The 68,281-nt window shown below is 34.2% G+C and overlaps 2 protein-coding genes and 6 pseudogenes across 3 annotated transcripts; 3 read left to right on the top strand and 5 right to left on the bottom strand.

Moving 5' to 3' along the window:
• The first annotated feature begins 9,825 nt into the window (after positions 1–9,825).
• LOC114385479 (linoleate 9S-lipoxygenase-4-like) lies at positions 9,826–10,554 on the top strand. The gene is given in 2 exon segments (XM_028345585.1): positions 9,826–10,169; positions 10,171–10,554. Coding segments are annotated over 2 exon segments (516 nt in total). The 5' UTR covers positions 9,826–10,022; the 3' UTR covers positions 10,540–10,554.
• A 2,937-nt stretch (positions 10,555–13,491) lies between these two features.
• On the bottom strand, positions 13,492–16,106 carry LOC114384119 (annotated as a pseudogene).
• Positions 16,107–18,993: 2,887 nt separating this feature from the next.
• LOC114384410 lies at positions 18,994–22,409 on the bottom strand (annotated as a pseudogene). Its single transcript, XR_003660675.1, has 2 exons — positions 19,419–22,409; positions 18,994–19,301 (listed from the first exon to the last, which is right to left on the bottom strand). The product of XR_003660675.1 is annotated as a receptor-like protein 7 (transcript).
• A 3,132-nt stretch (positions 22,410–25,541) lies between these two features.
• LOC114384120 lies at positions 25,542–26,138 on the top strand (annotated as a pseudogene).
• An 11,095-nt stretch (positions 26,139–37,233) lies between these two features.
• LOC114384121 lies at positions 37,234–38,853 on the bottom strand (annotated as a pseudogene).
• An 829-nt stretch (positions 38,854–39,682) lies between these two features.
• Positions 39,683–40,303, top strand: LOC114384122 (annotated as a pseudogene).
• A 1,106-nt stretch (positions 40,304–41,409) lies between these two features.
• Positions 41,410–47,300, bottom strand: LOC114384123 (annotated as a pseudogene).
• An 8,314-nt stretch (positions 47,301–55,614) lies between these two features.
• Positions 55,615–57,450, bottom strand: LOC114384124 (probable ATP synthase 24 kDa subunit, mitochondrial; the record flags this gene model as incomplete). The annotated part of the gene is made up of 5 exons (XM_028343790.1): positions 55,615–55,772; positions 56,271–56,417; positions 56,811–56,921; positions 57,023–57,167; positions 57,282–57,450. Coding segments are annotated over 5 exons (705 nt in total), but the record flags the coding sequence as incomplete, so codon positions are not given.
• Between the last annotated feature and the right edge of the window lie 10,831 nt (positions 57,451–68,281).

Consider the following 68,281-nt stretch of genomic DNA (forward strand, 5'->3'; position numbering starts at 1 on the left):
AAGTCTTGTTATGCTTTTTCAACACCCAATTCTTTGACATTTTTGGATTATTCTGTTCGACTAAAGCTTCATGGTTAAGTATGTATGGCAAAACTTCATTACTATTGTTCAAGACATACAAGTGAGCTTGTAACAAATCTTCTACACTTGGAGTGATCACATGCAGTCCTCTTGAACCCTTACCACCCACTCTGTCATCATGCCGAGACTCAGGAAGGCCAATAGGTTTAGCCTTCTCAATGTATTCTGAACAAAACTCGATGGCTTCTTCTGCAATGTACCTCTCAACAATAGATGCTTCTGGACGATATAGATTCTTTGTATACCCTTTTTAGATAAACAGGACCACAACATTTGATTTCTCTGACCAGATGCACAATCAAGTGAATCATGATGTCAAAGAAAGCAGGGGGAAAATACATCTCCAACTAGCACAGTATAATTGCGGCCTCATTTTCCAACTCATCAAACTTGATAGGATCAATGACTTTGCTACATATAGCATGGAAGAAAAAGCATAGGTGAGTTATGGCTAATCTGACTTTGTTTGGCAAGATGTCTCGTATAGCCACGGCTAACAATTGTTGCATGAGCACGTGACAATCGTGAGACTTTAACCCTACAAGCTTAAGCTCCTTCAACTGCACAAGGATCTTAATATTTGAAGAGTATCCTTGTGGAACCTTCACCCGACGAAGACACTGACAAAAACTTATCTTCTCTTTTTTGGACAAAGTATGGAAAGCTGGGTGCAAGTAAATTTTCTTCCCATCAGACCTTGGATGCAACTGTGATAGTATCCCCATATCAGCTAGATCTTGACGGGTATTCAAGTCATCCTTTGTCTTGCCTTGAATGTTAAGGAGCGTCCCAATCACACTGTCACAAACATTTTTCTCCACATGCATAACATCAATACAATGTCTAACGTCTAGATCAGACCAGTATGGAAGATCAAAGAAAACGGACCTCTTCTTCCATATGCAACTCTTACTTTTATCCTTCTTTTGATTCTTTCCAAATACAGTATTCAGGTGTTGAACTCGTTGATATACCTGCTCACCAATCAATGGTATCGGCGCAATATCATGCTCTTGACTTCCATTAAAAGCTTTCTTCAGTCGTCTATAAGGATGATTGGGTGTTAGAAAGCGGCGATGCCTATTGTAGACTGTTTTTCTTCCATGTTTTAGTTGTATGTAGCTTGTGTTTTCTTCACAGATGGGGCATGCATGATGACCCTTAACATTGTAACCGCTGAGATTCCCATATGCTGGAAAGTCATTAATGGTACAAAAAAGCATTGCACGTATTTCGAACGTCTCCTTGCGAAACGCATTAAACACTACAACCCCCTTGTCCCACAACTTTCTCAGATCTTCAACCAACGGACTTAGATAAACATCAATGTCATTTCCTGGCTGTCTTGGGCCCGATATCATCATAGACAACATCATGTATTTTCGCTTCATGCACAACCAAGGACGCCAATTGTAAATTACTAGCAGAACTAGCCATGAACTATGTTGAGTGCTAAAGGTGCCATATGGATTCATTCCATCACTGGCTAGTCCAAGTCTAAGATTTCTTGGCTATTTCCCGAAATTCAGATACAAACCATCAATCTTCTTCCACTGCGAGCAATCAGCTGGATGACAGACCATTCCATCAGAAATCCTTCCATTTGCATGTCATGTAAGGTCTTTTATGTCTTCCTCATCAGAAAAAAGATGCTTAAACCTTGGAATGATTGGAAGATACCACAAAACCTTCGCTGGGGGGCCCTTGTTGGAGTTTTCATCAGAACTACTTTCATCTTCATCCTTCACTTTGTACAGTGAAGTCCCATAGATAGGGCATTTGGAAATTTCTTGGAATTCATGCCTGTACAGTATGCAATCATTGGGGCAAGCATGAATCTTCTGATACTCCACACCCATAGGACACAGTATCTTTTTCGCCTTATAGTAAGTTTTAGGCAGCGTGTTGTCCTTTGGAAGCAGATTGTGCAGTACCTCAAGCAGTGAGGTGAAACTTTTGTCACTCTACCTGTACCTGGCCTTCACATTAACCAGACTTAACACCGCAGACAACAGGGTTAAGGAATTCTTGCATCCCGTATACAAAGGCTTCTTTGAATCACTCTGCAATCTTTCATACACAGGGGCGTGTGCTTCCTGAAAAGACTCTTGTCCAAGGTCACAAATCATGTCCTCCAAGTGATCTCCCATTTCTACATCAAACGGTTCAGATTGGGACCCACTCTGCATGTCAATCACTTCACCATGCCATATCCACGTCGTGTAATTCTTCTTGATCCCATCACACAATAGATGCTCCCGTATGTCGTCCAGTAGTTGTCGTCTTCCGTTCAAACAGTTGATGCAAGGACAATAATATTTTCCTTCTTCATTCGGTCGACCTCTTTCTGAAGCAAATTGCAAGAACTGCTCCAGGCCATCCTCATATTCTAGGCTCATGCGACTTTGATTCATCCAACTTTGATCCATCTAAGCAATTCCATGCATGAAAATCTCACTTTTTTATTTATAGGTGTGGCCCTATCCCATTTAGGAAGACTGTCTTTTATGTTAGCTTCAAACGTCATGGTTAGCATTATTTTGAACAATTTGACTAAATTTCAGCAACATTTCGCATTGGTCTCCAAGTACACGACATGACATCGGTGAAATTAATTTCCCGATAATCAAGTATGCACTCAGAGAACAACTTGAAATGCATTGTACCGAAATTTCATCAAATTAATCAAAATAATAATAACCTTAATGAATGAATCTAACATAAAAATACCAGTCTCCCTAAACTGTCCAAACGGACAATTCAAGACTAAATACAATGACTAATGCAAACTGTCCGCAAGAATTATTGCATTCAGTCGCAAACGGGAATCTAAGGTTCACTCAGCATGAACAACAATTCTTTATATAGCAAATTACATTGATGACATACAAGAACATACAAAAGGTAAATTTCAATTACAGACAAATATCGACATCAACAGTTCTTTATGTAACTAATTTCAAATTCTGGGTTTGGAGGGTGCTTATGCTTTATTATTGTAGTTGGGTATATGTGTGTGCGTGTGTGCATCATGAGGGTGTGTGTGTGTGTGTCTTTGTGTGTGATGAGGGTGTGTGTGTGTGTGTGTGTGTCTTTGTGTGTGATGAGGGTGTGTCTCTGTGTGTGTATCATGAGGGTGTGTGTGTGGAAGCATAAGATTACATAGCAATCTTCATGTTGATTCATTGTATCTTAATCCCAAGTACGCAATTTCAATTTAAGGGAGGACATAAATTTGGAAATTGAGTGGAAGCATAAGATTGCAAACATGGTTTAAAATTTTGGTTCCCAACCGCAATTGCAGATGCAATATTATGTTTTTTAAGGTTTCTATAAACTTAATTAGACTAAAATAACTAAATGTTCATCAACAATTGTTCGTCATTGCTATTTGTAATACAACTAACAGTCTAACTTTAAAACCCTAATTAGAAACTGTCAAATACTAAGGTTTCTTCTTACAACCTTAAATCATGCAAGAGAGAAGGTTTTCCCTTGTCTCAAAATATGGGTCAGTAGTAGTGACTGACTTTGTACACCTTTTGGGTTTGTCTTCATTTATGGAATCTATGGAGAGAGAGTGAACCCATGTGGAGATTGACATGTGACTTTGTACCCTAATTTGGTCCCTTGATTGGGAATTCCCTATTTTAAGGTGTTGAGAAGTAGTGTATTGATAGTTTAGGAGAAGGGTTAGGTCTTAAAGGTGAGATTTTCATGTGGAAGGTGGTTTGCTTCAAATCAAAGTGTGAGATATGCTGAGCTCTGATGATGGAGACATGGATGTGTTCTTTGACTCAGTGGATAGTTTGTCAGCTCAAGATTCTGTTTTAGCCAAAGAAGAGTTTGGTTCTGGAAGGTGTGGTTATGACGAAATTTGGGTGAAGGAGCCTGTTAGTGTGAAGGAGAGGAGGGAACATTTTCTGTAGGGTTTGGGCTTAGCTGATTCTTCTTCCAAGGTTTGTTCACAAGAGAAAATGAGCTTAGATGACTCATCCATCAGCTTGGGATTGGAGAGGATCAGGGAGTGCAGTGGGGCAATCTCAAATGCTTGCATTTTGCATACTGATCAAGTAGTATCTGAGAAGTTGATTCTCTCTGGAGGCAAAGCAGCTTCTAAAGAAAAAATCTCTTTAGATGAATTCAAAGGGTGTCCCCAAGATGAAGTAGAAGCAAACATTCAAGGAAAAGAGCATGAGTTCTCTTCTATAGCTCAGGAGCACAGACCCAAAGAAGCTGTTTCACAAGAAGAATTTCAGGATTTTGATATGAGTAAAAGAAAGAGGAAAAACTGGTGGAAGCGCTTTGTCAACATCAGGAAAAGTGGTGAAGGAAATGTAAGGTCCAAATTGAATGCAGGGACAAATAAAACTCGAAGAATAAAGGTGAAGCAGAATAAAAAGAGGTGGCTACATATGTTGCAAAGAGGTTAGAGCACACAAGTGGTTAGAGCTTTGACTCTAACTTTTGGATCAAGGCTTGCTACATATGTTCGACATTTTCGTTGTCCCTGCTATTTTGCTCATTACATTTTATGTAAAATTGCTATATGTCAGTTGTAATGGTTTCACTATTTTGGACTGTGGCTTCATCTATGTGATTTTACTATACACAAATACTTGCATATATTATAGATTAAGTCATCAGTCATATTCTTTTAAACTCACTAAATTATTTTATCAATAGTTTGTGTTTGGTAGGTGTTGCAAAGGTTGTAGTTAAAAAGGGGAAGACAAAACTCTTTAAGGATGGCAACCCAATGGTGTACAGTGGAGCTGTTGATAGAATAATTGGGAGGCCACCTCCCAAGACCGGGGATGTTATTCTAGTAGCAGATAGGACTGAGAAACCAATTGGATGGGGCATGTACAACTCAGTTTCTATGTTCTGTGTTCGGCTTATGCAGTTTGAAGATGAAGCTACTAGGTTTGTATATTATATACACACATTACTAGTATTTATTCTTTTATGTTTCAGCTTAAGCCCGTTGAACAAACAATGTAGGACAAACCAAGAGTGTGCTTCTTGGCTAGGTACTCCCTTGATAAACAAAGCAGGAGTACTTCTCTTGGGCAAGGTATTCCCTTGACTAACAAACCAAGAATAGTCCTCTAGTGCAGAGTGCTCCTCTAACTCAAGTTTAAGATATTTTCTAAAGAAATGTAATTCTGTTGTTATTATGCCAAAAGTCTTCCAAGCATATAGTACATAAAGCCTAAAGGGTATGGATAATAAAAATCCTAGATAAATCCTAATAGAATATGGCATTATAATCAAAATGTGATTAGGGTATGGATAATAAAAATCCTAGATAAATCCTAATAGAATATGGCATTATAATCAAAATGTGATTTTCCTAAGCTATGAAATCCTGATCAAATAAAATATCTTAACATGATAATATTTACCCAAGAATATGTTTTTCTAAATTTGATAAGAATAAGAATAATTCCTAAATAACACAAGAATTCTTAATATTGCTTTTCAAAGTAGTTTTCGAATCAAACATATAAATACCTGAGTTCGAGGCTTCAGCATAATTAACTTTCCAACAATGACTGCAAGACCACTTTTAATTTTGAAACAGCAATGACCACAGGATCAACAATGGATGACTGTCTTTGATACAACAAATGCTTCAATCTTTTTCCAGTCACTGTCAAATCTGATATAGAATGAAGAAACAAAAAAAAAAACAATATGAGATAATGCAAAAGGATGGTACTAAGGCAATAAAAGGGATAAACAAACAAATAACTTACATATCCTAAAATATAAATTAGATATCCTAAAGCTTCTTAGATATGGGCAAACATGGAATAAACTTTACTTCTTGGATATGTTTTATGTTATTGTGAGATGTTCAAGCAGCTTAAATACAGCACATCAACAAAGTTGTTAATCTTGTGACCTGTTAAAGAGCATGTACTTTGAGGATCAATATAGTTGTAGTTTATTTAGTTTATTTACTAAATCATAAAACTATAATTTATAAAGCTACGTAAAATTGTGCTTAAATTTTGAAAAGATGTTTAAATAAAAAAAAAAGTTAAATAAAAATTGAGCAAATCAAAGGTTAAAAATGTTTATAGTATGAATTAGTTGAATGGAGAAGAAGGACAAGTAATTGCATTTGGATGAATAGTAAAATTTAGTTAGACACAGAGAAACAGAAGAGGCGCAAATAAGTAACTTTACTAGGATGAATACTATTTCTTTAAGATTGGAAATGTTTATTCTTCATAAGCAGCAGGGAACTTGCATTTACACTATAGGTGGCTTCTTATAATTGTTTAGAGTATTCAATCAATATTGGGTGTTGATTTAATTACTTTGAAATAGATTTTGATTATTAAAGATAAAGGTTTGGGGAAAAAATGAGGCAATATTTTTAGGGCAATGTGTGGTTTATGCAGTCTTTTTGCATTTGGTTAGAATAGAATGCTTTTGTGTTTAACGGAGTCTCTCTACTTAAAATTTTACATACTGCTGGTAGTAAACCCAAGCCATACAAAGTGAGCATGTCATAATTCACTGGATTCAGTTAAACGTCAGTCATTAGATTAATTGCAAAATGTAATATACACAGTTTTTGTATCCACCCAAGGAAGATAGGAACTGCTCCTCTTTGTCCCTCAACTTGCTATGGTACAAGAATTTTAGCCTACAATTTGTAGGATACAGTTCTTGTAGCATAGCAAGTTACCATTTCAGATAGAGATTTGGTAGCTTCTGCTGTTAAAATTATGTTCTAATGTATTACCTTTATGTTCTAGAGTATATTTTGTCCTCCTAATTAAGAACTTCCTCTCCTTTCTTTCTAATGAATTTAGAGTCAGGTGTGGAGGAAGTAATGCATGGCAACTTTTATTTGTGGCATCTCAAATTGGTGACTCTGATGATGTCATTTCCAAAATGTAAAACAATATTAAATAGTGAACATAAGTTACCTTCATTGGCAGCCACTTCAGGCAGGTATGTAGCACTACACCTTGTGTTATAGACAGGATCAGAAAATTCAATAATTATACCATGCTTTTCTATCTGCAAGAAAGAAACTGATAGAATCTAAAAGTGCAAAATTACAAATACAATAGTGTCCTAGAACTAATACTTTATATCACTTTACATTTTACAATATCTTGCAAGTCAGTATTATCCGATTATTTGAAAGACTAAACATCAACAATTAAAAAAATCAAGAAAACAACTGATTTACTTCCACATTATATTGATAGAACTTAACATTATATTATCACCAGTAAAATCCCGTAAAATATATACAATGCATTCTAAGTATTAACAGAATTAGTATAATACTTTTCTTCAACAGAACTGTAAAAAAAATCTCTACCATGTTAAAGTTCAGAATGAGTTTACATTAGGGTAGTGTTGCCAGACTACTTACGTATTGAGGTCAAGCACCTTCCCAATGGTGCAGTGTTGCTTAAGTCTCACCTACTCTACAAATCAAACATGGAAGATGATAAAGGCATATCTGCTTTGATCAGTCCATTGTAGGTTCCTTGGGATATGCCACTCTCACAAGACCTGAGATTATTTACAGCCTTACAGGGATGAACAAGGTCTATCAATTCTTTCACAGACCCTGAGGAGAACTGGAAAATGGTACATTGTATTCATAAAGATACCTTAAAGGTACCATCATTCATACCTTAAAGGTACACACAGAACTACACTTGTTTTATGTCCAAGAGATGGTCATCAACATGAATCCCACTGTCTCACATAACAGCTCAAATAAGCTAACTGGTGTTGAGTTGCATGACAAACTTAGGGTATCCAACCCATTTTCATTAATCCATTCTCCTTGAGTGTCACAGGAATATTAGAGTAACCACTCATGTGGTAATTAAAGAAGTCAATTCCTAACTCCAAATATGTGTGTTTGGATATGACATTTCAAACGGGTAAACTAATTATCGGGGTATTTAAATTACTGTTTAATGAAATGCTCCATTTGGATACTCAAAGAATTTAGCAAGAGCATAAAATAAAATTGGAGATTATATTAGTACTTAGAATAACTAAAAGGATAATAAATTGTGTCTTAATTAGTTTAATAAAATAGGTGTTGTTACTAGTAAAAGTGGCCTGTCATACATAAGTGGCTTAGATTAAATATAGAATTGAACCCAAGTGACTCTAGTTTAATTAGTTGGGGGTTTCTAGTCTCACCCCCAAATCTCATCCCCCAGCATTGGTAAAATTACCTACCTACCATCTTCCCTCACAATCTTCTCTTACGGCACTCCCACCATCTCTTCTCTCCTTTTTTTACATCACATCGTAGGGGTAGGAGGTTAACATCAACATTGGTATAGAGAATGGAGAGTATAGTATAATAGGGTTTGGTTATTTATATAGACAAATGAAATGAGAATGAAGAGTGATGGTTGGTGGGGGCGAGGGAGTAAGTACAGTCTGTAAAGGACAAGCCCTTCGTCCTCTCCTCTCCCCAATTTCATTCACTACTCTGTCATTTGGGTGTTCCTACTACTACTGCTACAACCTTGATGATGGATACATAGACTTCTCTCTCTCTCTCTCTCTCTAATTGATTATGCTAGAGTGGACAACGAGTAAGAAAATAAGAGCATGTCTGGTAGAGGGAAAGGAGTGGGAGGGTGCAAATAGAATGATGCACCCACTATTCCTAATTTCCATTCTCACATGGGATGGGGTTTCTATCTTCTACCATTGATTTGAATGATCAATCATCTCATTCTCCCTCAACAGATCCTTCCTCTGCATTGCTACCACTTACTTAATAAAGAAAATGACAGTGATATATATTTGGGTACAATAGTTTATTAAACAATAATTAGTTATCAACATTTGTGGTTCAAAATAATAAGGAGTTAAACAGGTTTAAATTCAAGATAAATAACACAAATATTGAGAAAATTTTAGGTCCATTATTTATTCAAGTTTTAGGTTAGTTAGAAGAAGTTGAGCAAAATAAAAATAATAAGGAGTTCAACATAGCCTTATATTATTAGGTTAGTTAGAAGAAGTTGAGCAAAATAAAAATTAGGTAAATAACAATATTAGCTGGGTTAGTTTAATGACTAAATAATTACTTATTAATTTATTATCTTTTCCTAGTATGTAAGTCACTTATATACCTACCTTCTCTAGTCTTTGGCTTGTTTGCCAAATTTTATAAAGTTACACTTTTAATTAGTTTTTATAAAATGTAAATTTTATTAGTTTAGTTATTAAAATAAATCAAGGTTTTTACCTGTTGTGGACCAAGGCTTGTTATGGACCAATTCTTAAGGCCTGACCTAGCCTATTTCAAAGCCCAGGCTGGTCTGATAAGCCAGAAATTAACTCTGTCACCTCATTCTCAGTCTCGCCAACGAACGAATAACAATCCCAAATTTTCCATCAATCTAATTCTATTTTAATTTTTTTTATTTCTAGCCATGATTGTTTCTATTTTTTTGGATTCAGCTGTAGTCTTTTGTGTTGGAAACAGTTTCTTATTCCAATTCAGCTCTAGTTTTGTGTTTGACAGTAAATTAAAAAAAGAAAAGAAATCACAAAGTGCATACAATGGGGGAACACATGAATGCATGATATAAAAAGTCATCAATGACATAAGAAGAAAAAAGGCTTCAGGCTTCATATAACTCTTGTGCTAATCAATGTTATTTGGGTGCTTTTAATTCAGAGGAGTTGTTGTTAAGGATCCATATGCTCCCCATGGAGTTTGACTTTTGATCGAGGACTATCCTTATGCTTCTAATGGGCTAGAGATATGGGATGCTATCAAGTCTAGGGTGGAAGAATATGTCTCATTCTACTACAAGTCAGATGAGGAACTTCAAAAAGACCCCGAGCTCCAAGCTTGGTGGAAAGAACTTGTAGAGGTGGGTCATGGGGATTTGAAGGATAAGCCATGGTGGCAAAAGATGCAAACTCGTGAAGAGTTGGTTGAAGCTTCCGCTACCCTCATATGGATTGCTTCAGCTCTTCATGCTGCTGTTAACTTTGGACAGTATCCATATCGAGGTTTAATCCTGAATAGGCCAACTATTAGCAGGAGATTCATGCCTGAGAAAAGGGTCTCCTGAATAAGATGCGTTGGCTAAGAACCCTGAGAAGGAGTTTTTGAAGACTATTACAAGCAAGAAAGAGACCATCATTGACCTTACAGTTATAGAAATTTTATCAAGGCACACATCTGATGAGTTCTACCTTGGGCAGAGAGATGATGGTGACTACTGGACTTCTGATGCCGGGCCATTAGAGGCCTTTAAGAGGTTTGGAAACAATCTTGAAGAGATTGAAAATAAGCTTATAGAGAAGAACAATGATGAGACATTGAGAAACCGCTATGGGCCGGCTAAAATGCCTTACACTTTGCTCTATCCTTTTAGTGAGGAGGGATTGACTTTCAGAGGAATTCCCAAAAGTATCTCTATCTAAGGGCTCTATGGTTGCTGAAGTACTGTCCCTGGCTTTAAATTAATGTGAAATAGAAGGAATTTGATTCCTTCATCAGTTGTGTATGTTTAAGTTATGTATTTGGAGTGGCTGAATGTACTTGTATTGCCATATATCTTATTTTGGGATAATTGAAGGACCCTAATTAGTAAAACCAACTATATTCAGTGACTGATAAAACAACAACAACCAACCTTTTTCCCACTAGGTGGAGTTCACTACATGAATCAGACAATGCCATAATGTTCCATTGTATCTGTAAATCTTTTTTAATTCTTTTGCTTATAGTTTTTCTTACTCTCCCTCTGCCTCTAGTGACTAGGCTATCCTCCATCTGATCTACTCTCCATATTTAGGCTTATAAGATTATCCGCACACATGCTCAACCCTCTAAGGCAAGAATCTACCATCTTTTTTACAACAGGTGCTACCCTAACTTTTTACCCAATGCATTCATTTGTGTGTGTGTGTGTGTGTGTGTGTCTCTGTGTATCAGTTATCGAGTTTACACCATATAGAGGGCAGCAGTGTGTCAAATAGTGGTGAGGACAAAAGATGCCAGAGGGAGACAGAAAGACAGAGAGAGAGCTGCAGTGTGTCACACGACATTTTAGTCGTCTTTCTAAAAGCTACACTTCACGCGAACATGCTTCTATTTTTTTTAAGAATTGAATTCTATTTGAATGTAAATGTTTGCACTTAAAATACGTATCTCTGCATGCAACAGATAGTTGGACTTCTAAAGGATATTGAACCTACAAACTAGTTAGTCAGCATGATGAGAAAGAGTCAAGCATTTTCTCTGCATTTCTTTAGTATTCATCAATTGACTACAACTCTAATATACACAATTGACCAAAAGACTCAAGCAATTGACCATAGGAAAAAAAGCAGCAAAGTAGGTAGCCTTACAGGAGTTATTGCTATCCTAGCAATTACATCAAAACATTCAAACATTGCAGCAACACTAGCAATCAATGCATTGCAGTACACACACATAAACTAGTATCAAAGATTCAAAAATTGAAGAAATGGGATACCTGAAAATTGCCCAAGAAACTAGAAAAAGCAACGCAAACAATATATGGACCAACTTTCTGCTCAAACCCTGCCCAATCAATTTTCACTAACCCAATCAATCACATCATACCTAACCACTATTTACAACATTGAACAAAAAAGTACAGGACAAATTAGTAAACTATATTATTTTTACACACAGTGACAATGGCAATGACAATGAAAAAGAGTGAACACCCACTGAAACAGAGACAATGGCAGTGACAATGGCAATGAAAAAGAGTAAATTATACTACAAATGAAAAAGAGACCAAGCTTACCTCGAACCCAAACAGTAACAAAGGCAATGAGATCTAACAAAATGGCACGAAACTTGAAGCTTTCCTTGTACCTCAATCAGCAATACTGCAACTGAAGATGTATTATTATTATTATCATCAATAAAACATGAACACCCACTCAAACTTAGCATACACGAAGTTGACCTACGTACCTCGCGGAGAAAGCTTTGAGCACCCACGACTGTTTCAGCAACCTAGTACCTAGTAGAGGAGTGTATGTAGGGTTTTCTTCGAGCCACAGTTCCAAGAGCAGTGTAAGGGGTTATGTGGGTTCGAGCGAGGGGTTTCCGAGAATATTGAAAACAATGTGGGTGTCGAGGGAGCAGTTTCCGACAGATTTCAGGCGGGAGGAGAAAGAGAAGAGTGATTTCAGGCATGAGGAGAAAGAGAAGACTGAGTGCAAGGTTTTCGAGCGTGTGGGTTGTGAAATGTCAATGTTTTAACTTATAAACATAACAACATCGGTTTTTTAAGGATAACCGATGTTAACTTAATATAGTTAACATCGGTTTTCAAAAAATCGATGTTAACATCAAATAGGTTACATCAGTTTTTTAAAAAACCGATATTAAGATCAACTCCTTAACATCGACTTTCTCAAAACCGATGTTAAGTCTATGAAGTTAACATCGGTTTTGCCAAAACCGATGTTACCATATTCATCTTAACATCATGTTAACATCGATTTTTTGAATAACCGATGTTAACATGAAGTAGTTAACATCGGTTTTGCTAAAACCGATGTTAAGTAACTCCATTTAATTACAAAAATGCCACCGCGCTTTCGTTAACATCAGTTTTTGCAATAACCGATGTTAATGGAGCGATGTAGAAAACCTTTTTTTTAGTAGTGAAACAAAGAATTGAAGTTGATTGGCTTCACGGATGCAGATTGGGTTGGTGACGCAAATGATAGGAGATTAACCTCAGGCCATTGTTTATTGTTTGGTTGAACAACAATTACATGGTGTAGCAAAAAACAAGGTACTGTAGCTCTTTCAAGCACGGAAGCAGAATACATGGCAGCCACTCTTGCAGCACAAGAAAGCATTTGGATAAAGAGCTTAGTTGGAGATATGTTACACAAAGTAGACTACACAATGGAGCTTTTTTGTGATAATGAAAATGCCATTAAATTATCATCAAATCCAGTTTTTCATAGGCGCACCAAACATATAGAAGTGCATTACCATTTTGTTAGAGAAAAGGTGTTGAATAAGGAGATTGACTTGAAGAAGATTCATACAAAGGAACAACTGGCTGATATTTTTACAAAGGCTCTGGAGAAACCCTTGTTTGAGAAGTTCAGAGGACAACTTGGAATCATGAAAAAGGAGCATGCATTAAAGGAGGGGTGTGACAAATAATGCATGACACAGAAGAGAAAATTAAGCAGTTGATGTGTTTATGACCAATCTTTAATTTTGTTAGTATCCCTTGATATATGCAATTAAAATAAGTTGCTGATTGCAACATATTAGGAGAATCATTGTCATTTTAAATTTAGCCAAAGTCTAGGAGTTTGTTTCCCTAATTTTAGCATCACTAGTCATGTATAAAACCAGCACACTATCTATGTATTCCTCAGTTTAGTATACAATAAAAACACAGATTGGGTTCTGGTAGCCTTTTTCAAATATTCATTTATTTGTTTTATATACACCAACACTAGTCCAAATGCCCCTCCACATGCATATCCTATTGCTACAGGTTTCCAATCAAACCTGAATTCTTCATTGTGTTGTAAGGTAGCTGAAACTCTCAACTGTTTTTCGTCCTTGTGGCATGATTTTGACAAAGGCATCCACATAGCCCTAGATTGCCCTCATTGGAATCATTTTGAAATGTGTTGAACTGTTTACCTGTTGGTATCATCCCCACCAGCTGGTTTTGTGAAAGATCTAAGACCGAGAGAAAGTTTAAGCCCTTTGAATTGTTTACCTGTTGGAATCATTTTGAAATATGTTGAACTGTTTACCTTTTTGTGAAAGATCTAAGCATGTTTGAGGAGAGATCTAACCACTCAAGATTTTCCAAACCAACTAAGGTTTCCGGAATAAATCCAGTGATTCTGTTGTGGGAAAGGTTAAGCCCTTTGAGTAACTTTAACTTTTCAGTGATTCTGGAATGACTCCTTCAAACCTATTAGTTGAGAAATCAATAATTGAGATAGTAGTTAAGATCCTATCCAGCTCAATTTTGTTACCTTTTATGGTGACCACCGTAGAAACATAGTACACGGAAGAATATCTTGTACTATTCATGTATTGCAAACCATGATTGATATTCAGCATCATTCCCTTAAAGTCACTAATGCATGCTATTGGAAAGTTGCCACTGAAATTATTGTTGATGTCAAAAACCCACAACTTCGGAAATGTTTTCCTGGATTTCAGACAATTTATGGTACCATTGAACGTATTAGAACGTAAAACAAGGACTACTTGCAGCTATTGAAATGACTCAAGCTAACTAGGAAATGTATTTTGGATATTATTTTCCTTTGCAGATCCAAAACTGAAAGGAAAGAAAAGGTTCCAAGGCATGGTGGAAGCTTTCCTTTCAATTTATTGTGAGACAAGTTGAGTATCTCAAGGGAGCTTGCATTGCAAATAGCTGAAGAAATGTCATCTCAAGACAATTTGTTATTTGAGACAGAAAAGAATCAAGTGTTAGATGAGGGAACTGGAACGTCTCCTTCCAACATGTTGAAGCTTAGGTCAATGATCTCCCACGAGAGTGAGGGGTACTCAACTGGTGTAAGAAGGTTATGAGAATTGTCCAAAAAAATGAAGCTTTTGAAGATCGGTTAAACAGAGTATGTTATTTGGTAACTTCCCTTGCAATATTGTATCTCGAAGACTAAGAGTGACCAAAGAGAATGAGAAATTAATTAACAAAGACAAAGAGCTCGGTCCAATGGAAGACATATATCTAGGAAATCAAGAGTGAGCTCCCTTAAATCAGTTACATTTACAATGAGATTTTCCAGGGTTGCTGCTTCAAATATCAGTTCATGTGTTGAAAAGAGCAAGACTGAGAGATCTAGCGAGACTAATTTAAAAACTAAAAAGATTTAGTTTAATATTTTGCTAAAACATTAAAAGCAATGACACCGAAAAAATATAAAGAAGTATATCCTAAAAGCATTTCATAAAAATAAAATGCTAATTCCGACTTATGTTATTACTATATATATCATTAAAATGTTTTCATTTATAAAGTAGAATTTCATATTAGATATTTTGAGAAAAGTACATATGAGTCCAACTTGGGAGCAGACCACCGTGGATCATTAAATTTGATGGTCCATTTTAGATCATGTTTTATTCAGCATCAAATTTATTAGCTAGTATAATATGCAAAGTTGGAAATCGGTAACCAAAAACAGTTTTAATCAGTTTAAAACAATTTAATTTATTGAATTATATTAGTTTTACATCAATTAATTTTACTCAAGTTCCCTTTTGTTTTATTGACCATTTAAATACATTAGATGTATTAGGTGCCTTATGGTGACGTTGGAAAGTAGTTGCCGGCGGAAACAAAACAAATCAAAAACTTTAGTCCCGTATGTATCCATAGCTGCCGCAAGAAAGGGAAAGAGAATATGGAGACTCAAAGGCAAAGCTAGAAGATGGCTTCATGGGTATCAGTGTTTTGGATGTGAAAAGAAATTGTTTTTTTTTTATTTTGCACAACCACTAAAATTGAGTTTTGCGGGAAAAGATATTGACACAAAATCTCATTCTCTCTCTTTCTATCTCAAAGTTTAGACCTCTTTTGAAGTATAAAATTTAGTGTTCCTTTCACCTCTCTCTCTCTTTCTCTCATTCTTTTCATACATTGAAACTTACTCTCTAAGCTTTTTATTCAACACACTCTCTTGGTATTGAAGTTTCTTTTTCCATAGCTTATTCCCTAATGGATGACGTCTCCTTTCACCTCTTCTCCTTCTCCATTCCGCTGTTATTAAACTTCAAGAAACAAAGGACTTTATTGATGGAGAATGTTCAAAGCCTACAAGCTCCACATGGAGCTATGTCATGTGATATCATGACGCAATCTTCTCTATGAAGGGATTCAGTAACCAGAGCCATGAACAAGAGGTTCTAAGAGGATTGGGCTAGAGTTGTTGTTGATGGCCATAGGGTTCTCAAAATCCCCCGGGTAGATATCTGAGTTCATGGGTCAAGGTTAGATCCACTTATCTTTGTACATATTAAATTAAGATTTCATTCTTTTTTGACATTGTATTTAGGGCTCCATAATGCAGGTAGGATACCCTAGATCGAAATGTAGGATTTTTTAGCCCTTGTATTTTAGGACACCTAGACTAGTTTTGGTATTAGGGGTACTTTTGTAATTTCATGTGCATTAAGTGAATATTTAATGTGTGTGTTGGAAAATAAATTTAATTAAATTGACTGAAGTCCAATACAATTAAATTTTAGAGGGAAATGTGAGCATTTGTTTGATACACCACATTGTCACATCATAGTCACACTTTGTACATGTTCTTTATGTTTTACATGCATCATGGCACCTAAGCACACTTAGTGGAGAATCTTTGACTTATCTTGGATTAGTGGGTTGAACCATAGCTAAAATTCACTAATCATAATTAGTGAAATTTTGGCTCCAAAATTTAGCTCCACGAATTCAAGTGAAATTTGAACAGAAATTTTCAAATTTTCCTCCAATTTTGTGTGACACTTATGTTATAAATAAATGTCATGTGTGTATATTTTTTTTAACTTTGATCATTTGAAAATTACACTTCAAAGTTTAGATCACATTTAAGGCGCGTCATTTCTAAGCTTCTTATCCAATGCACTCTCTTGGTGGTGAAACTTCTCATTTCATGATTTATTCCCTAGTAGATGGCGCCTCCTCTCACATCTTCTCCTTCTCTATTTGTCATTTAACTTCAAGAAGCAAAAGACTCCATTAATAAAGAAGATCCAAGGCCTACAAGCTTCTTTAAACTTCTATGGGTGGCGAATCACATTTTGATACTTCCACATAAAACTAACATAAGTCCCACAGGATACATGTAATGTTTTTAGCTTAGGTTGATATCATGACTAAGTGCTATGTATTGGCAATCTTCGAGATTACCAATGAAATTAGAACTAAATATTAAGCATTGATGAGTTACTCAAGAATATTCTAGATACATAAACCAACAAATAAAACAACAATGAGCATAAGTATTATTCCATTAACTACAAACATATCTTTAGATATGCAAAGTTATTTTCATGAAATTCAAAGCAAATATACCTTAAATGACTGCAAACACTAAGTGAAACAAAAACACCTGGATCCCCAAATTCATCATCCAAAAATAGATGAAACCGAAACATGTATTTGTTTTTAAAACAATATAACCACGAGCGTTAGAAAAAATAGATGGAAGATAGAAAAAATAGGTATTTCTTTCACAGATTTCAATCGTAACAACATTCAGTCAAGTCAAAGATTTTTGCACATTCGAAATAAGAGATTAGAGGGTTCTGAAAAGATAACATTTTGATAGAAAATTTTGAATTTTAAGTTGAATAAAAGAAAGATGAATAGAAGAAGCTGAAAAAAAAAACTCAAAATTTCAAAACGTGTCAACCAAAAGAGGATAAAAGTGATTTTTCCACCTCCTAAAAAATGTATAGATAAAAAGTAGATATGCAAACGCTGGAAATTGGTTACGAGTTTTAACAAGTTTAAAATAATTTAAGTAATTGAATTATATTAATTTTACATCAATGTATTTTACACAAGTACCCTTTTATTTTATGCACTATTTAAATACCTTAGAAGCATTATGTGCCTTATGGTGACGTCAAAAAGTGGTCGGCGACGGAAACAAAAAGTGTTTTGGATGTGAAAAGAAACAAATAAACAATTTTTCTGCATAACCATGAACATTGAGTTCGACATAGGCCTTGGGGTTCGACTTAGTTGAGTTCATCAGCGGTGGAGGGGAAGGGGCCCAAGAGGATCGACAGTGGAAGCATGAATATGGACAACTTTTGCCGTAGAGGAGAGGTGTACGGAGATGCAGCATCAGAGGAGATTAATCTCTCACGGACAAACATCCTTTCCATAAAAAATTGTTTTGTTTTTGTTAAGGGTCAAAAGGTCATTCTCACACTAATTAATTAAAATTTATTAATAAAATTTCTAAATTGAAATAATACTGGCACAACCTACTATATCCGATTTATCTGCATGGTCAAAATGTATCATTTAAAATACTATTAGTTCACCAAAGCAATGTCCACAACTTGACGATCGAGATACAATTCAAAAATGAAAAGTTTACTTATCATTGTCATATATGATAATGTATATATATGTGCAGGAAACTACAAGTTCATGTCACATGACCACAATGCTTTATCAATAGTGTATGATTTTTGTCATAATTAGTTCACTATTTATTTCATTTAGGACTCAACCAAATTAATTTGCTGTCTTGCAAGCACATAAATATATTTGGGGCATTTAGTAAGGAATGATTAATTTTGTGAATTAGGTGAATAAAATTTGTTAAGAGAATATCATTGAAAATCTTTAGATATATTTTTTTATAAATAAAAAAATTACATATATTTTTATCGATTATTTTAATAATTTATCATATTATATAATTTAATGAAAAATAATATAATATTTTTATGGTAATAAACAAAAAAAAATCCAAGGAAAGTAAAATTCTTACCTTCTTCTATACAAAAGTTTTCGGAGAATTTGTTTAAAAAATATTCCCAAAAAATATCCTTTTCAAAAATATTATTTTTTAAAATATTATGAGAAAGAAATAAGTTTTCCAACCTATTATTTCTGAAAAACAAAAATTTCTCTCTAATCAACTGTTCTAGTTAGCAACCTTCTAATTGCATGTGTTCTTATTGTATGGGGCTATTGTAGTTCACGATCCTACGTACGCCGTACTTACTGTACGGAACTAATACTTTGTGAGTCATGATAAAAAATTAAGGGCTTCAGCATTTTGTAACAAAATTGGGTAAAAGGAGTCAGTCATGTTTTCTTTTAAGACTTTCATCACAAGTTTAGAGTCAGAGATACTGAAGGAAATTCCAAGTCTACAAGTTCTTGCATGCAATTTAACTGGTACAATAATAAAGATCTAAGGAGATAAATTCCTTCTATTCAACACACAAATGATACAAGATCAAGTAAAAAAATACACAACTTATACGCTTATTACAACACACGAATTGAAAGAGTAAACTTGTCACAGCAAAATTTTCAACATGTTCAACATCACGTGCAACACCAAAGGGACGAAAATAGAATGGAGTAAAAGAATGACCTCAACCGAAATGGCGTTCACTATGTGTGACATCAACTAGACACCTGTATGTTGTTCCATAAATATCAGGTTAGGGATTATCAGATTAAAAATTACGATACAATTTTTCATTAAGTAACACCTGACTTGTAAAATTCAAAGCACATGAAAATTTCACTTACCTGCTATATATTCCGACTGTGGACCGATTCTCTGTTCCTTTAACGACGTTGATTGTATCGTCTTGTATTTGCATTAGATCTGTTGCTCTTCTTTCTCACTCTTTGATTAAGAATGCATTCAACAAAACTGATTGACCATTCTGGTTTCCGATAGAAGAAGACAATATAACCCAATAATATTCCAAATACCACTCCACATGCATATCCTATAGCTACGGGTTTCCAACCAAACCTGAATTCTTCATCATGCTGAAATGTTGCTGATTCTGTTGGCAGTTTTTCATCATTGTGACAAGATTTTGACAAAGGCAACCCACATAGCCCTTGATTGCCTTCATAGGAATCATTCTGGAAAGTATCAAACTGTTTACCTGTTGGTATCATCCCCACCAGCTGGTTTTGTGAAAGATTTAAGACCGAGAGGAAGTGAAGATTGGTCAATGTTTTTGGAATCTCACCCATGAGCATGTTTGAAGAGAGGTCTAACCATTCTAGATTGTCCAAACCACCAAAGTTTTTTGGAATAACACCTGTGATTCTGTTGTGGGAAAGGTTAAGCCCTTTGAGTGACTTTAAGTCTCCAATGATTGCGGGAATCACTCCTCCAAATCTGTTATTTGACAAATCAATAGTTGTGAAAGTAGTTAGGATTCTCTGCAGCTCATAAATGTTTCCTTTCATGGTGACTACCACAGAATCATAGTAACGGGAAGAATAGTTTTCTCCCGTCATATATTGCATACTATTATCAACATTCACCATCATTCCCTTGAAGTCTTCTAAGCAAGCTGTTGGTAAATTGCCACTGAAATTATTGTTGGAGATGTCAAAAACCCGCAACATGGGAAAATCTTTTGTCAATTTCATACAATTGATGGTACCGTTGAACCTATTAGCACGTAAAACAAGGACTTGCAGCTGCTGAAGTGACTCCAGAAAAGTTGGAAATTTATCGTGTATGTTATTTTCTCCAAGGTCCAAAACTCTTAGCTGTTTGCACTTGACAACAGACCGAGGTAATGGTCCCTCCAATTGATTGCCATTAAAATTCATAGTCTCCAATGCTTCTATCTCAAGATATGTTTTGGGTATCATTCCACTAAGGTTGTTTCTTCGAAGATCCAAAACTGAAAGGTAAGGAAAGGTTCCAAGGCATTTAGGAAGCTTACCTGTCAAGTTATTGTGAGACAAGTCAAGCATCTGAAGGGAGCTTGCATTGCAAATAGTTGAAGAAATGTGACCAGTCAATTTGTTATTTGAGACAGAAAAGTATTGAATGCCAGATGGGGGAACTGGAATATCTCCTTGCAACATGTTGAAGCTGAGGTCAATGGATTGTATGGTCGCCCATGAGAGTGAGAGACACTCAATCGATGTTAGAAGGTTATGAGAAAGGTCCAAAAAAGACAAAGTCTCTTTCCCTGTTCTATTAAATCATTTTGGAATCCTACCATGAATTTGATTCCTTGATAGATCTAAAGTTTCTAATTTGCTAAGCTTGTCAAACAAATCGGGAATCTCACCACCAAAATTATTATCTGAAAGATCTAAGTAAGTAAGATGCTGAAGGTTGAAAATAAATGATGGTATGATCTCGTCCCTAAAGTTATTCCCAGAGAGGTCCAGATGATTTACTTGTGTGATGTTCCCAAAACATTTTGCAATGGTTCCAGTGAAACTATTATCAGAAAGATTAATGAAAGTGAGATGTTGAAGATTTGAAAGTGATGATGGAATCTCACCGCTGAAATTGTTCCAACCAAGGTTCAGATGATATACTTGTGTGATATTCCCAAAATATTGCACAATGTGTCCTGTGAAACTATTATAAAAAAGATTAATGAAAGTTAGATGTCGAAGGTTTGAAAGGGATGACGGAATCTCACCGCTGAAATTGTTCCCACCAAGGTCCAAGAATTTTAGCTGCGTGAGGTTAAATAAAAACACAGGAATAGGTCCTTCGAAGTCACATGATTCTAAACCCAAAAAGTTAAGAGACTCCAAATGGTTAATGGTATTGGGAAGTTTTCCTGAAAAGCCAGTGTAAGAGAGATCCAAGTATCTAAGAGGAGTGCTCCGATTGAACTCTGGAAGTTCACCTTCGAGATCCAAATTGACAGACAGATCAAGCTTTTGAAGATTGGGTAAACAGAGTATGTTATTTGCTAACTTCCCTTGCAATCCTGTATCTCCAAGACTAAGAGAGACCAAAGAGGATGAGAAATTCACTAACAAAGATAGAGAGCTCGGTTCAATGGTAGACATGTTTAGGAAATCAAGAGTGAGCTCCCTTATATCAGTTGCATTTACAATGACATTTTCCAGGGTTGCTGCTTCAATTCTCATTCCAAGAAATGAGAGATCAAGAGAGACTAATTTTGAGAGCAGAGAGATTTTAGAAGGAATAACACCACTAAATGCAGAGTGAGATAGATTTAGATGAGTAAGAGCCACATGATCACCAAAGCCGTTAGGCATTGGAGAATTGGAAAAATCATTGAAGGCAAGGTTGAGTTTTTTGAGATGAATGAGTTTGAAGAGAGTGGTGTTGGGATGAAATTCACCTTGAAGGCAACTGCTGCTAAGGTCTATGCCAATTACGTGACCTGACTTGGCGTCACAACTCACCCCTTCCCACAAGCAGCAATTCGTACCATTTTCCCATGATTCTGTCTTTGGATAAGGAGACTCACACCCAAGAGAAGAGTCAGAAGAGCTATTGAGAGTAAATGAGCTCTTGAAGCTAAGCAAGGCGGAGGCGTCATCATGGTTGCAAAATGGCATCAATGAAGACGTTTGTGAAGGAAAATGAGAAAGCAAGAAACTCAGGACAAGAAACAGAAACCACCCCATACTTTTATGAATTGTTTTGCTCAACAGATTCACAGTTCACAACCCTTGTTTAGATACTAACCCAAAAAGTGTAATGATTATGGAATCTAAGCCATGCATGAACGTCATTTTATAGCCAAAACTGCGTGAGAAACACAAGTGAAGTAATGTGTATATTGACTTGCACAATTAAGTTTTTGCGGCTTGTAATCGGGGCCACTGTTTGAATTATAATTGATAAAACACAATTTTCATTGAAACTACAGAGGATAAAAACAAAGTTAAGCGAGAAATAAATTAATTAAAAAACCCAATAATGTTTCAGAATTTGTTGGACATAGCCACGTGATCTGCATAAGACTTGTGTCAGTGCGACAGTGCCTAGTTATAAAATTAATCAGTTAAAGACTTTTTTTAAAAGTTAATTTAATTAAAAGGATCGTGTTTTAGACCATTTAAGAAACAATAATTTCTTTCTAATATTTTTTTTATTCTAATCTCATTCCCTCTTTCTGTATTTGTGGAGGTGGCATCACCATCATAGGAATCTAATATAACGTACGCTTCCTCTTCCTCTTACGTAAGAGTCACAGCAACCCTACATCTCCGAATTTCTTTCCCTTCACACTCGATTGCTTCCACAAGAAACCTGAGCTCCAACTTTGATTTTATATATATGTTCAGATACGCGTTTTGTTTTTGTATGCAATAAATATAACAAGTATGCACGTGAGTGTTTCAGCATATGAACAGGAAGCTATTTATATCAGGCTATCAGCATTCAAGGACAAAACAATTACTATCATACGCTTGACTTACTTAACCATAACCACATATATACAAGTGGTTACTACAACCATAATCATAACCAGTTATAGTTGGCGTAGCCGGTTATCATTTTTAAAAAACCTGGTTATATATTTATATAACTAGTTATATATCCAGTTATATTTAAAATCAGTTATGAAAATATTGATTTTGAAGATTAAAAAAGTAGTTTTTAAAATTGATTTTATGCTATTTTTCTTTCTATTTTAAAGATATTTCATATCGAAAGAAAAAATACAAATAATTTTACTTAAGTTGGAGTTATCATTTTAAGTCATAAATTTTAGTGGAAAACAATTTTATCCATGGATTCTACGTACGTTTGATTTGGCTTGGTGAAAATTATATATGGTAGATAGGCAATTTGACATCAAAAAGAATTGAGAAGTTGAGAACCAAATATATATGCATGTTTTCATGGATATAGAGTATGAATCCAACTCTTCCCTTCAAGCGGTAAAGCAAAAACAAAACAAAAACAAATGTCCACTTTTGTAATAGAGTAAATATTGGCACAACAGATATTCTATTCTTGAAGCTATACATTTTTTTGGATGCTAAACTGAATATAGAATCTGGAAATATGAAACCAGTTAATTTGAGCACCCTTATTCTTACTTTTCTTTCATCTCATTTTTCGCTTTTTTATTACTATCATCTGTTATATTTATTAGTTTTTTTTTCTATCTTCCTCTTTTTTCCTACTCATATAGTTCCTTTTTCACAAATAAAAAATTTTAGATTTCTCAATCTTGTATCATTGGACTGGGATTGACCAGATTTATATATACTATAATATATATAGAACACTCAATTAATGTTTGTACAAAATTGTGTATCTTTTGAAGCCATAAATTGCTGTAGGATACGTATGTGAGGACGTATTTAATGCTGGGGTCTATTGTACACTTCGTTCGGAAACCAGGTTGGTCAATTGGTTTTGTTGAAGGAATTTTTAATCATGAGAACGCAGAGCTACAGATCTAATGCTACGACAGAATCAGGGTTGTTGAACTGTTGAAACTTGAAACAATTAATTGGGACTTTTAATTTACTAAAAGGCATAAAAATTTGGGGTCAATTTTAAATTATTATAAAGATTAAGTTATGACATGTGTTACTACCTTACAATAAAAAAAATCATATAACATCGGTTACAATTTATTAATTACTTTTCTCTTAATTGAAGTTATAAATTTTATGATTTTAGTTTAATTTTTTTTATTTTATTTCGTCGTATTAGTTTTTTTTTTTTAACTTACGATCCTAAAATTTTAAGTTTTTTTTTTTTTACTTTAAAGTCATATTTTTTTTTTATTTTACTGTTTTATGATTATTGTTTTGTTTTCAATTTTCTAAAAAGAAATCATAAATAATTTTATTTAGTTAGTTATTAATTATATATTTTTAAATTTACTTGTTATTAGTTTTATTTAATATGATGTATAAATTCTTTATATGATTTCATTTAGTACATTATATATTTTTAATATTTTTTTATTTAATATATTTTATATATTTAAATTTTATATAATTTCTTAATAATGTTATTGAATTTGATTTTTTTGTCAATAAAATAAAAAACTAACATAATGATATTTAATATTTTTAATATTTGTTTTATTTTGAATACTTATATTTTAAAAAATTAAAATTTTAAAACAAATATTAAAATATTTTGTTAGTAAATTAACTTATGATTTATGAAATAATATTATTTAATTTGTATAAAGGAATTTACTTTAACAACTCAACTAAAAAATGTTATGTTTTATCAAGTGGTGTTTTATAATCTAAACTAATATCTTAAAAAAAATATTCTTTTAAAACAAGTTATAATAAATTCAGAAAATAAAATTATTGTATTTCTTGTTTGATTAGAATATAAAAGAACACATCACAAGATCTTTACAAATTCCCTTTCCCCCAATGTCATAACACCAAACAAGATCTTGAAGTCACACGATATATGGAGTATAAAATCTCTATGAAGGATACATCAACATGTTCAAACAGCAAGGTAAAGACCACAAAAAGTAGTGTGGCCATATACGAAAAAAATTAGAATATTAAATTTTTAATTTTTATGCTAATGTTGTGTTTGATATTTAATTTTAGCAGTGTAATAAGTATTTGTTGTGTCATAAATTCAGAATTTTATATTGTAAAACTAGTTGTTTTGCGTTATAAGATTGGCCGTTGCAAAACTAGTTATTATGAAAGTAGCCATTGAAAACTAGCCGTTGTAAATAAAGTTATATAAATGTCCAATGTTTCATCATCTAACATATTCTCATACAACATACACAATATTTCTCTCTTATTTCTAACACTTTGGTTACCATATAATGGATCCAAACATCGATTTAGATTATGTTTTAGATTAAATGATAGATGGGGAATTGGAAGACAACACCAATGAAAAAATCATTAGGTTGATACTTGAGAGTCAATGACAACTGCATGGCAACACCACCGGATGTAGCCAAATTAAGAAGAGTGGTGCATCGTAATCGTGAAGAAGGTCATGATCGATTGTTCAATGACTATTTTTTAGAAAATCATGTGTACACAGACATTCAGTTCCGAAGAAGGTTTCGTATGTGAAGACATTTATTTCTCCGAATTGTAGACACGCTCAACAACCATGATGAATACTTTCAAATGAGGGTCGATGCACTACGTTCAAAAGGCTTATCTCCATTGCAGAAGTGCACAACTGCTATTCGTATATTGGCTTATGGACCACCTATTGACAATATGGATGAATACGTTCGAATTGGTGAAACAACTACAGTGGAATGCTTGGAGCGATTTGTATCAGGCATGTGAATCATATTTGGGAATAAATACTTGAGGAGACCAAATAACGAAGACACCAAAAAACTACTACAAATGGGAGTAGCACGTGGATTTCCAAATATGTTAGGTTCCATTGATTGTATGCATTGGGAATGGAAAAATTGTCTAGTTGCTTGGAAAGATCAATTTTGTTGAGGTGATTATCGCAACTCAACAATCATTCTTGAAGCCGTGACATCACAAGACTTATGGATTTGATATGCATTTTTTTGGAACCGTCGATTCAAATAATGATATTACCATGTTAAATGGATCTAACGTATTTGATAAAGTTTTGTTAGAACGTGCGCTTGCAGTGCAATTCATAGTGAATAGAACCCAATATAATATGGGATACTATTTAGCGAATGTTATTTATCCAAACTTTGCCACATTTGTGAAGACAATCTCAATGCCACAAGGAGAAAAACGAAAATTATTTGCACAACGACAAGAATCGGCAAGAAATGATGTAGAATGAGCGTTTGGAGTGCTCCAATCTTGATTCACAATTATACATGGTCTGACACATTTTTGGGATGCTGGTAAAATGAAGAATACATTATTGTATAACATGATTGTTGAGGACAAACATGACATGTATCAAAATAATATTGATTATGATAGTGTAGGTAATAGCACTTCAACATTCGAAGTATCTTTAGGTGTTCACCCTACTATCAGATCAACATACATCCAAAGGAGAGCACAACTTCATGACAAACAACAACACCGTCAACTTCATGCAAATTTAGTTGAGCATATTTGGGAATGTTTCGGAAATGAAAATAACAATTAATTTTATGTAATATTTTTTTATTTTTCATCATTATGCTTTTTAATGTCATTGTATTTATTTATCTATTATTATGTAAAAATGTTTTTTATTGTTACACATTTCCTTTCAATGTTATGTAATTTTTTTATTTTTAATTTATATTTAATATTTTCTTCATTTATTCATATTTATTATTTGTAGATGTTGGTTCTTTGTAAAAGTTCTGCAACTCTTAAACCTGCACAAGATCAAAAAGAAAAAAAAATAGAAAACACAACAAACAAATACAGCAGAGCAAGAACCCAAAGATTTACGTGGTTCGACAATGTGCCTACATCCACGGGAAAGTGCAACTCCTCATCATCACATTGATCATGAAATTACAAGTTCAATACAAGCTGTAGCTAGCTTTGATCTCTCTTCGTTTCTCTTTTGACAAAATCTCTCTCAATCACCTAGCTCTCTTTCTCTATTGAACTCTCTATTTTTCGGCATTTTTGATTTTTCAGCTTCTCTGTTTTTCAGCCACTCTCAAAACCCACCACTGCATTACATGATCAAGAATATATATGTACACTCTAGCTATGCTTTGGTGCCAAAACCAATTCAATTATATTAACTGAAAATAGTTATGACAGCACTACTTTAAAGTCTTCTCACTTGTGTCATTTGTGATTTTGAGTCACACACCACAATAGACATAAAAACTGAAAAAAGAAATTAATTATTCTTATAATAAATAATTTAAATGTTTGGATTTCTTACAGTTTCTTGTATTGGAGTAAGATTTTGTATAAGTTTCTTATGAGTGGTAAGACATTGTAGGGACGGGACCACAAAGAGTGTTGTGAGGACCACAAAAAATTATTAAAAAAACTATATAAGAAACTTGCACTGGAGATGTCCCAAGTAACTGTTGGTGGGTGTTACGGCCAAGTCTTCTGCAAGTTAGATACAACACAATGTAATAAGACCTTAAGTATCTATTCTAGACGGCGAAGAGTAGGTAGTTGGTGGATATCAGTTAGTTTGCTAGAAGAAATAAAAACAAAAAAGATATTGAGTTGTAATTGGGAAGTTAGACATTTGTTGAGTGGAACCGTGGCCCAAGATACTTAAACCAAATGACTTGTGGTAAGGTATGGTTTCTATTTTTCACCTTTTCGACAACTAGAAAATATGACATACTTAAATATTTGTGAGTGAACTGCTTTAATGGTTGATATTTTATTTTTATTTAATTTTTTACTGCTTTTAGGGATTAAGTGATGATTTTTTTTATTTAATTAGGGACAAATTTAGAGAAGTGGAAGAACACGAGTAAGGTTATGAAACTATATTCCCTAAAATAGATTAGAAAAAAAAAGATTCCATATGCAAAAGACATGAGATAACACGAGTGTAATTAGGAATTCAGAAGTGCAGGCTCTTAAAGCTTGGACAAACCAGTGCCTAGGTGGACTAGTTAGAATCAAAGTAAGAGATGTTGGGTGTAAAAATTTATGACATTCAGAAATGTACTTTAGAAAGTAGAGTGACTAAAACAGAAAATCAAGGAAGTGAATTCTTATTTACTCTATTTATTATCGACATGCTTGTATTCATGGTTAATTTTAATACATTAGTTAGGAAGTTGGTTACCCTGATTAGCTTTATAAGCTCGATTGTATCCTTGTAAAATGATCTTTCTCATTTTAATACAATTTTATTTTTAAGTTCTGTAATTTTTCTCTAATTATTTCATCTCTCTTGAGCTCAATCATGTTTACTAATTACTAACAATATAAAACGGACAGAGCAGTGTTGATCAATCTGATTATATGACACATCATAACATGTAGAAAATTAGAAACAAAAGTATTTGGTTGATGTGTTTTTCATGAAACCCACATATTTGTTCCACTATTTTTATAGAGCTACATCTTTTCATTTAATTCATTGCTTGTTTTAGACTTTTTCAATTGCAAGGGCCATATATATATGATCTTAAAATAACATAAAATTTATACAAGAAAATTTGACAAATCAGCAACAACATAGTATATCATTGAAAAAAGAGAGAATTAGCACTTACAAAATTTGCAAAGGTAATAGGTTTACAAGATACTAAGGAAATGTGTCATTGATATTGCAACTCCTTAATATCCTATTATGTCATGACCCACCCTTGAACCATGATCGGCGCACACACTATAATTTCCTTAGTCTAGCTAACCTAAGAATCCTCACTAAAAATCACAACTAAAACATCATCCAAAAGAGGTTACAAAAAATTCAACAAAATTTCCTCTAAAAATAGGTCAAACCCCATATTGAATAACATGTAAAAAAACATATCATACATCTAAACAAATCTATACAAATATATCTTCCGATCCAATAATTAGATATCAAAACCACAAATCACAACATAGACTCTTGACATATTGTCCAAAATATCAACTAATAGTGATGTTGGTCATAATTACTAATCATCAAAGTGTCTCAAATCAGCATAATTACATCATTACCATATCGATAAGAGAAGATCATTTAAATTTCAAAATAAAGAAATTATCTTTATATATATTACTACTCTTATCCCTATAGTTACATTATACTAGAGTCACAAAAAAATACTCTCCATTAAACGAACTGGATGCCTACCAAAAGATAATCAAATTCCTGGATAAGTTGACAAATCCTAGGAAGTCAGTTACTCCCTTATTTGTGAATATGAGAAAATAAAATAAAATAAGGGCATGAGTCACCAAGACTTGATGAAAGCATAAAATACATAGTGAATAGGAAGAAAAACACAACATAGCACGAGTTTTTACATTAAAAAAAAATTAAATGACATTAAATAAAATAAGGGAATTTGGAGAGGGGGAGGAGGAGGGTCACATGTTTTATAAAACTAAGTGGTGGAGGGTTTTATTATTATTTCATATACATTAAAAGATTAAAAAAAAGGTATGTTTCATGTTATAAAATCAAATATGTGAATTCTCATCAATATCTCATCATTTAGATTTTGTACTCCTCAAATCACTACCTATAGTGAGGCACTGATTCCCAATGAGAAAAACTAGAATAAAAATACCAAGAATTAAAGCAATTCACTCACAAATATTTTAGGTATTTCATATTCTGTAAGCATGGAAAAGTTGAATGAGGTTTATTTATTTATTCACTCAAGCATTTCAGGTATGTCACAATTAAAGCAATTTATATGATTAGTATTTAAAAGTTAGAACATACAAGTTTTTCAAAATAGAATAGTCAGGAAATCGACATATTTAATTATATAAAACAATGTGTATTTAAAAAAAGAATAAAAAATGAATTCTAAGTCTCTTGCTCTATTATTCCTACAATAAAAATGTGTATTTTATTTGTGTAAATGTTAGCATGTGTGTTATCTATTTACACCGTATCTAATCTAATTGATAAGTATAGTATAAAATTCAAATTCCATAATCCTCATAAATTTCCTTCTGCTGTTGTACAATTTCTCACATAACCATACAAAGACCACAACATCATTTGACAATAATCATTTATGAGAGAAAATATCAGCAGCATGTGAATGACTAATTAAGATAAATAGTGTAAAAACGATAATGTTCAATTATAAAAGGCATATGATTAGGACCCCAAATATCATAATGTAGAATAAGAAAGGAAGAAAACTCTATTTATTGATACTAGCAAGAAAACATATCTTAACAAAACAGAGATAAGAGACTATGCAATAGAACACGATGAAACAAAATATAGTTTCCGGAACACTACCAGATCTGCAAGAGAGAGAGAGTTGGGAGAACACTTCCAGATCCGCAAGAAAAAAATATTGCATCAACGATTCCAGATCTTCAAGAAAGAGAATATGAGCGTTTTGGGTAGAAAACTATGTTAGAGTTTGTAAATCACATTGAGAATAGAAAAGGACACTAAGAAAAATCCTAAACCAAAAATGAGAGCTGGAGTTTGGGAATCCACCATGTTTTGGCACTATGATGAACTTCAAACCCTAAATGAGAGCTGGATTTTGGGCGCTGGTGTTTTTCCGTAGATAGGTCTACACTATTGAACACTTCCAGATCGCAAGAATAAATGTTGCATCAATGATTCCAGATCTTCAAGAAAGAAAATATGAGCGTTTTGGGCACAAAACTATATTAGAGTTTGTAAATCACATTGAGAATAGAAAAGAACACTGAGAAGAACCCTAAACAAAAAATGAGAGCTAGAGTTCGGGAATCCACCATGTTTTGGCACCATGATGAACTTCGAACCCTAAATGAGAGCTGGATTTTGGGCGTTGGTGTTTTTCCGTAGATAGGTCTACATATTGAGTTGCAATTTTTTTAAAAAATAATAATATATTGTAAAGCCTGTTGAAATAGAATTAAAAAATTATACTGGTGAATGTTAAAGTTATTACTTTATTACTATTAAGTGATATGTGTAATATAAGTTGGTGGTCATTAGCTTTTTTGTAAAAAAGAATTATAATATTTCTGGCAGTTTATTAAGACTGCCACAAAAAAAATGTTTTTTTTGTGGTGAATGTCCCGGTTTTTATTCATGACAAAAGCTTCTATCTCAGCTTTTATTGCATCTATCCTGGTAACTAGTAGGCTCAACCTCATATGACAAGGACATAAGGTAATGGTGACAGAAAGATGAGATGCGAGAATATATGAGAACATTGTGTAAAGGATATAAGCACCTTGGGGATGATTGTGCAATGAAATTGCAATGATAGTTAGCAAGGTTAATGGGTGGTTTATGTGGTTTGGTTGATTGATAAAGAGGTTGAGGTTGGACAAGAGACAATAGTGTTGAGTTGTTTGGTGGAGATGGAGAAGGTGGGATATTGAGGTCTGGTTGATCAACATTGTATTAGGAAGGAAAGGAAGAATATGGCTCATTTTTGGTTCAATTTGAGATGTGTTATGTGGAGTGGGTTGAGTGGACAATGAGCCAAGGTTAGGGAGACAAATCGTGGTAGGGAAAGGTGTTGGGCTAATAAGAAATTGGTTGTCATGACAGGAAGTAGTCTTGATAAAAGGAAAAATCATTTCATGAAATATGATATTTCTAGAAATAAATATTTGGTTCAATTGGTTGTCATGAGAGGAAGTAGTCTTGATAAAAAAAGAAAATCGTTTCATGAAATATGACATTTCTTGAAAAAAATATTTCCTTTGTGCCTAAGTCTAAAATAAAAAAACCTTTAGTCCCATTTTGAAATCCCATAATTGTTCCAAATTGTGAATGAGGATCAAATTTGTGAGGATGGGTCGTGTGAGTTTATGCATAGGCTAAACAACCAAAGACCTTTAGATTTAGAAGATCAGGGGTTGTTTGTGTAGAAGTTCAAAAGGAGTTTTGTTCCATTTGATGGGAGATGGGACACAGTTTATTATGTGAACAATATGCTTAACAACACAGGGCCAAAAATGATTCAGAATGTGACTGAAATATGAGTGCTCTTGCCACATTAATAATGTGTTGCTGTTTTCTCTTCATTCTCCCATTTTGTTGGCGCGAGGCAACACAACTAGTTCATGCAAAATGCCTTTAGAAGCATAAAAATCATTTAAGAAAAACTCAGGTCTGTTACAAACTCAACACTTAAACAAAAAAATTGCACAAAACACAATCTAAAATTGTTTTTTCAACTGTTTATTTTATTTTATTTTTCAGTAAAATAAAATCACAACAATAGTGAATTATAATTTTTTTTACCAAAAAGAATCATAGAACTATGAAACAAACCTTCAGAGCTTCACTAAGAGGAACCAAACCTCCATTTGCAAGCTCAATGCAACAACTTGGAAAAAACAGTCCAAAAAATAAAATTCAAAAACCACAAAGTCAGAACTCCAATCTCATTTCAAAAATAGAGAAAGCAACCAGAAAAAATAGAGCAGAAAAAAAAATCAAAATCGAAGAAAAAAAAATCATAAACAAGGTTCTAACATTTATTAGCTTCTCGGCATTCCTCGTCGCCATTTTCAGCTTCAATAGAGGCTAAAGGTCATCTGGATGTTTCAGAAGAGGATAGGCTCTTTCTGGTAGCTTCTAGAAGTTGGTGGAGGTGCTCCATGCCCGCCATCCTCTCGTTTGAGTCCTTCTCACGTGATAGTTCCATTGCTTCCTCCATTTCTTTCTTCGATCAAATCTAAAGAAGAGTGACCCATCTTCTTCAGATCGTTGGCTCGTTGCAAATAACAAAATCTAAAAGAAACAAGAACAAGAACAAGGACAAGAACAAAAACAAGGACACAAACAAGAACACAAATAACAGAACAAGAAAAAAATACGAATCTGAGACAAATTACAAAGAAAAAAGAATTGGATAGGATAAAACCTGTATCAAGAGCCGAAGTTGTGATACTAGATGATGTGATCCTGACTAGAAGCGGATCGCTTGATATAGGCTACAAAGTTTTGGATAACACCACTTTCGGAGAGGGAAGATAAGTCAGGATAGACGCCACAAGGATTACCTTGATAAGTCCGAAATTGGTTCAGCGAGGAACCCAGAGAGAAGTTCTCACAAAATTTTTATCAAATGCCTAAAGTGCTTCTATTGAAAATGAAATCCATACATATAGTGTATCTGAATGAAAAGATAGAAATAGACATGGGCCTACAAAACTGTTTTGGCCAAAATTGCAACAAGAAAAATTATAAATAAAAAAGACCATATTTGGCATGGGCCTTCAGCAACAATTAATATTCTTGGTAGTGCCTCTGTCTTTAAGCCTTCATCTTTCTCCACTTAGGCCTTGTTGAGTATGTCTGCTACCATTTGTTGGGAGGTATCCCCTGACTGTTTGGTCATACTCCTGGTCATATGTCCTTGTATTTGGGCAGTTTTAGGATTCTCATCATTTCCTTCTTCTTGGAAAGCATTTTTCCTTAAATGTTCAAAATCATCACTTGCCACAAATGGAGTCAAGTTAATAACATTAAATGAAGAAATTACTCCATACTCACCTGGAATATTGATCTTGTAAGTATTGTCATTGATCCTCTCTAGTACATAGAAAGGTCCGTCTCTTCTAGGTTGAAGTTTGGACTTCCTTTGTTTAAGGAACCTCTCTTTCCTCATGTGTACCCAAACCCAATCACCTGGTTCAAGTACCACTTCCTTCCTATTCTTGTTAGCTTGCTTGGCATATCTTTCATTCTTCTTTGCAATTTGAGCCTTCACCTACTCATGCAATCTTGTCACATACTCAACTTTAGCCAGTGCATCCTTATGCTTAAAATCAGAAGTGTTAGGCAATGGTAGCAAATCAAAAGTAGTGAAGGAGTTAAAACCATACACTACTTCGAATGGAGAGTGTTTTGTAGTGCTATGTACAACCCTATTGTATGCAAATTCAACATGAGACAGACATTCTTCCCAACTCTTTATATTCTTTTTAATTACAGCTCTAAGAAGAGAAGACAAAGTTTGGTTTACTACCTCAGTTTGGACATTAGTTTGAGGATGACATGTGGTGGAAAAGAAAAGCTTCGTTCCAACCTTACCTCATAGTGTTCTCCAAAGTGACTAAGGAACTTGGTGTCTCGGTCTAAAATGATGCTTCTTGGTAGTCCGTGGAGACACACCACTTTCTTGAAAACTAAATCAAGAACATCAATCTCTTGGGATTTGCTTTTGTAAGTTGGCCTGTTAGGCAATAAAGCTCCTCGAAGGAGGTCAATTTGATGTTCTAAGCCTCTTGAAGGTGGCAGTCCATGAGGAATCTCCTTGGGAAAGATATCTTTAAATTCCTGCAATAGGGGTTCAACACTAGGAGAAACATAAATAGTTAACTCATTAGAATTATCAATAGAAATTTTACTGTCTTTGCTTTGCAGTAGATAGAGTGGCTAACGAGCATGTAACACAATCCTCACTTCACTTGCCTTTGCTAAACAATTAAATTTTATCTCATGTGTATCACTCTTCTTTTTCCTATTCCTCTTTGGTGCCTCACTCTTTTCTTTCTCTTGTTCTCTCTTTTTTCCCATTCTGATTTGGTCATCACACATTTCTCTAGGGGACAAAGGTTTAAGAATAATTTTCTGGTCATGGTGCTGGAAAGAAATCTTGTTGGTGAAGCCATCATGCACTGCTTTGGTGTCATATTGCCATAGTCTTCCCAGCAGTATATGAGTTGCCTCCATTGGAATCACATCACACAACACTCTATCATTGTATCTTCCAAGGTGAAACACCTCAATCTGCTGAGCCACTTTTACCTCTTCACCTTCACTAAGCCACTGAAGTCTGTATCGCCTAGGATGGGGCTTAGTATCCAAATTCAATTTGGACACTAACCTAGAACTTGCAACATTGGTACAACTTCCTCTATCAACAATTAAAGAGCAAAGCTTACCATTAATTATACATCTGGTGTGGAAAATATTTTCTCTTTAGGTGTCATCCAAAGGCTGCATCTGACTTCCCAATAACGTTCTCACTATTAGCATATCACCCTGCATGACTTCCTCCTCAAGCTCTTCTTCCACTTCTGATTCACTAGTGATTTTTCCATCTGCCTTTATGATCATGGTCCTCCTTCTTGGACAGATAGAAGCAATATGTCTTATGCCTAAGTATTTGAAGCATTTTGTGTTTCTGGTACTGGTGTTGGATAATGAGGCAGAATTATGCTTGGTTTCAGCACTGGAAACTGTTGACTTTCCATGGGGACTAGATGAGTTGCCAACCTCTTTCTTGGATCTGTTGGTCCGGTTCTAGTTGAAATTGTTAGGTGAGTTCCTTCTGGGTGATGATAATCACCACCACCATCACTAGCTCCTGCCATAATAAACAAAGAAGAAAATCTTCTGCAGTAATTTAAAAAAAAAAAGGTTTCAAGACCTCACCACACTCTACTCATGTGTTTCTTTCTTTGATGGTAGTACACTCATGTTTGATGCTCTTAATATAGGCTTTTGTGTGATGTTTTTCACTCTTGCCTTTTACCACTCACTCCCTCTAAAGTTCCTCGATAAATCAAATTAGATGCACAAGGTAATATAACAGGAAAAATAGTTTAATTATCACATAGTCAGTAATAGATTTGGATAACAGATTGGAAAACAGATTTGGATAATAGATTGGATAACATATTTGGATAATTGATTGGATAACAAATTGGATAACAGATTAGATAACAGATTGGATAACAAATTAGATAACAGATATGTTAACAGATTTGATAACAAATATAATAATAGATTTGATATGATAACAGATTTGGATAATATATTGGATAACAGATATGTTAGCAGATTTGATAACAAATTTGATATGATAACAAATTTGATAACATATTTTGATAACAAATAGAAGAAACAAAGAAACTACTTAATTACATAGAAGAAGAGAACTAAATGAACGAAGATGACATGTAAACTTTAAATGATCATAACTTTTGCGATGGTTTTTGTTTGAGGCCCACTATATGTCAAAATGCTCAGAATTCAGAGGAGAATGACATTTGGTATGCTATTTTGGCAAAAAAAATGCCTCTAATAGCCTCAAATCCGTGTTCAAAGATCAAACACCTACTTTTTTTCTCTTTTTTTAACTTTCTGCAACCTTTTTTTTATAATTCTTTCTTTTCAAATTCATCTAGGATGATTTAGAAAATTCATTCAATAGGTAAATAGGAAAATAGAATCAAGAGCTACTAAACCCCTAAATTCCTCCAATAAGCCAAACTGGCCCCAAAAAAAATTTGTAACAGAATTCAAACAATTTTTTTTGACACAGAATCTAAAAGAAACAAGAATAGGAATAAGAACAAGGACAATAATGCAACAAGAACACAAACAAGAACACAACAAGACGCAAACAAGAATGCAAATAACAAAATAAGAACAAAACACGAACCTGAGACAAATTACAAAGAAAAAAGAATTGGATAGGATAAAACCTATATCAAGAGTCGAAGCTCTGATTCCAGATGATGTGATCCTGACTAGAAGTGGATCGCTTAATACAGGCTATAGATTTTTGGATGACGCCACTTCTAGAGAAGAAAGATAAGTCAGGGTAGACGCCACAAGGATTACCTTGATAAGTTCGAGATTGGTTCAGCAAGTAACCTAGAGAGAACTTCTCAAAAAAAATTTATCAAATGCCAAAAGTAATTCTATTGAAAACAAAATCCATACATATAGTGTATCTAAACGAAAAGATAGAAATAGACATGGGCCTTCAAACACAGTTTGGGCCAAAATTACAACGAGAAAAATTATAAAAAAAACAATATTTGGCATGGGCCTTCAAATTAGTCTGGGTCTTCAGCAACAATTAATATTCTTGGTAGTGCCTTTACCTCTGGGCCTTCATCCTTCTTCACTTGGGCCTTGTTAAGTATGTCTACTATCATTTATTGGAGGGTATCCCCTGACTGTTTGGTCTTACTCCTGGTCATAGGTCCATGTAATTGGCCAGTTTTAAGATTCTCATCGTTTTCCCCTCATAGAATGCAACATTTTTAGTAGTGTTAGATTTGTTGCTCTTCTTTCTCACTCTTTGATTATGCCTTCAACAAAACTAATTGACCATTCTGGTTTTTGAAAGAAGAAGACAATATAACCCAATAGTATTCCAAATAGCCCTCCACATGCATATCATGTAGCTACAGGTTTCCAATCAAACCTGAATTCTTCATCGTGCTGAAATGTTGCTGAATCTGTTGGCAATTTTTCATCATTGTGGCAAGATTTTGACAAAGGCAACCCACATAGCCCTTGATTGCCTTCATAGGAATCATTCTAGAATGTGTCGATATCTTTACCTATTGGTATCATCCCTACCAGCTGGTTTTGTGAAAGGTTTAATGAAGAGAGGAAATGAAGATTGGTGGATGCCTTCGAAATCTCACCCATGAGCATGTTTGAAGAGAGGTCTAACCATTCTAGATTTTCCAAACCACTAAAGTTTTATGGAATAACACCAATGATTCTATTGTGGGAAAGGTTAAGCCCTTTGAGTGACTTTAACTCTCCAATGATTGCTGGAATCACTCCTCAAAATCTATTATTTGACAAATCAATATTTGTGAAAGTAATTAAGATCCTCTCCAGTTTATAAGTCTTTCCTTTTATCGTGATTACTACAGAATCATTGTAATTGGAAGAATCTTTCCCCCACATTAATAAACTATTTTGGAATCCTGCCATGAATTTGGTTCCTTGATAGATCTAAAAATTCAAGTTTTTAGCCCACTAAGGAATTTTTCTTCCCCATTGTTAAAAGTGAAGGAAAGAAATTTATTGTTAGAGAAATCAAGATTTTTTATAAATTGTATATTAAAAAATTTGTGAAAATCTACAAGGCCACACAAGTTGTTTCATGATAGTCTCAACTCAATGAGATTTTGTAGATGAAACATTGGGTTAGGGATATTACCTTGTAGCTTGTTATAAGAGAGATCACATGCAATAATGCAAGGAAATAGAAGAAAATTCACCAATTGGCCCTGTAAGCCGATTCCCACCAAGAGATAAGTATGACAAAAATGAAAAAAAAAACATTAGGGAATTGTTCCGTTTAGGGAGTTACCAGAAAAATACAGATATATTAAATTAGAAAGTCCACTAATTTTGTCTGGCATTGGGCCAACTAATTGTATGAACAAATTAAGTAACTAAGCTGAGTTAGCCCAGACAATGATGATGGCAATTGGCCCACTAGGTTGTTTCTTGAAAGATCAAAACTTTCTAATTTGCTAAGCTTGTCAAACAAATCGGTGATCTCACCACCAAAATTATTATATGAAAGATCTAAGTTAGATGCTGAAGGTTGAAAAGAAATGATGGAATCTCATAACCTAAGTTATTCAAATCGAGGCCCTAATGATTTACTTGGGTGATGTTCGCAAAATATTGAGCAATGGCTCCAGTGAAGCTATTATGAGAAAAAACAATGAAAGTGAGATGTTGAGGATTTGAAAGTGATGATGGAATCTCATTGCTGAAATTGTTCCAACAAAGGTCCAAGTGTTATACTTGTGTGAGATTAGATAAAAACAGAGGAATAGGTCCTTTGAAGTCAGATGAATGAAAATCCAAATAGTTAGGAGACTTCAAATGGTTAATGGAATTGAGAAGTTTTCCTAAAAAACCAGTGAAAGATAGATCCATGTATCTACAAGATTTCCTCCAATTGAACTCTAGAAGTTCACCTTCAAGATAATAATTATGAGACAGATCAAGATTTTGAAGATTGGGTGAACAAAGTATGTTACTTGCTAACTTCCCTTGCAATATTGTATCTCGAAGACTAAGAGAGACCAAAGAGGATGAGAAATTAAACTAACAAAGAAAGAGAGCTCAGTTCAATGGAAGACATATCTAGGAAATCAAGAGTGAGCTCCCTTATATCAGTTGCATTTAAAATGACATTTTCCAGGGTTGCTGCTTCAATTCTCATTCAATCTGACGATAAGATCAAGCTAGACTAATTTTGAGAGGTGAGATATTTTGGAAGGAATGAGACCAAAAAATTCCATGGCACATAGATTTAGATGAGGTAGAGACACAAGATCATCAAACCCGGAAGGCATTGGAGAAAGGAAAAAGTCATTGAAGGTAAGGTTGAGTTTTTGAAGATGAATGAGTTTGAAGAGAGTAGACCTGGCAATATGATAGTTGTAACAAAATTTTTGTAAATAACTGTAACTTTTCAAAGATGATTTTCTCAAAATCATCTTTGAAAATACCTTACTACATCGGTTCGTCAAGAACCATCTTTGAAAATGCATCTCACTTGCGGCTGCTCACATTCTTCAAGAATCGTCTCTCCAACTGGCCAAAACCCTAAGCCCCAATCTCACGAAGGATCAAAAGCAGAGGCTCTGCATTCAGTGCCTGGCTAGCCCTTCTTCCTGCGCTCCAATAATGATCAACTCGAACCAATTCAATCCCCACTCTCTTTCTCTCTCTCTGTTGCAAATGACCCTTCTTCAGGGCAATGCCAAGAAGGGCGAAAAAACTTGATGAAGTCGACGGAGAACTCGTCCTCTCTATTGAAAAGTTGCAGGAGATCCAAGATGAGCTTGAAAAGGTGCACCAATTTTTTTCAATTCCCCTCCCACTCTTCTTTTTCCTTTTGTTCAGCTTTCATTTTGTGTAATTTGAATCATCCTTCGGGTTTTTCCAAGGTTTTTATATGCGATGTTCAAAATGTGGCTTTTGCTTTTGGAGTCTCAGAGTTGCACTCGTGCTCAATGTGTTTGGTAATCTATTTCTAGTTTCGAAACGTGTTTTAATGAACCTATTTTTGTTTTTTTTTTGTTTTTGGTTTTTTTGGGTTATATTTTAGATCAATGAGAAAACCAATGACAAAGTGCTCGAAATAGGGCAGAAGTACAATGAGATACGGAAGCCCGTCTATGATAAGAGGAATGATATTATCAAGGCTATCTCCGAATTTTGGTTAACTGCTGTGAGTTTGAGTTTTTATACATATTATGAAATTGTTGTTTGTTATGATATTGGGAATGCATTGTTTACTATTGTTATTGTCCTTGGGTAGTTTTTGAGCCATCCTGCTCTTGGTGATCTTTTGAACGAGGAAGATTAGAAGGTCTGACCATTTTTTCATATACTTGTTTGATTTTGTTTGATTTTGTCTACCATAATTTGCATCCATGAAGTGATTTGGTTTTGTATGGATGGTTTTAGATGGTAGTGTGTGTGGGTTTGGAATTGAATGATTATTTTCCCAGTCTTCGCCAAGTAAAATTGACCCACGACGTGACCAACTTGAATTTCATTTCATATGCTTTTACAATTATACTTATTTTATTTTCTGTTATCACTCTATATATGGTGATGATGAAGATAAATTTCAGTTTTAGCCAGGCATTTCTTTTACAATTGCAAAACTTTGGAAAATGCCAATGTCAATTTTTAATTACTTTAGTGCTTTTGCCTTTTCCTTTTTTAACCTTTTAAGAAATACTAATGAAGTCAAGCTCTAGTCATTGAATGGCCTTAATTTGCTCCACATAATATGTAACCTCAATGAGACAATATTTGAGATATAGATACGTAATAAAATTTATTTTTCAAGTGAAGGATTTTAATATTGCAGAAGGGGAGGAAGATATCAGTATCTATGCTCGTTATGTAGGTAAAATTATTTTCATTATTTTTATCCTTTCGTTTGTTATATACTTCTATCATCATAAATTACTTTATTATGATCTTCATGTGACTGAAAAATGTTGTAGGTCTGCATTCATGCTTGGCAGATGTTTGGCATCTATGTTATCGCTATGGTAGAAAACCTGTTGTGATTATAAGTTTTATTTCATCAAATGTAAGCAGACTTCACCTTCAATTTGCATGTGATGTTATTATGAGTTTATTGTCCAACTGAATAGTGGTTTCTATTTGGATTTTTGAATTTATTCTAACACTTTAATGTAAATTACAGTGTTGGATTGGACATTCAATTATTGTTGTTCTTAGTTATTCTAGGGGCCTCACATGGGGTATCTCTTATTTTTCTTCATAAGGCATTAGTAGAAAGAATGAATATAACATCGTTACGTTAACATCAATTTTTTAGAGAATCGATGTTAATAAAAACGTGGTGACATATTCATAAATAAAGAGAGTTGGTTAACATTGATTTTGAAAAAATTGATGCTAACGCAAGTTGATTAACATCAATTTAAGAAGAAACCGACGTTATAACATGAGTTCGTTAGACCTGTTGCTTTTCTTTCTCACTCTTTGATTAAATGCATTCAACAAAACTGATTAACCATTCTGGTTTCCCAAAGAAGAAGACAATACAACCCAATAGTATTCCAAATACCCCTCCACATGCATACCATATAGCTAGGGGTTTCAACCCAAACCAGAATTCTTCATCATTCTTAAATGTTGCTGAATCTGTAGGCAGTTTTTCATCATTGTGGCAAGATTTTGACAAAGGCAAGCCACATAACCCTTAATTGCCTTCATAGAAATCATTATGGAATGTGTCAAACATTTTACCTGTTGGTATCATCCCCACCATCTTGTTTTGTGAAAGGTTTAAGACCGATAGGAATTGAAGATTGGTCAATGCCTTTGGAATCTCACCCATGACCGTGTTTGAAGAGAGGTCTAACCATTCAAGATTTTCCAAACCACCAAAGTTTTATGGAATAACACCAGTGATTCTGTTGTGGGAAAGGTTAAGCCCTTTGAGTGACTTTAACTCTCCAATGATTGTTGGAATCACTACTTCAAATCTGTTATTTGATAAATCAATAGTTGTGAAAGTAGTTAAGATCCTTTCTAGCTCATAAATGTTTCCTTTTATGGTGATTACCATAGAATCATAGTAACGGGAAGAATAGTTTTTGCCTTCCATATATTCCAGACCATTATCGACATTCACCATCATTCCCTTAAAGTCTTCTATGCAAGCTGTTGGTAAATTGCCACTGAAATTATTGTTGGAGATGTCAAAAACCCACAACATGGGAAAACCATTCTTCGATTTCAAACAATTGTTGGTACCATTGAACCTATTAGCATGTAAAACAAGGACTTGCAACTGTTGAAGTGACTCTAGAAAAGTTGGAAATGTATCTTGTATGTTATTTTCTCCAAGGTCCAAAACTCTTAGCTGTTTGCACTTGACAATAGACCGAGGTAATGGTCCATCCAATTGATTTTCATTAAAATTCATAGTCTCCAATGCTTCTATCTCAAGATAGGTTTTCGGTATCATTCCACTAAGGTTGTTCCTTCGCAGATCCAAAACTAAAAGGTAAGGAAAGGTTCGAAGGCATTGAGGAAGCTTGCCTGTCAAGTTATTGTGAGACAAGTCGAGCATCTGAAGGAAGCTTGCATTGCAAAATAGTTGAAGAGATGTGTCCAGTCAATTTCTTATTTGAGACTGAAAAGTATTCAATGCCAGATGGGGGAACTGGAATATCTCCTTGCAACATGTTGAAGCTAAGGTCAATGTATTGCATGGTCTCCCATTAGAGCGAGGGATACCCAACCGATGTTAGAAGGTTATGAGAAAGGTCCAAAAAAGACAAAGTATCTTTCCATGTGCTATTAAACCATTTTGGAGTCCTGTCATGAATTTGGTTCCTTGATATATCTAAAAATTCAAGATATTTTAGCCCACTAAGGAGTTTTGGGAAACTATTGATATTGCATGAAGATAAATATAAAGAATGAAGGTTGCAAAATGTGTAGTCACCCTCAGTGCTGTTGAAATTGAGGTAGAGAAAATTATTGTGGGAGAGATCAAGACTTCCTAGAGATTGCATATTCAAAAATTTGTGAAAATCTACAAGGCCACTCAAGTTGTTTGATGATAGTCCCAACACAATGAGATTTTGTAGATGAAACATTGAGTTGGGGATATTACCTTGTAGCTTGTTATAAGAGAGATCACATGATTCTAAGGAAAAAGAAGAGAATTCACCAATTGGCCTTGTAAGTTTATTTTGGATCGAGTGGCCTCAGAATAATTAAGAAGGGGGGGTTGAATTAATTATTCCTAAACCTTTACTAATTAAAAATTTACTCTTCTAAGGCTTTTACTTATGTTGTTAAGAGAATAAGGAATAGAAGAGAAACTTAACAGAAAGTAAAAGCGGAAATTAAATGCACAGCGGAAATTAAAAGAGTCGGGAAGAAGGAGACAAACACACAAGAGTTTTTATACTGGTTCGACAACAACCTGTGCCTACATCCAGTCCCCAAGCGACCTGCGGTCCTTGAGATTTCTTTCAACCTTGTAAAAATCCTTTTACAAGCAAAGATCCACAAGGGATGTACCCTCCCTTGTTCTCTTTGAAACCCTAGTAGATGTACCCTCCACTAGAACTGATCCACAAGAGATGTACCCTCTCTTGTTCTCAGTCAAACCTAAGTAGATGTACCCTCTACTTGTACCACAAAGGATGTACCCTCCAATGTGTTAAGACAAAGATCTCAGGCGGTTAAACCTTTGATACTTTGTGAATGGGGATACAAAAGAATTCTCAGGTGGTTAGTCCTTTGAACACTTTTTTATTAGGGAAAGGGAAGAATCTAAAGAATTCTCAGACTGTGTCGTTTTGAATTCTTTGACAAGGGAGAAGGGAGACACAAAAGAATTCAGGCAGTTAGTCCTTTGTTCTTTTGGAAAAGGGAGAAGAGAGACACAAAAAGAATTCAGGTGATTAGTCCTTAGCGAATTCTTTTTGGCAAAGGGAGAAGAGAATGAAAAGATGAATAGCATAAGTTTTCAAGGTTTAGAAAACCAGAAAACTTTGGAAAGCTTTTGGTACAAAGAAGAAGAAGAAGTTCAAAGAGTTTTAGGGCTTGTAAAAGATTGATTGAATAAGTGTTCAAGATACTTGAAATGCATAACAAAGCCTTGCTTTTATAGACTCTTCATGTCTGGTCAAGACAACCATTAGAAGAGTTATGACTTTTAGAAAAACTTAAAAACCAATTTGAAAAAGTCAAAAACTATTTGATGAGTTACATCTTTTGATTTATTCAGAAACAGTCACTGGTAATCGATTACCAAAACAGTGTAATCGATTACACAAAGCTTTTATGTGAAAGGATGTGACTCTTCACATTTGAATTTGAATTTCAACGTTCAAAGGCACTGGTAATCGATTACCAAAAAATTGTAATCGATTACAGCCTTTTGAAATCAATTAGAACGTTGTATTCAGTTTGAAAACTTTTTCAAATCCATTTTGCTACTGGTAATCGATTACAACAATCTGGTAATCGATTACCAGAGAGTAAAAACTCTTTGGTAAACATGTTTTGAGAAAAATCCATGTGCTACTCAGTTTTTGAAAAAACCTTTTCATACTTATCTTGATTAAGCCTTTTCTTGATTCTTGAATCTTGATTCTTGATTCTTGAAATCAACTTTCCTCTTGAATCTTGAAGTGTTATTGATTCTATCTTGAATATCTTGAAATCATTCTTTGATTGACCTTTGAGCTTTTTGTCATCACCTTTGTCATCATCTTTTGTTATCATCTTTGTTATCATCAAAACATTTTTGAATCACTCTTGATTCATCATGAAGCTTTGCTTCTACAGTTTATTCCCATCAAGAGATAAGTATAACAATGATGACAAAGAAAAGCACCATTGGGCAATTGTTCCATTCAGGTAGTTACCAAAAAAATCCATATTAATTAAATTAGAAATTCCTCTAATTTTGCCTGGCATTGGGCCAACTAATTTATTCACAGAACATCTTAAATAACTAAGTTGTGTTAGCCCAAACAATGATAATGGCAATTGGCCCACTAGGTTGTTTTCAGAAACATATAATGCTTCTAATTTGCTAAGCTTGTCAAACAAATCGGAGATCTCACCACCAAAATTATTATATGAAATATCTAAGTAAGTGAGATGTTGAAGATTTGATAGTGATGATGGAATCTCACCACTAAATTTAGTCCCACCAAGGTCCAAGGGTTATAGTTGCATGAGATTAGATAAACATAGAGAAATAGGTCCTTCGAAGTCAGATGATTCAAAATCCAAATAGTTAAGGGGGTATTTGGTTTAGTTGTTTTCTGTTTTTATTTTCACCGGAAATAGAAAATGGTGATGGAAATGTGTTTGGTTGGATTTCTATTTTCATTTTCAGTGAAAATATATTCCCAAATGAACCAAAAACTGGAAACAATAAAATCTTGTTTTTAGTTGATGTCAGGAACCTCATTTTAGGTAAAATGAAAATGCGGTGGCAAGGATGTAATTTTAAGCAAATCTAAAAATACATTTCCTTTTGAAAACGCATTTTCAGTGTTTTTATTTCTTGAAAGCAAAAAACAAGAAGTCAAACCAAACATGTTTTCAGAATTCTAATCTTTTAAAAATGAAAATAGTTTTCAAAAAATAAAAACAGAAAATGGAAACAGAAAATAAAAATGCAAACAAAACACACCCTAAGAGACTCCAAATGGTTAATGGTATTGGGAAGTTTTTCTGAAAAAACCAGTGAAAGAGAGATCCAAGTATCTAAGAGGAGTGTTCCGATTGAACTCTGGAAGTTCACCTTTGAGATCCCAATTGTCAGACAGATCAAGCTTTTGAAGATTGGGTAAACAAAGTATGTTATTTGCTAACTTCCCTGCATGTGGAAGACTAACAGAGACCAAATAGGATGAAAAATTGACTAACAAAGATAGAGAGCTTGGTTTAATGGAAGACATATTTAGGAAATCAAGAGTGATCCCCTTTATATCAGTTACATTTACAATGACATTTTCCAAGGTTGCTGCCTCATTTCTCATTCCATATATTGAGAGATCAAGCGAGACTAATTTTGAGAGGTGAGAGATTTTAGAAGGAATAACACCACTAAATGCAGAGACATATAGATTTAGATGAGTGAGAGCCACAAGATCACCAAACCCAGAAGGCATTGGAGAATTGTAAAAATTATTGAAGGCAAGGTTGAGTTTTTGAAGATGAATTTGTTTGAAGAGAGTGGTGTTGGGATGAAATTCACCTTGATGGCAATTGCAACTAAGGTCTAAGCCAATTATGTGACCTGACTTGGTGTCACAACTCACCCCTTCCCACAAGCAGAAATTCTTACCATTTTCCCATGATTCTGTCTTCGGATAACAAGACTCACACTAATAAGAGTAAGAAGAGCAATTGAGAGTAAATGAGGTCTTGAAGCTAAGCAAGGCGGAGGCGTCATTATGGTTGCACCAAAACTTTTCTGTCCTCTTTCCACCTTATTGTATAAGTCATTGAAACTAACTAAGATAAAGTAAATTAATTCTACAAAGTTTAAGGAAATAGAACAAGCACCAAAACGAAGATTTCAAAATATATAACAAAAAAATCAATTTGAAGAATGAAACTATAAAACATAATCTTAGAAGAACACAATTTGAAGTAAAAAAGCATCTTACCAATCATGGCCAATCACAATTAACCTCCTAATTCTAGAAATAACAGTACACATTGGGCCAAAATATCAGAGTATGGCTGAGTACAGCCATAAAAGGAATTTAAGAACATATATTGCCTCAAAAGCATAGTCACTTGTCATAGAAACTACAGCTATTGTGAGGTTAGCTTGGGTTGTGGCATTACCACAGACATAGATACCACGTGGAGAAACAGCTGTTGCTGCTTGTAGCAACTAGCTCTTACCTAGATTACGATCACCTAGAAAATTGAAATTCCAATACTAATAGCTTATATTAAAAAAGGCTTTCCAAATATACCTGTGTATTCCGATGCAAGATATCTGAATGTTCCAGCCAAGCGTGTCTCAACAGAATACTTCTCATCTCATCGTTGATTAGAGTTCAGAATTGGAGGATGCCTGATTGGAGATCGTTAAAGTAGAAGTGATCGGGTTGGCGGAGGTACTGGAGTTGCCAGCGGTGTTGCGTGCTGAGGATGGAGGCCGGGCAACACCTGAAGTCGCCGTTGTTGATGTGCGCGACGGCAACATCGTGGTGGCCGAATTCAGAATCGATTTTTGATGGAGTTATGATGGTGGAAGAGAGTTTGGGATTTTTGGGTATGTGGGAGTTGTTGTGGTGGTTGTTTTCGTGGATGGTGGTGGGAGACATTGAGATTGGGGATTGAGAAATGAGGAATAGAGGCATATGCAAGACACTGGAAATGGAGTTTCAAGTGAGACAAGAGAGAGAAAGAAGGGTGGAAACGGTGAAGACGGAGGGAGGGAGAAAGAGGGTTTCAGAGTTTGTTTAGGGCTAGGGTTTTGTCTTTGGAGAGTGAGAATATGTATTCCCACTGGAGAGTGCGAGATAGTAGCTAGAGGGACACATTCAAATATTAAAAAAAGTGAAAAATCTTCAAAGACGTTTATATAGCCTTCTAAGACAATTTTCGAAAAACATCTTAGTACATCTCCAGTTACTTACAAAAATGTCACTGCCTGACATTCTAAGACGGTTTTTTGAAAACCGTCTTAGAAGGTGCGTCATAAAAAATAATTTTTTTAGTAGTGCAACTTACAAAGCTAGCCCCAGCCAAATGACACACAGATTGATGCTAACGATCATTTTCAGTCAAATTCACTCGATGATATGATGCATGTATAATATTGTTGCTTAAGGATGCATATGCATAATACTTAGTGTAAGTATATAGCTAGGTTGATTATTTTTTATTTCATAGTTATGATGGAATGAAATCTTGATGAACAATGTTTTCCCTTAAAAAGTTCTAATATATGATAATTACAGACCTCATGGCCAATAATAACTCCCAATATTGCAGCATAATCTGCATCAGTAGCAGTTTCTGGAGAGGCCAATACAAGCTTTGAATTGAAAATCTGCAAACAAGAAAAATAAATTATAGATATTGGTTGGTCCCATCGGGGACAACTAGGAAATAACAGTGATTTACATATGTTAAGAGGAAGATACTTGATTTTAGTGTTTATATATGGATCCACTTGTTGCAAACTTACACGGATCATGTTTCCTTTCAACAGTTACTTTTGCTACTCTTGGTGAGAAAACCACAGTGATGTCGCCTGAAGTATTTATTAGTGCAGGTGTTCCATGCTGCAGGTACTAATATTTTTAAATGTCATACTATATATTGTTGTGATGTTCTTTTTTGGTATATCCTCTGATTAGCATCAAAACGGTGTGTCGTTTAGCTATGAGAATGAGGAGAGCAGGGAATGATGGAGAGTTGAGCAGCACAGAGATGGAATGCATAAGGAGACACCATAGGCAGGAAGCAGCAAATGACAATCAGTGTGCCTCTTCTCTCGTTAAGCATATAAGGGCCTCACTGCCTCTCGTCGTAAGTACTAATTCCTTCCCATTTCTCTCTTTTCTATTCTTTTCATTTCATCATTAATTTATCATTTTTAGGTGTGGTCATTAGTGAAGAGATTTGATGAGCCGCACAAGTATAAGCGGGTAGGTGGTGAGGGGAAACCTTGAGATTGGAAGTTTGAGAGAGGTTGATGTTAAGTCCAGCCTCCCTGCAACTACTAGTACCGAGAGATTGGAGATTCTTGATGACAATCATCATATACTTAGTGTCAAGATTATTGGTAGTGATCAAAGATTTAGGGTACATAACTTATAACATCTCTACTTTCATGTCTAGCAATTTACAAATTGTGACTTGTCAGGTCAGTATTAGTTCAGATTTCTTCAATTCTACTGTCAGATCAGTTTTTGGAATAGTTGGTTTGTGACAAGCAATTCCAGTTATACATTCACACTTTTACAAAAACTTAAGCCAAAGATATGGTTTTCATAAACCACCTCCCATTTGCAAATTAAGAAAAAATCTGTCATTTTAATTGTGAATGGTCATGTGGTAAGTTTGTTATCTTTTATAATAACTACTTTAATTAAAATTTATATATAATTAATAAACAATGTAAAAATCTAACAACATATGGAAATTGTATGACATGGGACACTTGGAAGAAGAGTCAGGGGTATTCTGTTCTAAGACATAACACATGCAATTGGCAGAATTTTATGCTACTGCTAAGGTTCCCGCCAAACCTTCTTACAAGCACTAGTGCTGTAAAGGCCTTTTAGATCAGTTATTTAACCCATGCATTAATTGTTTTTTTCTTCCTGTGAAAATAGGACTTGATCTCTGCCAATGTGGCAACCTGTTCTTGGAGTCCTACCATACTGCATTTTCTCATTAGAAGAAATTGAAGATGCTACAAACAACTTTGACCCATGAAATCTTGTAGCAGAAAGATCAGAGACAGATAAAAGAGTTTTCATATTTGTTCATTTCATAGTTCATAATGATATTCTCTACAAGACCAAGTGGTAAATGCCTTAATATTTTAAGTTGATTACTTTTAAGAAGTTGTTGATTTAGGATTCAAGTACACTGAGGATTGTCACTAAACTGAAGCTTCCTGTAAAAATTTGAATGTTTTATATGTAGGTTCTCTATGTTGGGGATCACATTTATGGAGATATACTAAGCAGGAAAAAGGTTCTTCGTATGTCATTCATCCTTTTAACTATTCTGATAAATGGATTTTTAATTTGTATTCAATCTACCCGTAAATTTTGGTAATAAAATGTGGTTATGATTGTAGGAGGGGAAATAATAACTGGAAATGTAATTGAGAAAATAGACATTGATGAAATCTTTAATGAATTAATAAAATACTTGTTTGTCTAGAAACCAATTGTTAACTACTCCTTTTGAAATTCACTCATATTTGTAGATGTTGCTTTAAGTAATTAACTTAAATTTGATACGATGCGATGCTCTCAATGGACAAGATGGAGAACAATGCTTGTAATCCCTGAGCTTGAGAAAGAGGTTAAACTCCTGGGAATCTAGGGAAACCCGCAAGATGCTTATTATTTACCATTATTGACTATGATTATGGAATGTAAGCAATGGATGACGTTAATTTAAAGCCAATGGCTTCAGAAATAGAAATATATGGTCCCATATTATGGAAATTGATCATGCACAACAAAATTGCCTTGTGGAACGGGAGTCCATCTATGAATTACAAGCTCTTGACGCTGATACTATATATATGACAATTTTGATAGAAATTATAAAACAAAATGAAGAGATAAAAACTAAAAACTAAAAGATCAATCACACGTGAATGACGTTAAGACCTGGCAATATGATAGTTGTTTTATATTCCAGGCTCGTTGCTTGACCCACTCAGGCGTAAGGAAAGGACTATATAAAACAGGTTTATTATGACAAAATTTTTTAAAAGAGATAAATTTATTTAGAAAGATTACTTGAGTCATTGAAAAAGTTTTCTAACCCACTAACATGCTGTAGGTTTAAGTAGAACTGAACTAAAATATTTTTAAAAAAATTACAAATTGCAGCCTTGTAGATGAAATACAACAAATATCATCAAATAAGTGAGATGAACTCATTATAAGTCAATTAGCCCAAAGCTACAAGCATCTTACAAGTCAAAAATGGCATTTTCATCATCTAATGAAGAGGTTTATCAAATCTCACAAAATCCATTAAGAAAGAAGGCGAATAAAAAAACTATCACAAGTCAAAGTCCAAAACTACAACTATCTAAGAAGTCAAAAGATGCATCTTTATCATCAAGAAGAAGAAAGTCCATGAAAAAAATGTGAAAAAACAATTTGTGATAAGTAAAAGCTCAAAGTTACAAGCATCCAAGAAATCAAAAGATGCATCTTCATCATGAAGTTTATTCAATTAATCTCATAAAGTTCATTAAGAGTCAATCTTACTTTAAAATTTAAAAAGGAGCACACTAAAAAAAACAAAATTCAGCCACATAGGTAACCAACAAAAGGAACTAAATACAAAACGAAAATTTAAATGAATAATTTCCAGTGTTTTATTCACATCATTCTTATGTGTTTTACCATTATGATTGACTATTTTTTTCGTTAAATATATTTGTTTGACTGTTTTATTATGTTAATTTCACTTTATTCTTATATTGTTCTTATAAAATTTATATATATAATGTTTACTTTTATCTTCATAAGCAGTTTTATTTGAGTGGTCAATTTCTAATTTTGAAATATTTCTTTATAAATATATTGATAAATAAAAAATATCTTAATTTATATATAATTTTTTTATCTCCTTTAACATAAAATGATATAAAATATCATTAAAAATTATATTTTTAAATTTAATTTATCAAACAAAAAAATTTATTTAATTATTTATAAACCCACGCAACACGTGAATATTTATCTAATATGAAATAATGGTAGAAGATTTTAATATAACCGATAACATGTTAACATTTTACATACATTTCTTAAAAAGTAATTTGATATAAATACAAAATTATACAAATTTTATTTGGTTATAGTCCTAAAAATTCGTAAATGCCATTTAAGCCTTGAATTCTAGAGGTACAAAAGCAGGAAAATCAATGTTTAATATCAATTTTTTTTATTGTCACCATAGAATAACATTTACTCACGAATATAATAAAAAGAATGAATAAGTAACACCCAAGATTAGTGGAGCACTACTTACATCTATCCAACCTAAAGGAAAAAGTGATAAGCTGTCTCAACTTCAAATATTTCTACTTCGTTCAGTATTTGACACTAGATATTAAAATTCAATTAGATGCAATGTTGCTACATTAAAAAATAACATCAAACGGTAGGAGAAAAAAATCAATGGACCGTGGGAAATTACAATCCTTTGAACTCCTAAATCCAAATGAGTACTTCATAATGTGCTAGTTCTATTAATATATGACTAAACTTGTACATTAGTTCTCAATATTGTATAGATTGGGCATTTTAGTCTTAGTTTTTCTTTAAAAAAAAACAAACCTTCGTTGGTCCTTAAGTTTACAAAAAAAATCATTCAAATTAATCTTTTTCAACATTATTTTCCATTGTCGTTTTGCACCAAAGAAGACTAAAGTGAATGACATTTCACAAAGTCCAACTAATGAAGGATTATTAAAATCTCAAGGACTAATTTGTAAATTTACTCATTTATATACAATATGCAAATATTCTTTACACCTTTTCCTTTTTAATTTGGTGAATATAAGCAGTATATAATTTTACAATCAGATAGAAATCCAGGTATTTGATTTAAAAAATGGACAATTGGACATAAACCCCAATTACAGACAACAGAACCACTGCTGGAAAACATTCACTCAAAATATAAAATATGTGATGGAGAATCCTGAAGGCCCAATTCGTCACTCAAATTCAGCCTAACTTCAACTCTTCCTTCTCTTCGCATTTATCCCAACTCAACCCAACCATATACCCTTCTCATCCTTTTCCACTTGCATGTAGGCAGTTTGCTATACTTCGGGTCATTAGCTTTAATATTTCCCATCTCATTCTGTAATTTGTGGGCTCACTACTTAAAAAAAGTGATTTTTATGATGTGCATTTAAAATCAGTTGTCGAAATTATAGTTTGAGGGGCGGTGATAATTTTGTAAATATTATTAAAAAATGACTTTGGTTTTAATGAAAATTGTCTTTGTTTCATTGCATTCAAATACTGTTCATGAAAACCGACTTTAAATCAATGATAAAAAATACTTCAAAATACAAACTGAGCTTCACACTCAGTCCCAACCCTACTCCCACACACATTGCAAATGAGAACCAAAGAAAAAGAAAACTTCTTCCATTCTCTGAAATCAAAGTATTAGGGTTAGGATTTTTTCGATCTGATAAATTTCTCATAAGAACACCAAGATTTGGTATTGATGGCCGAGGAACCGGAGAGCACCAGTGCCACTAACAAATCATTGCTTGATAAGATCACCGAGAAGCTTCACGACCACAATTCTTCGTCCTCTTCATTCTTCGCCACTTCGGAAGAGAAACACCCGTTCACTCCGTCCTCGGCACCAGAAAACGTAAAACCTTTTTTTTGTTCATTTTTTCTAGCTCAATTATTTTTGTTTGTTTTATTGCATTTTGGGTTTTGTGAACAAATTCAATGTGGGAATGTTGTGGTAATTACACAGTATATGATTGTGTCAACACCTCATTGTTTCCCGGCACTCTCACTTCTATTCTATGCATATTTTGTTCTTGATTATTTGCATGTCCTCCTTTACTCCTCTATCAATTTTCACACAAATTTGTATCTATGGTGTAAAATCATAAATGATTTAAATTTAATATTCAGAATGATGATAAACTCATTTTGATTATGCACTCACTACTAAAGTGGTAATCTACTGTCCAATTATTTGAATTTTATCCCCTAAAATAATTTAGGATGCTTTTACCATTTTGCAGATGACAGCAATGGAGTAGATGGCTTGCCAATTGAAGGTGTAGAAATTGCATCTTTCGATCAGGTATTTTTTTTTTTTGCCTTCAATTACACAAATTTGTTTGATTGAGAATGAACTAAACCAGTAGAAAGAGCTCTCCTCCTACAGTTTCCTTTTTTCAAAGGGTTTCCCCTTTCACTACTCATTTGCTAAGCTCTCAAAAAACAATTTCTAAAGTGTAAAGAAACGAGCTTTCCATATGGAAGGAGAAACCTTTCCCTAGGGAAGGAGAAACATACATCTAAAGTGTAAAGAAAGCTCTCCCATAGACAAGCTTGTACCTCCAAGGCTCCAACTATGCCATGAAAATATTATGATGATGCAAAAAGCTTCTTTTGTATATCATTTTTATTCTCAATGCAACATTCAGCTGCATTGTTCAAGGGCGAAGGTTGATGGAAACTTCTCTTTAGGTATTCTGATAGAGTAATTCTTCCTTTGTTAGAGGTGTGCTTACACTACACCCTTCCACTTTTCAAGAGATAATTCTTGTAATTTATAAAAAAAAATTAGGATGTAATTAATAGCTAATAAATTATATTATGGACTGAATATAACATAACATATATCAGTGGAATACTGTTAAAAAACAAAATAATTTAGACACTTGTATAATGTATAAAATGATGGAGAGAATACTGTTAAAAAAATTTCTATCATTCAACTTTTTTGTATATGTATCTTTCACTACTAAAAAAAGGACTTTTAACGACGGTTAATAAGTGTATTTAATGACGGTTTACAACTGTCGTTGTTTAAAACATCGTTAAAACGAAATTAATTTTTATGACGGTTTTTATAATAATTGTCTTTGAATGTATGAATCTTTCAAAGACGGTTATTAGTTAATAATCGTCTTTATATGATGTGTCAGCATTTACATTTAAAGACGGTTATTTCTTAATAACCGTCTTTGAATGTCAAAGTGAAAACCTTTCAAAGACGGTTATTATGAAATAACCGCCTTTAAATATATGTTATTATGAAAACCTTTCAAACTTATATTGTACATGGCTGGCGATTTGAAATTAAGTGATACTGTGACAGTATAACAATTATGTACACTATCAGTGTTTATTATATTCTTAAAACAAAATCCTACTTGAACACACACACATATACATACCTAAGAAAGAGAACTGGATCTCCAAAAACAAGATTCTTTTGGCTAACTAAAATACAAGCATAAAGAGTTCTTATGAAATGATATTTAAAATGAATACCAACTAGAGTAGGAACTAACACTGATCCTCTCTTAATTCTCTCGGCTGTACAAATGTCCTACTAGTATACACTTACCTTTTTTTTGTTAATCTGTAGCATCTTAGAATAAATATCTAAAAGTCTTGAAGCAAATTCATCCGCATTCTTAGTTCTGCATTGAGACGAAGAGAGAAATATTATATCTAATTAAAGGCATAAACTAAACTGAGTTGAATAAGAAAAAAATCTAGGAGATTATAGGTAATTACAAAATTATATGACAGAACAAAAGATTCCAACCAAGAGTTGATTAACGTCTCCTTGATAATTATTTTATAATGTAGGAAAACTTTAAATGATAATTGAGCAAATATGATTTTAATGGCAATTGAAACTATTAAAAAAAAGACAATGAAGGAAATTTGGATTGAGATTGAGAAGAAAAAGTAAGATGACATATATTATATAGATTGATATAGATTATCCCAGTATTAATTGGTACTCAACTCATGCTGAACCAAATTCTATTTTTATTTTATTTTTGTTGTACATTTATATATCATGTCTTTTGTATCTTTAAATATATGTTTAAGGGGTTAATATATGAAGACATTTTTTTTTACTATTAATTAGTTATAATAGTTAAAAATTACAAATTTTTAGAAGCACTTTGAAATGTATTTTTAAACATATTAATTAGTAACATATTTAAAAAAAGGTTTTATCACTTGTGCAGAACCTGGACATAGACCTACGGTGCAAGGAAAGGCCAAGCATCATCTTTGGGCTTTGGACTTGGGAGTTAAAATTAAGCAGAAAAAAAAAAGGTAATTATTATGTGCTTATCAATGATGTTCTGGGTCCAAAAGCATTAAAGAGAATTGGGGAGAAGGGGAAAATTCAAGAGCAAGAAATGATATCATTAGTAGTACCTCTTCTTTTGAGTTTCCATTGCCTCAAGAGCATCCTTCTTCAGCTCCTCCAGTTGTGCTTTGGCTACTTTAAGTTCTAGCTCCTCTTCATACTTCGGTAGATCTTCCTTTCGAATTCCAAGTCTAAGGTAGACCACCAAAGGAAGAAAAGGATGAGGGGGGGGGGGGGGGAAGACAAAAAAAAGAGAGAAAGTAATTACAACTGAGTAATTTATTGCGCTCAACTGAAGAGCATAAAAACACTTCAGAATCCTCACCAGCAAATTAGGAATTTAAACAAGCAAATGGAATACCCAATGCATAAAACTAAACATTGTGATGGAATTCTTCCTTCTACTCAATAAAATTTCCTCCTCTATATTTTATAGCAAAAATTCTTACCCTCTAAACCATCTAATGAAATGAGCATTTTCCCATATAATGAGGGCATAAATGCCACTCAACCATATAAAAATATTTATAAAATCAGCAACAATTAGAAGTAATTGCATGCTTACATTCCATGACAATGATGATGAAATAAAATCATCACAAAGACAGATTCAAAAGTTAGAATTTAGATGTCACATAATATTAGCTGAAGCCAACATATAAAAAATATATCAAGGGATATGAACTTACTTCTTATTAATCTTATCAAACTCTGCCAAGAGAAGGTCCATTCCTTTCTTATCATTTCTCAGTAAAGGTTTTTTTAAATCCTTTTCAACTTTGTCCAATGCATCTATCATCAGAGCCTCTGCACCAAGATCATCTGTAAGACCTCTCCTGTAAAAAAATGAACATATAAATATTATAATATATGTGCCCATGTAACAAGAACCCAACACATCCAGAAGCAAGGGATGCCATATGTTGCCTTTTATCTCAATTGTAACATATATATACACAAGTATAAAAAGACAACTATTAGGTAAATCCCAATAATAATTTAGGCTAGTCACAATTTGCAGAAAGAACAAAGCCATATGCAATTTTTAGAACTGGAGGTTTAAAACAAAAGCAAAGTCAAAATGGTGCATGGAATTGAAAAAATCATTTTACATATCACAAAATAATGAAGCTGGTATAACTGAAAAAGTAAAAGGGCACACTTTACATATCAATCATCACATCTAGTTACAAAATGAAGAGTAGAGAGAATAGATCATCATCACACACTTGACTCTTATTTCCTTCAAAGTCAGAAGATAGGTCCGAGCATCTGGAATATCCTGTGTCTCAATTTCAATGGTGGATACTATGTCTTGGGACTCCGGCAATAAGCTTGCCCTGTAGAATGCACAAAAGATTGTAGGCATAACATAATTAAAACAACAAAATGTTGAGAAGAAATAGTCAGATAAAAAGAACAAGTTAAAGCAGAATCTCACTTCTCTCTAATTGTTTTCATGACCTTTGCATAATGAGAAACAACAGCTGGATCTTCTGGGTCAATGGTGATTTTCTCCTTCTTTAATATTCCTATGGCGGTCTCAAATTTGTTCTTCACCTCCACAAAAATGTTCTTCAGCATCTCTTTCCCATTCAATCAAAGAATACGTTGTTAGGACGCAACATAAAAATAACAAAATTTCCATTGAAGATCAAAATGCATCTTTTAAAACTCTACAACTGTATAAGAGAACTCACCGTCTCCCTTAAGGGCAGGAGGGGCAGACTCTTTAGCAAAGTGACGAACTGGAATAGCATGCTCCTTTTGTAGAAGTATTTGACTGCCATAGATCTGTAAGAAAAATGAAGAAAAATGAGCACATGACAAAAAAAAAGTGGATAAACCACTAACATCATCACTTGCTAATTAATAAACAAAACTTATGCATATTAACGATCATGGAAACGTGAGTTTCATATCATTCATTTTCACACACCATTCCGCAACTCAACATGAGATAAATCACAAGCATCGTCACTTTTAAATTAATAAACCAGATTTATGCATATTAACCATCATTAAAACACGAGTTTCATATCACTCATTTCAACAAAATATGACAGATAAGTAACAAGCACCAAGACATTTTTTTTAATCGGGTGGCCATATCACAAATCCAAACAATAGAATACGTAATTTCTCCAAACAATAGAATAAGCAAAGAAAGAAAAACCTAATTGACCAAAAGAAATGGATAAACGAAATGTTAAGCCTCGAAATCTAACGTAAGTTCTGGTGAACGGGCTTCGCGTTATATCTCAGCCGTTTGATATTCCTTCCACGTGATGCTCCCGTCTTCGCCGCCCGCGAAGAAGCAGAAGAAGCGGGTCGAGGCCCAAGTCCAGCCCATTGGAGTCCAGATTCAGCGACAGTGTAGTCACTGCCAGGTGCAGAACACGCCACAGTGGAGGACTGGCGACGACAACCGAGCTTGCGGCACAGTATGACCCTCACGGCAGAGTGAAGGAGGTCAAGATGAAGCTTGCAACTGCGTTGGGAGTGAAAGAGGGTTTACTCTGTCAAGAGAATTCAGACAGACGCATGTATATACCAGTGAGCTTATAAAGTAAAAAAATTCATTTAAAATATTTGCAATTCAAAGACGGTGCCAATGAAAACCGTCGTGGTCCACTTAAAGAACAAAGGCGGTTTTATACTAACCATCGTTAACTTGTTAAAAAGTTCCTATAAATTTCAAAAATGCCACCGTGATATTTACTACATCGGTTTTTTAATAACCGATGTAGATTTGCCGATGTTAATTCATGTTTTTGTAGTAGTGTTTCTTATAGAAATTATTTAATAATAATTCTAATATAAAGAAGAAACAATCATGAAAAACACTTTTATAATTTGCCTGACATGAGTGTCATTCTGACCACATCTTTATCAACTATCCTTGGTACTATCACATAAGCACATTGGATGTTTGAAGAAGCAAGTATGAAAGTTGCATACGGCAAGCGAGAAACTCTAATTCTGTTGATGTATATTAGGATTAGCTGAGAGGATCAAACAACAACTTGAGGCTGGTCAATTTGTTAACGCAACCAATTCATGGAGTGATTTTGAATATGTAATTAGCATTAACAGCAACTATGTAGTACTATACTATACTTTCATTCAATATGTTTTATGTCATATCTTTTTATATATAATCTCTTAAGTGCTTAAGTTTCGTACCATGGCTCATGGAATCTTATGTTTGGATATTTAAGAATTTCTATAGTTTTACACTAGATTCTAGAACTGATTCAGGAACCGTATCCATAATGAAGCTGAATTTATTCAAAGAAATATCAATGAGGCGATACTCCAAGCATCTCACTTCAACTCGATATTCATGTTTTTGTCGTCTAACAGGAGGTCAATCTCTATATTTACCTCAGTTATTATACTGCAGGACATACTAATTCATAAGAAGGAATTAGGAAAAAGTAGAAACATATAAATGTTTCTGTTATAAATGAACTGCAAGACACACACTTCTTAAATGTCCAGGTTTATAGTTTTTCCTAACTAGTATATATCACTTGTGTGTTGTATGGTAGAATTAAATAAAAAATTATTTATTTTCTTTAGAATGAATATTTTATCACTACTAAATAAAAAGTAGGCTGAAAAGCTAGATTAGTTAAGTAGTAACCCAAAGGTGTGCTTTTATAGTAGTGTGTGTTTATAAGAGAATTCAAATCCTCCGGTACTTGTAAGTTTTACAGTAGGCGAATAATTATTCTTCTTGGTAAGGTTATTTAATATGGTTTTTTGTTTAAATTCATGGAGACATATGATATATTTATCATGAAAAATAGTAACTTGGGTTCTTGTTGGTTTTAAAATATATTATGGGTCTTGTAAGTGCTTATAGGTGGAGCCTCTTTTAGCCAACGAGGTAAGTTTCTTTAGGACCATGTTTCCCCAATTTGTCGTGCGGAAGCAAACAGGAAGACAAAGTCCCTGGCATGTACAAACGCATGGAAACAAAATTTTTGGGCTTTGACAGATTGAGTTTGGCCACCTGATGCGTGTTTCACTACTAGAAAATGTAGATTTAACATTGCCATATTAACTTCAGTTTTTAACAAAACCGATGTTAAGTTAAATGCGGTGGCATAATTGTAAATAATGTGTATTCCTTAACATCAGTTTTTCAAAAAATCAATGTTAATTTACTGACATTAACATCAGTTGTTGAAAAACCAATGTTAACATTCATTCTTAACATCGGTTTTTGAAGAACCGATGTTAACGTCTTTTAATTAACATCGGTTTTTTTATAAAACCGATGTTAACGTATGATATGTTATCATCGGTTTCTCTCAGAAAACCGATGTTAACGTTAACATCATTGGATTAACATTGGTTTTTTTTTATTGAAAATTGATGTTGGACTTATATTAAAAAAAAAACCAATGTTAATGTATCATATGTTCACATCGGTTTCTCTCAAAAAATCGATGTTAACGTTAACATCATTGGGTTAACATTGGTTTTTTTATTGAAAATTGATGTTGGACTTATATTTTAAAATATCAGAACGCGAGCCCTACTTTGCTCGCGCTCTGATCTTATCCATCTAACTAAGCTTCTTCTTATTCTTTGTAACTGCAAGGATCTTAGTCTTCTTCTTCTTTGCGACCGTGACACCTCAGCACCTTACCTAGGTACAGGTTTCACGACTCTTTGTTGCCTTTAACATGTTGTATTGTTTATTTGTTTGGGGAACTCATGCTCACTGCAAGATGTTTGTTTGTCTGTGTTGCAACGAGTTGGTTTATGGAAGTCGTGCTCATTGCAAGGATTTGGTTTGTGGAACTCGTGGTCATTGCTAGGGCTGTTTGGTGTGCTGACTTTGCAGTCTGTTCAGGGTGCTCACTCGTGCTCGCAAGGTGTCATTTTGAGTGAGGTAATTCAGATTGCACTCCTTTGAATGCTTAATGGCTAGGTAGCTAGGTGTGTGTTGTAATGCGTATAGCACCATGGCAAATGTAACAATGTTCTGCTTTTGTTTTTATTGTTGTGTTCTGAGCTTTGAGGAGTCAGTGTCTCACACCATTTTTTAAAACAAGTTAATAGAAATTAGAATAGTACCCACATTGTTATTTAAAACAAGTCAGTCTCACATGGGGTCTTTTTACCTAGGGTTTTATTTTGTTATTTTGTTAATTTGTGATTTGTTTTTTATTTTGTTGTTTGATTTCATTGGTTTTGTTTTTGACTTGATTGGGTTTCCTTGATTTGTTGGTCATTGTGCTTTGTTGTTGTTTGATTTTTCACTCCTCAAAGACCTAGAAGGTAAAAGCTTGATTTAATTTGTGCTTTTGTTCGTGTCCTGCTTTGAATGGTTTCCTTAACTTTTACATTTTAGATATGTGCTTCGTTTATGTATAGGTAACAGTTCTGTTAAGAAAGCATTGTATTGAAAGTTTGTGTCAAGTATGCTTATGCTTACCTTGTCAAGTGTGATGGTGCACTACAATAATCACAACACAGGGATCCTTAAAATCATCGTACAGTTAATACTACAAAATACCTATTTAAGTGCTTCACATAAACCAAAATAGGTAATACAATCTTCGTTATCAACCTTTGGAAAGGAAAATGCATGACTCTCAATCAATGAAGCTCTCTGTAGTAGATATTGCAAATGGTGAAATTCATTGTCCAGAAGCAATTTTGTTCCACACAAAAAAAAAATATATGGAGAAAGATAACTACAAAATCAGAATCCTTGTGTAAAATATTGAATGTTTTGGCTCACTAGGTGTCCAACTCTACTATGTTAAATCTTCACAATTCTATGCTGGTTTTGTTGTTGATTTCATTTTCAGGCTTTCAGCTTGGTGAAGTTGTGCCTATTCTCTCAAGTCTTTACCTTTGTACTTTTTATGCCAAATGGGTTTAGATTCTAGGTGCCATGTTTTAATTTGTTATTTAGGCTCACCTTGATGCCAACCATTTCCCTAGTTTAGTTTGTGGAACTTTGATTTTATTAGGTCAACAAAATAATTATACCATTAACTAAATATTATGGAATGATCAACGATCATTTGCTTACCTGGAGTATCAACTCAAAAATGCTGTCACGATTTTTCTTTTCCACGTCATTGAGCTTCAGCCTAACATCCTTATAGTTCACTAAAAGTGATGTGTACTCCTCCAATAGACCTATGGTTAGCTAATACAATATACAAAATAAGTAGTAGAGAACCAAATATGTGGCTATTAGCTTTCCAAGATTACTCTGCATGGTTGACAGGTATGAAGGCGGAATATCATGCCTAAGTATTTTGAACTAAGAGTCCAAGCATAGATGCAGAATAAGTATTTTCTACTTAAATTGACTTAGAGTCCAAGCATAGATGGTAAATTAAATTTGTACCATACCCACTCCATTATCAAACAGTTTAAATTTTTAATAGTTTTTGAAACACCTATTATCATGGAGATAAATATATGATACGTAGCTACGATAGTAGGGTTTACTGTGTCCAGCGTAGTTGATTGCAGTGCAATTTTTGAAAATGCTTGATACCAAATCCTTTGTGTGGAAAAAAAAATAACATAAACTAAACTATAATTGAAATCTCAATGATTCAGGGAGGAACAATGAGACATTTAAAATTGCCAAAACTTGCTTTACTTTATTTGATAAGGAACAAGAAAAGAAAGTTGGCTTCGAGGGCTAATGCCTCTAGATAAGGTGAGAAAGAAGATAAGCTTGTATATTCTATATCATTGTTCATTAGAATTGCCTTATTTATACTAATTCCTCACTAACAGAATTTGTCATTTTGTGCAACGAATATTTGCTACAAATATTGTCTAACGGATTCTGGTTATGCTTGTACCCCTAAGGTGAAGCAGGCCCTAATTTGGCAATCTTCTATTCCAGGTGAGCCTCTTCTTTCTTTATTGCTGTTCTAATACACAATAATTGAGATAAGAGGGCTTTGTGATGGCCCTCTAGGATCTTCCTTCCGTCTGCACCCCTGTATTGTATGGTTGGACCTCTGTTTCTGTCTGCACCCCTGTATTGTATGCCTGCACCTCTGTTTCTTGTTTTTTGTTTACTGCTCGTTGTTCCTCATCCTTTGTATCATGATTTCTTATTAGTCATCAGTATACCTAGCTTGAATAATAACACAACTGACAACCAAGACCATATGCATTCTTCATATGAAAATCACACAAGATATGAGCAAAGCTATTTATGTTACAAAGACTTAAAATTGGAATATCGTAGTATTAAGGTACTAGTATGCAGAGATGACCATGGACAAAGATATCTCTGAAATTTAAATTTAAGCTTTGCTGTCAATAGTCATTGGCACAGGCTCCCCTGTTTTTGAGCCATTACTGCCTTCCCACATAACTTCCTTCTCTATCTCTTCGACTATAGTATTGGGTTATCTTAAAAAGGGTCTTTGCAACCCAAATTCTGACACACTCCTTCCTTTATTGGCCAAGAAAGGACTTCTGCTTCACCAATATCCACATAATACATTATGAGGTAACTATCCTTAGTTAAAAGTTCACAACTTTAGGACCCTCCTTCTTCTTTGGTTTTACATGGTCTTCTGTTGACTTTGCTGGCTTTTTTCTTGTCTCCACTATGTATGTCATCTGTCATGAAGTCATCCTCAATATCATCCCCGCTGACAAATTTGGTAACCTGACCCATAGGCCTTTCTTCATTTCTCATCCCTAAAAGAGAATATTTATCAACCATATTTGATTTAAGCACCCTTCTTTCACGTGACTAAGATTTCTTAGCAATCCAATCATCAGAAGAAATCAAAGTTGAATGTCATTAAATTGGAGACATACAGAAAGTGCTCAGGCTGACCAGACAACTCACTCCAAAAATTTGAGTTCATTTTCAATTTCTTTGATGGACAAATTGTTTTTATAAATAAACTTCAACCCACTGCCAGACATCTAATAGAAACAAATATTACTACCCCTTTGTTACAACAATGTCTCTTCATGGGTGAAATCTCAAACAAGGATTACAACTAAGACACTGATTACTTTTAATAAGAAATTTGCACAGTTAATTAGATCAAATAAATGAAGATCAATATCCAATAAAATGAAGGAGGCCAGACTGTCCATGTCCTCATGACAATCAAGTTTGAAGCCTATCACAACTGACAATCATTTCCCCTAATATTCTATATAAAAGAATAGATTTGAACATTTGTGAGGACTGATGTGCAAGCAAGCATAGTCATACAGTTTACCACCAATAAACTTTTGTAATCTAAAACTCAGATATGAAGAGAACAATTATCGAGTTTCTTTAAAATTATCCATGCATGTGCCATGTTATTTTTGCCCTCTCACACGCAGTTCTCAACCTCCTTAGGGTTCTCACTAATGTCCACTTTGTTCTTCTTTTTAAATTCCTGTACAAAATAGCTCCCCATTTTGTTTTCAAAGTCCTCTCCACCTTAAGTGAGTGTTTCCAGCAGTAGCCTTATCTTGGAATAGCTTATCCTTGATCGTGAGAAGTACCACCACCAAGGTCAAAGATGAAAATGTTTTTCTCTCCAATGCAATTAGTCCTCTTGTCAAGGCCATATGCAATAGCAGCAACAATAGCTTTTCCCTGAGAATCATTGAAATAAGTAGACACTATTAGAAAGGTGCTTCTGGAATCTCCCACATCTATGTGAAGACCATAGATGATACTTCCTCAGCACAAAGGTGCTTTTCCTGCCCTTTGTACTTGACAACAATCATTGGTTTGTCATTAATACCGACAACAACTTTGAATGGCCACAACATTTTGTCTTTTTGAATAATAGGATCACTATACTTTCAATGCCCTTTCCTTTGTCTCAATTATAGGTTGTCCACAAAATTGATTAGGATTGGTCTTTTTTTTTTCTTCAGAAACTGATTTTTTTCACTCCCTTAATTTTAACCATGCAAATTGGTTTACCAATTGAACCGAGAGCAACACACTCCATCTACTATTCCATATATTATTTAGAAAATACTCCAATTATATTTGGAGACAAAATTCAATGATTGAGAACTCATGGAATGCCATTAATTAATTAGCAGATATTAAAACGAATTTTGTATCTTAACTTGACATATTTCTAATAAACTTGGTAAACCAATGTTATGCAATAATAACCAGGAATGATCTATTTAGCTGAGAGTTTAATGCAGGATATCCACCTTATATGCCATGTAATCTTGTATTATCTTGTTTTTTTATTTTTATTGCAACTAGAATTAGTTTGTTCCATTTTAAATAGAGCATTGTATGTGTAAATTTTTCCTCATGCCAAACAAGCTTATTGTTTTCTGTGTTAATTAATTTGTTGTATGTTGGTTCATTAACAACCAATAGTTAGGTTCTCTTAGACTTTACCAACTTAGTTATTTTATATTTTCTGTTATTTTGTTATAGCATGTAACAGTTAAGTAGTTTTAAGTTGGTTGGGTTAGTTAGGCTTGAAATAGTGCTTTTATTTCTTTTTCTTATATAGCCCAAAATTGTAGAGAGTTTTCTACCTAGAAAAAATTCTGCAGAGATTGAATATATGTGGCTGCTGAGTTATGTGCAGTTTTTTGTTCATCCCTTTTTTTGCATTTTGCTTATTCTTTTTCATACAAGAATCTCATCCTTTTGTGAAGTAAAATCTGATCTTGGCACAACAAATTGATGCGGTGAGCGTGAAGCGATTTTGAGTTCAATTCGAGAAATGGGCTCGGCCAAGTATAAGGTTGAAAAATTCACAGGGCAAAGATAAGAGCTCTTCTTGTTCAGCAGGGCCTGATGGAAGCACTTGATGGAGAAGCCAAACTTGAAACGATGATGGCTGATGGGGATAAGAAAGCACTACTGCATAAGGCACACATTGCAATTATCATCTTTACCTAAAGTAGTCTTTGTATTCGTTTAAAATGCATGAAGATAGATCAGTAGGAGAACAATTGGATTTGTTTAATAAACTGATTCTAGATCTTGGAAATATTGATGTCACTATTGATGATGAGGATCAAGCTTTGTTATTGTTGTGCTCTTTGCCTAAGAGTTACTCTCATTTCAAAGAGACTTTATTGTTTAGATGAGACTCTGTTTCTCTTGGTGAAGTGCAGGCTGCTCTGAATTCAAAGGAATTGAATGAAAGAAAGGAAAATAAGTCCTCTACAAGTGGTGAAGGGTTGATAACAAGAGGCAAGACCTTCAAGAAAGATAGTAAATTTGATAAGAAGAAGCAAAAGCCAGAAAATCAGAAGAATGGTGAAGGAAACGTCTTCAAAATCAGATGTTATCACTGTAAAAAGAAGGGTTATACAAGGAAGGTTTGTCCTGAAAGGCAGAAAAATGGTAGCAGTAACAATAGGAAGAAGGACTCAGGAAATGCTACAATTGTTCAAGATGATGGCTATGAATCTGCAAAGGCACTGATGGTGTCTAAAAAGAATCCAGAAACTAAATGGATAATGGATTCAGGGTGTTCATGGCATATGACACCAAACAGATCATGGTTTGAACAATTTTCTGATCAAGCAGATGGGTTAGTACTCCTTGGAGGTAACAAACCTTGCGAAATTAAAGGAATTGGGTCTATAAGGTTCAAGTTTCATGATGGGGCTGAAAGAATTCTCACAGAGGTTAGATATGTACCTGAGTTGAAGAGAAATTTAATCTCTCTTAGTGAATTTGATAAAAGAGGGTATTTGTTCAAGGGTGAAAAAGGAATATTGAATGTAGTTAAAGACTCCATGGTTGTCATGATGGGAATTATGGAGAATGGCCTCTATTCTGTAGATGGTGAAGTTGTAATTGGCTCTGTAGCCATTGCAACCAGAAGAGTTTTATCAAAAACTGAGTTATGGCACATGAGGTTGGGTCATGTAAGTGAGAAGGGGTTGATTGAATTGGCAAAACAGGAGCTGCTATGTGGGGACGGAATGGAAAGATTAAATTTCTGTGAACAGTGTGTCTATGGCAAAGCCTGCAGAGCCAAATTCAATGTTGGACAGCAGAGAACAAAAGGTACCCTTGATTATGTTCATACTGATCTTTGGGGTCCAACCAAGACTCCCTCTCATTCTATAGCAAGGTATTTCTTGAGCATTATGGATGACTACTCAAGGAAGTTGTGGATTTACATTCAAAAAACAAAAGATGAGACTTTTGATAACTTCAAAAGATGGAAACCACTTGTGGAAAACCAAACAGGCAGAAAGATGAAGAGGCTTCGTACTGATAATGGTCTTGAGTTCTGCTCTGAACCTTTCAATGATTTCTACTAAGAGAATGGCATTGCAAGGCACATAACAGTTGTGGGCACTCCTCAACAAAATGGTTTAGCTGAAAGATTCAACAGGACCATTTTGGAGAGAGTGAGATGTATGTTGCTGAGTACAAGATTACCCAAGATTTTTTGGGCTGAAGTAGCAATGACTATTGTATATCTCATCAACAAGTGTCCTTCAACAGCTCTGAACTTTAAAACCCCTAAGGAGATTTGGTCTGGCCATCCACCAAGTCTAAAACAGCTAAAGGTATTTGGTTGTGTTGCTTATGATCACATCAAACAAGACAAATTGGAACCTAGAGCTGTCAAGTGCATTTTTATAGGATATCCTCAGGGAGTGAAAAGGTATAAGTTGTGGTGTTTGGAGGCTGGTTTTAAGAGGTGTTTAGTGAGTCGTGATGTTGTCTTTAATGAAGCTGAGATGGCCTACAAGACCAAGCCCAGCATGGTTCAGTCCAGCATTGATCAGAGTAAGGAAACTGATTCTGAAAAATTAAATTTTGAGGTGGAGACTGAGGATAAACATGTTGAAACACAAGTTGTTAATTGGCTTCTTGATGAAGAAAAATCTAAGGAAGAGAAACAAGAAGAAGCTGATTATGTGCTGGCTCAATATAGAATCAGAAGGGAAATCAAACAACCTAAGAGGTATGGATATGTTGATCTAATACCATTTGCTCTGGTAGCTGCCAGTGAAGTTTTGGAAGAAGATCCAAAAACTGTTAAAGTTGTCTTAGCTAGTAAAGAGAAAGAAAAATGGCTAAGTGTCATGAATGAAGAGATTAAGTCTCTCCATGACAACCATACATGGGAATTGATTAAAAAACCACCTGGTTCTAGAGTGGTCAGCTACAAATGGATTTTCAAGAAGAAAGAAGGCATCCAAGGAGTTGAACCAGACAGATTTAAAGCTAGACTTGTTGCTCGAGAATTCACTCAAAATGAGGGAATTGACTTCAATGAAGTTTTCTCTCCTGTAGTGAAATAAAGGTCAATCAGAATTCTTATGGCTATGGTGGCAAAATTTGATCTTGTGTTAGAACAAATGGATGTGAAGACAACATTTTTGTATGGAAAGCTTGATGAGGTGATATTAATGAAACAACCCGAGGGGTTTGAAGTCAAAGGTAAAGAGGATTATGTTTGCAAATTAAACAAATCCATGTATGGTCTAAAGCAGTCCCCCAGGCAATGGAATAGGAGATTTGATGAATTTATGGCTCACATGCAGTTTCATAGAAGTCACTATGATAACTGTGTTTACTTTAAATTTCCTTCTAAATCTGAGTTTATGATATTACTATTATATGTTAATGATATTTTGATAGCAAGTAACAGCAAGAGTGAGGTTGAAAAATTGAAATCTGAGTTGAGCACATAATTTGAAATGAAGGATTTGGGAGCAG

This window comes from Glycine soja, chromosome 14 (genome assembly GCF_004193775.1).
Source record: "Glycine soja cultivar W05 chromosome 14, ASM419377v2, whole genome shotgun sequence".
Lineage (NCBI taxonomy): Eukaryota > Viridiplantae > Streptophyta > Magnoliopsida > Fabales > Fabaceae > Glycine > Glycine soja.